This window comes from Callorhinus ursinus, unplaced genomic scaffold, assembly GCF_003265705.2.
Source record: "Callorhinus ursinus isolate GAN/ISIS: 27379988/994484 unplaced genomic scaffold, GSC_fseal_2.0 scaffold31, whole genome shotgun sequence".
Lineage (NCBI taxonomy): Eukaryota > Metazoa > Chordata > Mammalia > Carnivora > Otariidae > Callorhinus > Callorhinus ursinus.
Window position 1 is genome coordinate 6,375,587 of NW_027397093.1, and position 72,089 is coordinate 6,447,675.

The 72,089-nt window shown below is 42.5% G+C and overlaps 2 protein-coding genes across 7 annotated transcripts; one reads left to right on the forward strand and one right to left on the reverse strand.

Annotated features, from left to right (window-relative positions):
- Positions 1-23,372: 23,372 nt before the first annotated feature.
- On the reverse strand, positions 23,373-31,920 carry LOC112807556 (DPY30 domain-containing protein 2). Its single transcript, XM_073878681.1, is given in 6 exon segments — positions 23,373-23,857; positions 26,747-26,869; positions 27,213-27,384; positions 27,651-27,755; positions 27,995-28,140; positions 31,804-31,920. Coding segments are annotated over 3 exon segments (579 nt in total). The 5' UTR covers positions 27,360-27,384; positions 27,651-27,755; positions 27,995-28,140; positions 31,804-31,920; the 3' UTR covers positions 23,373-23,548.
- On the forward strand, positions 30,663-46,025 carry DYDC1 (DPY30 domain containing 1). Of its 6 annotated transcripts, none has more exons than XM_025850392.2 (7): positions 30,663-30,754; positions 35,090-35,252; positions 35,717-35,818; positions 41,349-41,441; positions 42,542-42,598; positions 43,073-43,177; positions 45,942-46,025. In XM_025850392.2, exons 2-7 carry the CDS (start codon positions 35,106-35,108, stop codon positions 45,969-45,971), a joined length of 534 nt encoding a protein of 177 aa, XP_025706177.1. In that variant the 5' UTR covers positions 30,663-30,754; positions 35,090-35,105; the 3' UTR covers positions 45,972-46,025. The 6 variants fall into 6 exon arrangements, with proteins under 6 accessions (XP_025706177.1, XP_025706179.1, XP_025706181.1 ...); XM_025850394.2 differs by having other exon boundaries at positions 30,678-30,750; XM_025850396.2 differs by lacking the exon at positions 30,663-30,754 and adding an exon at positions 31,879-31,900.
- Positions 46,026-72,089: the final 26,064 nt, after the last annotated feature.

The window sequence follows — 72,089 nt, forward strand, 5'->3', positions numbered from 1 at the left end:
CCGGCAGGGCCCCGCCCCCTATGGGAGGAGCCCCGGCTCTGCGGCCGTCCCGTTTCTTTGGCACTGCGCCCGGTGCCGAGTTCGCCTTCGACCCTGTGCGATTCTCGAGCAGCTCCACCTGCGGTCCCTCGTTCTCACAGCGCTAGCTTAGCTCAGTCCTTCGCGAGTGGTGACCCTAGGCCCTTGACTCATTCATTAGGGGCACTGCCTGGAGCAAAAGGAGGCTCTGGACTGCCTTAGTTGGATCTGAAAGCACCTGCCCGGTAGCCATGGGCCGAAGACACCTTTCAGCTCAGCGATTTTTTGAGCAGTTTTTTTATGGACTTTTTTTTTCTTTTTGTCATAGGGATGAGGAATCTTTACGACCGACGCATTCCAATAAGTGTCCCTTCAAGCTTTAGGGACAAATTCAGAATTGATAGCCCCTGACCCCATCTCACATTCTCTTTCATCCCCAAATCCTAGCCATTGGGCAGAGGATAGTGCCTGATGGCCTGGAGCACTGGCTCCTGGGATGTTGCCGGGCTCCTCTTGGAGTCTGAGTAACATGGTCTAGTTTGGCCTACACTTACTCACCCATTCATTCACTCATTCTTTTACTCCTCATAGGTTAACTGTCCACACTGTTTTAAGAAAGTAGGCGGTTGGAAGAACACCTTTTCTGAGACAGGAAGAACTGACTCACAATACAACACTTAAAATATCACTAGGACAACGGGTGATCAGTCACAGTGTTGAATGTTGTAGCAAAGCAGGGCTGGCATACCCACCTGTCAGGAGTGACCATCTGCCTGCAATGCCTTCCCCCCACTTCACCTGGGAACTACCTACTGGTGTACAAAGACCAAAGACTTCCCTGATTTACCTCCCTGACCTCCCAGTCGGTCTCCAGTTTCTTTGTGAGCTTATGGACCTAAAGGATCTATTCAAGAGGTCTCTCCTTGACCCAGATGGTGAGTTCTTTTGTTCATCTATGGGACCCCAGAGTCTGGCCCAGGGCCAGCACCAGGACATACTTGGAAGTGTTATGAAAAAGAGGGTGTTTCTAGATTGAGGGTGAGAAAGATCAGTTTAGGGGAGCGTGCAGGCTTCGTAGAGTAGTAGGTAGATATTTGATTTGAATTCCCAGAAATATTTGGTATAATTTGGTACAAGTTGGGTATAGTCATAAGAAGGCAATTTACCCCCAGATGAACTTTCTCACTCTGCCTCATTCCTCCTCACCCCATGAGGGGAAGGGGAAGAAGGTTCATTTTCTCCATCCTGAAATAGGATGTTTGGTCAACGGTTAGGAAGGTTGCAAGGAAGAAGGGCCACTCAGAACAAAACAGGAAGACATTTCCTTTGGGTTTGGGTCTGCAGAGACTGGCCATTAATGACAGAACCATTCAGGGGTCAGGGATAGCAGAATCCTGAGGTGGGAAGCTTCCTGAGGTTTCAGCTGAAATATAATTACCAAATGCAAAAAAAACATGATTATATTTACACTTCTGTAGCATTCCAAAACTCTGAACTTCAAAAGCCAGGCTAGATCTGATAGCTAATTAACACACTCCTCACACTCCTGATTTGTCCAAGAAGGTACAGGCTGAACTCATTAAAAAGCAGTCATCAGACCAGAAGAATAAGTTATGGGCAAGTAGGCACAGGAAAGAAAACTTACAAAGCTCAAGGATTAAAAACAAAAACACCAATCTGCCAAGTTTTAAAGAGAAAAGTAATTCTAGCTTTGTAAAGACCATAAAATAACCTAGATTTTGAATTTAAGGGAGTAGACATTAAGATTGACTGGCTTTGTGACAACTTCTATAACTTTGGTATGTTATCCTTTTGACAGGGGCTAGGAAAGTGTTTTGTCCTTCACAAACCCCATAGGACAGGCAGAAAACATTGCTAGCAAGAGGCAGATGTGGATAAAGACTTGTGATTCTTACAGCATCACAGCTACTTCTAGATTCAGCTAGCTTCATCTGCTCACTCAGCAGTGATCCGTGCCAGCAGTAAAACACAATTTTTTAAGCTGATTGGTCCTGCAGTATGTCTGGGCTCAGTGAGAACAGTTTATGAAGCAGATAGCATTAAAGTGAAAATAAAATAAAAACGGGTGCTTGACTTCATCGACTTCATCAGGCCCAGATTCTCATTCTGTGGATATATGAAAGTCTAATCAAGATCTAGAAATGTATGAACCACAACAATGTGCACATATCAGCTGTAAATATCTTTTTACTTGCCAATATCCCTGATTCCCACTGTTCCTAATTTTTTAAAAAAAGTATAAAGATGCCCTACTTCCACAGTGTGCCTCACAGCCAAGCCTTTAGGGTCTTCTATGGGGAGTCCTCAACAGACATAACCAATGGCTTACCAGGTGAATCAATGACTGACTAGGGGCTGGATGGTGGGATCACTGTGTCCCCAGGTTGGGGAAGTAAGGCTGCCTCGAGCATCCCCACTCATCATCATTTGCTCTATCCTTTGACATTTACTGAGTCTTCATTTGGCTAGGCAACTTTGATTTGCAAGAAACAGAAAACCCAACTCAAACTGTCCTGAGGTGATCCATAATGTGACCAATGATCCAGGTTCTTCTGCTTCTCTGCTTTATATTATCCATGTGTTGGTTTCATGTTAGGGCTGGTTCCTCTTGTGGTCATAGGATGGCTTTCAAGATCCAGTATTGGGAGGGTCAGTTGACCCAGCAATGAACAAAGCCCAGAGCCTCACTCTGATTGGCCAATCGCTGTGGCCGGGGTACTGCCGCACTCTGATTGGTCTAACCTGGGTTAGTTTCCATCTCGTGCATCTTTGCATGCACACTTAAAAGGGAAAGTAGAAGTGAAATAAAGATGTTAAGGTGTTCCAAAGCAGTCTCACAGGCAAAGTCTAACTCTTCTCTATCATTTTTGGACTCCGAGTCACTGATGTTTGCATTTGTCACACAATATTATCCTTTGGCTGTTAGGAACACTGGTGATGGAACATTTCTTAAAGAGTGCTCCACTATTGTCTTCTGCTCAAAGTTGGCAAGAAGTTTTGATAAATAGATGTTTGACATCTTAATGATAGTCTTTGAAAACACATGAATTGATGACACTACCACTCATTGCTTTGGAATTTATTTTATCTATTTCAAGAGATTTGGCAAATTTTCCATTGCATTACGATCCTTTTGTATCATCTTAGAAACAAAACAGAATAGATTTTATTTGTATGTGGGGTTGGGGGTGGGGGTGGGGATAACTTTCTTTCTTAGTTTTTAAACCTCTTGATTGTTGCTTTGCAAGAAAATAGAAAAATGAAGTAATTTCTCTGATGACAAATTTCCTTTACTAATATTACATTTATGTTCCACTGCTGCCTATATGAATTTCTTCATTCACAGTAACTTTTTCATTTTAGTGCCAAACCGTAATGTAATCTTTTGGAAGATTTTTGTACAGCAATTAAACTTAACTCATGGAGCATAAACAATGTGCATTTGTAACTGAATGCAACTTAACTAATACAGAATTCAGACTTTATAAGGAAACATAAATGTCTGAGAGTAGTTATGAAAGATACATGAAAGAACAATGAGGCAAAATTTGCCTTACCAAATATCAAAATATACCATAAAGTCATTGTAATTCAAATGAATATGGCTATTGTCTAAAAACTCTGCTTTAGCTGTAGTTTCTCAGTCATGGTATGAATTTACTCTCCCCCCCCCCTTTTTTTTTGGCTTGAATTTAAAAATTGGTAGAGCCTGGGACGCCTGGGTGGCTCAGTCAGTTAAGCGGCTGCCTTCGGCCGGGATCATGATCCCAGGGTCCTAGGATTGAGTCCCGCATCGGGCTCCTTGCTCAGCAGGGAGCCTGCTTCTCCCCCTCTCTCTCCCTCTGCTTGTGCTCTCTCTGTCAAATAAATAAAATCATAAAAAAAAAAAATTGGTAGAGCCAGAGAGTAACAATGGGATTTATGATAAGGAGACTGAGGTTGGTCACATGAGCAGTCAATCAGGTTCACATGATTGAATCTCAACAAAAACTGTGGACACCAAGGCCTGGGTGAACTTCTCCAGTTGCCAGTACTCTGTGTGTGTTTGTCATACATCACTGCTGCAAAAGTAACACTGTTCATGACTCCACAGAAGACAGCTGCAAGCTCTGAGTTTGGTACTTTCTTAAACTCTGCTCTTTGAATCTCTTTCTTAGGCTAATTTTGATCTGTATCTTTTCCCTATAAAAAACTATAACCATGAACCTAACAGCTTCCATGAGTTTATGAGTTCCTCGAGTGAATTACCAACCGCAAGTGTGGTCTCAGGGTCTCTGAACTTGGGGTTGGTGTCAGAAGTCAGGGTAGTTTGTGTAACTCACTGTCCTTGTTTTGGGGGCATCTGGGTTATGCTAGCATGGTGAAACCAGTTAAGAACTTTTCTATTGAGTCAGCTTATTAAATTCTATTTTTCTGAAACAATGCTCATTTCAACTAAGTTTTAAGATGTATTTTTAAAATACTTTATTTATTTATTTGACAGAGAGAGAGAGCACAGAGGGAGCAGCAAGCAGAGGGAGAAGCAGACTCCCGGCTGAGCAGGGAGCCTGATGGGGGACTCGATCTCAGGACCCTGGGATGTGACCTGAGCCAAAGGCAGCTGCTTAGCCGACCGAGCCACCCAGGCGTCCCTAAGATGTATTTATTTAAAGTTGTTCCCTAATAATTTTCTGAAAGCTCTGCTTTATATAGTTATATCCCATTTCTCAATCCAGGTCTCAATTTCCTTGTCACTTCTTTTTTCTTGAATTAAAAAATTATCTTCAGTTTTAGTAAAATATAAATTTTTATTAAGCTATGGTTGAGGTAAACCCCTTTTAAGTGTTCAATTTGAAGAGTTGTGACAAACGTATACAGTCATGTACCAGCAGCACCGCAATCATCATTTGGAATATTTCTATTTCCCACTCTAGTTCTCTCATACCCCTTGGTGGCCAATCCCTTCCCCCAGGCCCCTGGTCCCAGGAAACCACTGATCTGCTTTCTGTCACTACAGTTTTGCTTTTTTGTAGAATCTCATATAAATGGAATCATGCAGTATGTTGTATTTTACTTCTGGCTTCTTTCACTTACAATAATGGTTTTAAGATTCAGCCATGTTGCAGCGTCCATCGTATACCATTCTTGTTAGTTGCTGACAAGTATTCCATTGTATAGATATGCCAAAATTTATTTATCTATTCACCAGTTGATAGATATATTTGGGTTGTTTCTAGTTTTTTGGCAGTTGTGAATAATGGTCCTATGAACATTTGTATACAACCTTTGTTTGGACATACGCTGTCATTTCTCTTGGATCAATATCTAAGTGTGGTCATATGGTAAGTGTATGTTCAACTTTATAAGACACTCAGACTGTGCTCCAAAGTGTCTGTATGATTTTCATTCCCACCAGCAACATATAAGAGTTGCAATGCTCCACATCGTCACTAATATTTGGTATTGCCAGTTGCCTACTGTGATTTCCTCCACTGCTAGCACACTTAACCATTAGACCTTGAAGCCACTCTTTGTGCTTTAGTGCATATGGTCCAGTCTCTTCGAAGATCCTGCAGGAATCCAGAGACTGAGAGGACTCAGACCCTCCATTATGTTGGATGTCTCTAATCCCATCTCTTCCGTTAGAAATGTCAACATCCCCATGCACCTGGCTTCTCCGGCCTTTCCTCCCCTCCACATATCGGCTTCTTTCTTCTTCCCGAGGGAATGCGCCAATAGGTGAGGATCCTCCCCTCTGCTGGCTGGACACAAAAACTCTTATTCCTCTCTCTCTGTTCCCAAGATCCTACTCTTCAGATTCTCTGTCCTGGGTGAACCAGAAGGAATCACCGCCATCAGATGGGTCTCTATCCCTATCTCTGTCTCAGTTCTGGTTCTGTCTCTCTATGTCTACACCAGGCTATGTAGGTCTATATCCACCTGCTGATATTGTATGTGCCCAGAACCAGATCTAGAAGGAAATACTGCAAATTGGTAATAATGGTTACATTTTGGTAAAGGATAAAACATGAGAGAGAAAGAGAGAGATTTACTTTTTAATGTGTACACTTGTGGTTGGCAACAATGTGTTGGCACTTTAAAGCAATGTCATTACAGAGAAAATAACTACAATGTTAAGAAATAAAAGTGTCTTCACACTCCACATCTTGGGCACATCTGTTCTAGGAGATCTCTATAGTTCTTCCCAGCTCCGAGCTCTGCCTACCTCTCATCTAATTATTAGTTATAATTTTAAAAAACCATCTCCATTTTCACTGCAGAGGAGAACGTACTCAGAGCTCCCAGACAAAGAGAGACCTGCCTAGTGAGACAGGTGGCTCCATTCATTGGTTGGCTTCCCAAGACGCTCTCGGTTTCATTCTAAAAATGCTTAGAGGGAAAAGCATCCCAGAGAGAGTCTAGGTGTGCCTAACACAGTCCACAGTGTCTCTTTTCCTAGTGCCACCTTCAGTATAGCATGTGTCTCAGACAGAAGAACCGTGTTTGGGATGGAAAAAAAAAAAAAGCATTGTGTCCCAAACCACAGATGCCCTGCTTTGGACAATAACACACTGCCACCAGCCAGTCCTTCTGAGAGAAGATGAAAGTCTCCTCCCCGCTTCCAGTCCCCTGGCCGCATGGACTCTTGCCAATCTCTCAAGGTATCAAGAGCACCCCCTTGTTGGCACACTGTCAGGATGCCCAGGGACCTGTTTGGAAGCTCTTTCTGCATCCCAGGGATGTTGGTGAGCTTTCGGTCAGTGACAGGGGTGGCCAGGGCTACTTCCTGAAAAAGCAAAGGGATGGGTATTCTCCACACTTTCCTCAGCCTCACCGGAAGAAACATCAGCTCAAAGCTTCTGCCTGGCAAGGTCTCCTCTTTGGTAATTCAGTGTCTCCTCCCCACAGGTTGCCATCAGACTGCTGCCTGTGCCACCAGTGAGGCAATACCTATTCTCCATCCTTGGCCCTAGGCACTCAGGCCCCCAGGGAAAGCTGTGGCTTCTCTCTGGTCAGATGCTGTGGACACCCAGGGAGATCTGGAACTGGACTGGCTCCACAGCAGGCTCCTGGTGGGGGTCCCTGCGGGTCCCATGGCCCTGTTCTGGAGTGCCCACTCTTCATGAAAAGGACTTCACATGTCTTTACCTCACGTGCCATCTGTTATTCAGCCATACTGCTGTTCCTACATGTTTCCAAACATTAAGAGATCTTTGCACACATGCTGTGTCCCCAGCCTTGACAGCTTTTCTGCTGTCATACTCCTCTTCGTCCTTCAATGCCCAGGGCAGGTATCCATCTGCGTTATGCTGCTCTTACAGTCGGCCTGAGTCAGTTCCCCTCCTCTGAGCTCCCATGGTTAGTTCCTTCTTCTGCTACTGCAGCCCCTCCCTCTCTCTGCCTCCCCCACTGGACTAGCATATCCTTTTCATATCCACATTTCCAGACTGGGGCTTGGGACGGTTATTAAAAAGAATGGTTTGGCTTTCCCCATGCCACCCTGAGACAGGAGTTCTGATTATGGAAATGAACCCAGCCAGGAAAGGTTCAATGGATCAGCCAGGGTTCATGACATTTTTCTCTATAGAGAACTCTGTGATTAGTGATTTAAGTTACTTTGCCACCACAACCAGCAGGAACACTTTTGCTAAAGAATTAATCGTCTAACAAACCCCCACCATCCCACTGAGTCATTGTGCTGGAGGAGCAGTTTCCAATACTTAGGAACATTCCTGCAAGCCTGATCCTTGGCCAGACCTTTCAACCATGCTGCCTGGGAGAGTTTTTTCCTTTCTTTCAAAGGAAAATATATGGATTCGAAATGTTTTTCCCTGGGGGTACAGTATACATGACTGAATTTGAAGGATGTTTTTCTGCACAACTGGCATAAAATCTTCCATATTTTCTGACAAGTCAATGCATGGCTCATCCAGCAAATGATTTATATTAATAGATACCCATTATCTGCTGAAAGGGTTTCCAGGATAATGTGACTGAAGTTCATAATTAAGCTACAGAATGCCAGGACTCTCTCTTCAAGGCCCAGATCTAGGATTATTCTCGCTCCTTCGCATGGTGCAGCTTTAGGAATTTGTTGAATGTCAGAATATGAGTTTTGAGTGTCCAAATTTCCTAAAATAAACACGCCCTGCAGCATCTGAAGTGTTCATTTCAATTTGTTCACTCTTCAGGAGGTTCCGTGATTTTTGGTTTTTGTTTTAAATAAAGCAATAATAAAACATGCAAACAAACTCATTGTCTTAAACCTGGGAGTCAAGCAGGGTCTCAGAAAGATATTTGCACACCCACATTTATAGCAGCATTATTCACAATAGCCTAGAGGTAGAAGCAACCCAAATGTCCACCTATGGGTGACTGGATAAACAAAATGTGGTATATATATGCATTGGAATACTCTTTGGTCTTAAAATGGGAGGAAATCCTGTTGCACGCTACAACATGGATGAAACCTGAGGACATTGTACAAAGTGAAATAAGCCAGTCACAGAAAAACAAATATCGTATGACTCCACTTATATGAGGTATGCAAAGCAGTCAGACTTCTAGAAACAGAAAGTAAAGTGGGGGGGGGGCAAAGGAGGGGTGGACGTGGGGAGTTGTTTAATGGGTATGGAGTATCAGCTGTACAAGATGAAAAAGTTCTGAAGATCAGTTGTGCAATGAATGATGTGACTATCTTTAGCATATTGAACTATACGCTTAAAGATGGTTAAGATGGTAAATTTTATGTTTTGCAATTTTTTTTTTTTACCACAATAAAAAATGGAATGACAACAACAACAAAATAAACTCTGAAGGCCATTCAGGATCACCTGGTCTGTCCTACTGTTTTGCCGATGACACAGAGATCTGCTCAAGATCTTCATCCATTTATTCAAGGTGACCCGACTCACAGCTGGCTACTCGTTGTACTCCAGTAGCCTGTTTTTCCAACAGCTCTGTTTAGTTTCCTTTCTTTTCCATTGGGGAAAGGAGGAACCCAAGGTCCTGTGGTGCTCCTAGGGTAGTGGGGAGAGGGCCTGCGAGGCACTAAATTCTCATGGCGATCACCGTGTTTTTTCTTATACCACCATCAGCCTCCTGGGTGGCTCATTTTTACTGGGTACAAGTATAGATAATTATGGAAACAAGTCACGTGCCCCTCTGGGTCCTGAAGATGACAGAAGCCCAGAGTGTTGCCAAAGAATGGCAGAGGGAGCATCCCCAGTACCTGGGAAGTCTTTTCCTGTGCTCTGGATCTGGAGCCACACTCCCAGCAGACACCATCCTATCTCAAACATTGGGTTGTTTGTTGGCTTGAGTCTGCATGCACCTTTCTATTCAGGCTCAAGGAGACTCCACTGCATCCTTGCAGACCTCCAAAATGTTCTCACTACAGAGCTTTAGCATCACTGAATGTGACACTCTGCTGGGTATTTAAGGCCATCCCTGACCTGACCCTAATGTACTTTTCCAGTCATATCTCACTGCAAGTTAACATTGCATAATGACTTTATCTAGGGATTGGGGTCAGGATTGAATTCCAGTTTTAACAGCCTTTCTCTCTGAGACCATAGTCACTTATTTCACTAAACCTCTCTTAAAGAACAGAGATGATAGTATCTAGTGTGTGGAAGATATGATGAGATAATGCATTCCAAACCTGAGCCCAGAACCCTTACAATGTAAGCAGTCTTTGAAGAACCTGGAACTGGAGCTCTTGTCAGTGGCACAGGTGTCCTCTGCTCCAGATTAGGCTCATTTAGCAGATCTAGACACTATCTGTGCATTCCGACCTCTGCCTCTGTCTATTTGCTCTTCATCCTTTCTGGAACTTCTACCCCAGATCCCACCAAGGCCCAGATGAATGCCACCCCCTTCTTGAAGCCTTCACTGACCTTCCCAGGAGCAAAGTATCTGTACTACTGGTTGACTTGTATGGCTCTGGTCTATAATTAGCCATAAGGAAACTGTGTTACCCTGTGTTACAGGGTCTTGCTAAATGCAAGAAGTTCCAGTACCTGAGATAAGTGCTTAGTCTTTCTCTCGGCACTGTGGAAAGTTCTCAGAGCAAATTCCACAGTTCCTCTCTTCACAAGAATTCTGTGAGACCTCAGGGAGACACCTTTGTGACCCAGTTTGTCAGCTACCACAAGCCTTAGGGAAGAATGAGGCTTTCTTGAGTATATTGTATGGAACATTATAGCAGGCTGCAGGCTGTGTTCTGATTTATTCAGCAAATGGAACCCTGGGTGGTGGGGTTGGCTTCCCTCTGCACCACCTTGTGTACATGGGGCTGCCCCTCCGTTCCCTACCAGTGTTTAGATCCAAAGGTCTAGGCTAATTTTCCTTTCCTACCTTCACAGCAACTTCTCCTGCTTTGGATTCTCTTGGGACTTGGGGTTCCTCTCTTGGGACATGATTCCAGCCAGTTTTGAGTAATTATTATTTGGCATGTGATTTGCTCTTTGATCGGATTAGAAGCTCCTTGGGGACAAGGATTATGTTGGACCAATTTCTCTATGTGTGCAGAGCCAAGCATGGTAACGGCTCATGCTTGGTACCTAATGGTCTTGTGTTAACTGTTATCACAATGAAGACAATAGCTACCAACTGCCGTCTACTCATGACCTGTCTGACCCCGTTCTGCGTTTCACATCCATGACTTTAGGAATCCTCACATTGGTTCTGTAAAGAAAGCATTACTATTCTCTTAGAGACAAAGATTAGGGGCACCTGGGTGGCTCAGTCGGTTAAGTGTCTGCCTTTGGTTCAGGTCGTGATCTCAGGGTCCTGGGATCACGCCCCGTAACGGGCTCCGTGCTCAGCAGGGGGTCTGCCTCTCCCTCTGCCACTCCCCCTACTTGTGCTCTCCCTTAAATAAATAAAATCTTTTTTTTTTTTTAAGACGAGGATTAAAAAGTTTCAATGACTTGGTTAAGGTCATAGTGGTGCAAGGAAAATGTAAAGATGGGGTTACAATTCATCTCCACATGAATGGATAGATGCATGGATGGCCAAGTGAAACACAAATACAGATACATCATTGCATTTGCAAAATTTCCACCTCACACCTGAAACCAGCTACGCAAGCCCGAAGATAGCTGGCTTCCCCCAGACAACGTGGCCCAGCACTGGGACATGGGCTGCCTGTTTGGGGGCTGCCGTTTGTCCAGACCCAGGCTGGGGCTGCCACATTCTCGAGCTGCCACACTGAACAAGACGATCTGCACAGGGGCTCCCATGCCTTCTCTAGCTTCATCTTCACGGTTGGCCTCAGTTTACTCTGTAAACTCCAGGAGGGCAGGAACTTTCTCCCCTAGCACAGTGCCTGCACCAGGGAGGTGCTCAACAAATAGCCATTATTATTTGCAAGTTGCCCCTTATATAACGTCTACGTGTATATTTTCTGAATGAGAAATACGGAGGCTGAAGCAGCGGTATTTTACACAAAATTAAGTGGTAAGTAAACTTCTGTGAAAGCAAACACAAAAAGGAAACCTGTCTGCCACCCATCAAAGGTCTCTCCCTCGGTGCCTGGTTCTTTGCATAAACAGACACGTGGGCCTGGGGAGACTCCCCACGGAAAGGCCTTCTCAGAGGACAGTCTGTGAAGTGCTGGTGACACCCTATGGCTGTGAGAGGAAACACAGTCCCGGAGCTTTCGTCACCGCGGAGGGGGGAGCGGGGCAGGGGGTGGGGGAGGGGTGGGGTGGGGAAGGGATGGGGTGGGGACCCACAGCCACCAACACCACGACAGGTTTAAAATGACGTGAGTTTAGCCCCATATCAGCAGGAAGGGCAGCAGCAGCTGCTACTAGGGAGGATTTCCCACGTCTGGGAACGAACTCATTTCCGTGGCGCAGGGGCTAGTGAAAGCCAGAGGTGGGCGTTCACAGGTGGAATAACCAGAGGCTGACTTCTAGACAATGAGCCCTCAGACGGACTACGCCTCGTCAGAGAGAGTTAGAGGCTTTACCTAATGGTGGTTCTATTAGTGATGGTAATACTGGCCGTGAGCGATGGATAATGGCCATTGCAAAGGCCGTTCTAATAATTCTCATCTGAAGGGCAGCGTTATGCCAAGAGAGCAGTTTCAGTGGGTCCTCCTTCTCCTATTTCAGTGGAGTAATGGTGTATTTCAGGTTAGGTAACCAGCTAAGCTGAAGAAGGAGGTCATGTCTCCCAGCTCCCTCCACGGGACTGACTTGCCCACAAAAAATTGCAGGTAGAGAAGCTGAAACCCAGAGGAAGAAGATGGGCAGAGCCTCTGACAAGGACCGACAGGTTCCCGAGACCATAGGGGAGGAGACCAAACAGTGACGTTGAATGCGCTTAGTCTGCCCAGCAGAGAAATGGGACCCCACGATGAGCAGGCTCATGACACTCTCAACCACCAGAGAGGTCAGTTTTCCTCCCAGGGGAAGGACTGGTGGAGAAAGTAGTCAGAAGAATTGCTGTCCCATTCTGGAGGCTGGTGCGGAAGAATCCTGTTGAACCAGGAAGACCGGGGAATGAAGCAACCCATCTTACAGTCAAAACGGAGAAGGTGCACGCCTGGGTGGCTCAGTCGTTAAGCGTCTGCCTTCAGCTCAGGTCATGATCCCAGGGTCCTGGGATTGAGCCCCGCATTGGGCTCCCTGCTCCATGGGGAGCCTGCTTCTCCCTCTCCCACTCCCCCTGCTTGTGTTCCCTCTCTCGCTGTGTCTCTCTCTGTCAAATAAATAAATAAAATCTTTAAAAAAAAATGGAGAAGGCTAAGGCTATAAATGTATATCTCAGACTTTCTAAAGTAAGGAAATTGAGCTGCTTCGACTCATACAGATAAGTTTTATTTCCCCAGTGGAAAAATTGCTTTACTTCTTTTTCATTTTACAGCATTCATGATCATTATAAAGTTTAAGTGACACAGAAAAGTATTAACGATATAAAAATTCAGCAGCGATCCTATCACTCAAATGAGCGTCTTTCTATATAGTTCTCTGTGCACAGACACGTGCTCACATACATAAACATATGTCCTGAGATAATACATTTGCTATGTCCTCACATATCACTCTACATTATTGCTTTTAATGGCAGCATCATAATCATAGCAGAATGTTTTCGTGATGAATTCCAGTAATGCCGCTTGTTCTATCTACCTATCTGAAATATACAAGACATTAAATACCAAATCAAAGTTCTTTTTGTAATTCGCTCTTAAAATTGTCAGTCTATGTTTATATGTTTTTGCTTTTGTTCTGTGAAGTTATTCAGGAAATGTTCCTATCTTTGTTTTAGGAAAAGGTTAGATGCTAAGCATAGTGGAACCTGGGATACAATACTGCAAGATTGTGGAGTTCTTCTGCCAGTTATGTAAAACAAAACCCTTAGAGGGGAACGTGGGCAGGCAGGGCTTGGAAAAGTTCCCTAAGCCTGGAGCCCCTCCCGTGCACCTCTGTCCCGCTCCTCCAGCCTGTGATACTGCCCCCTGGTGGTGCTGGGCCCGGCAACCTCCAGTCATGTCTTTTCCTCCTTTTTCCCTTCACTGGGTTACTAGAAGGGCACTACTTAGGCAGGAGGAAGAAATACTACAAGACAGAAAAGCTTTACTTTTAGTTATGTGGATTCTGAGTCTTATAAAATAGTTTTGGAATAAGGTAAAAGAACCCAATCCCTTTTATAGCATCTTTGCAAAGCCCTCATTTTTCTCCCACCTCTCTCTCTCTCACATACACACACACACTCATACACACACACATACCAAAATATATGATCACTCACACACACTACCACGTTCCCCCTATTTGTGGGCATTCTCATTGCTTTGGGTTTTTCATTACTATAAACATATTTTGCTGTGCAACTTTGTACATACATCTTTATACATCTTGATAAATTAACAAGGACTTTCTTGTGCCTCACTTCCTTTGTAGGAACAAAGGGGCTGCAGGAGGCACAAAGTGGCAAGAGTTTCTTTTCCCTACTTGTACCAGAATGCCCCAAAGCCTCAGAGCTCTGCCTGGGGACTATGGTGAAGTTTCAGCCCTTGGACGCAGCCGTGGAGGTGCAAAGGAGCAATGACTGATTGGCCGCAGGCACCTTCAAACCCCCCTTCAGAGAGCAGAGGGAGCAAATTCACTGAGCAGGAGAGACACCACATGGTATTGGATGTGCGCTCACGTGACATATCACTAGGGATGACACAAGTAATCTAGGGAGGAATCTGAACTAATAAGCAGAATAAGGTCACTAAAATAATCACTCCTAGTGAATAGTTTTCAGAGGCCTTATTGAGCTGGGAAAACATGACAAGTAGCTTCTGTTTATTGAGCACTTATACATGTTACCTCATGGAAAGCCCAAAACAACCATACATGGGAAATCCTACAAGTGTGCTAATTTTAGGGGAGGCAGGCATCTGGGGCACAGAGAGGTAAGCAACTTGCTTACAGCCATGTGGCTAATAAGTGCCAGGGCTTGGATTTGTATGCAGGTCTTGCTGAACCCAAAATTCTTACTCTTAATCATTGTTGTGCTTCTTTCCAATTAAAAAACAAATTACTTGGGGCACCTGGATGGCTCAGTTGTTAAGCGTCTACCTTCGGCTCAGGTCATGATCCCGGGGTCCTGGGATTGAGCCCTGTGTCAGGCTCCCTGCTCAGTGGGAAGCCTGCTTCTCCCTCTCCCACTCCCCCTGCTTGTGTTCCCTCTCTTACTGTGTCTCTCTGTCAAATAAATAAATAAATTCTTTAAAAAAAAAATTACTTCAGGGGAAAATCAAGTAGAAATTGACCAACCTCATTATCAATTCTTTTTTTGTTTTCTTTTGTCTCTAATCCTCATTGAGCTAAGGGCCTACACGCCTCTCATTTCTTCATTAGGTACCCATATAGTCATTTACTTTTCTTCTGGAGTTTCTGAAGTATTTGATGCACCTTTAGGCCTGATATTTTGTTACACTTCTTATTGATAATCTATTAAGAGAGTTTCTTAGATGACTTCACCATTATTCTTTTCTCTTTTCTTGCTTTTTTCTTTTTTTAAGTAGACTCCACGCCCAATGTGGGGCTTGAACTCACGACCTTGGGATCAAGAGTCGATGCTCTACCAACTGAGCCAGCCAGGTGCCGTTCACCATTATTCTTCATGTCTAAGGAATATCACTTAAGCACAGTAGAGAAGTTATAGTTACCTATAAAATAACCACTTTTGAGAAGGAATTTGAAGCAGAGTAGGGGGATATGAGGAGCAATTCGGTTTTGATTAACAGACTCCAGAGAACTTATCTCTCGTGATGAAACTTCCTGGTGAAGTGTGGCTGGGTTCTTTCATCTCTTCTCAGTGGTGTCTGTTCCCTGGCCTTACGTCCAACATCTATCTACTGCTGGAGAAGCAATTTGGTAACATCCCGCTCAGCTGCTGACTTGTTTCTGAAGGCTGAAACACTTTGGGAACTTCGTCTCTCTCTAAAGGGAAGTCTTTAGGAGTCATTCTTTGGGTGCTTCCTTCTGACTGCTCTCATTCTATGGCGCCATGACTTTCGATTTTGTTTGCTGAAATGTATCGTCTTTGTTATTTCTGAGTCTGGAGTTCTCGCTTGTGAAAACTTTTTAAAAAATTTTTACTTAAGTTCCAGTTAGTTAACATACAGTGTAATATTAGTTTTAGGTGTACAATGTAGTGATTCAACATTCCCATACATCACCCAGTGCTCATCATAGCAAGTGTCCTCCTTAATCCCCATCACCTATTTCACCATCCCTCACCCACCTCCCCTCTGGTAACCACCAGTTTGTTCTCTATAGTTAAGAGTGTTTCTTGGTCTCTCTCTCTCTCTCTCTCTCTCTCTCTTTCTTTTTTCCTTTTGCATGTTTGTAATATTTCTAAATTCCACATGTGAGTGAAATCATGTGGTATTTGTTTTTCTCTGACTGACTTATTTTCCTTAGCATAATACTCTCTAGCTCCATCCATGTTGTTGCAAATGGCAAGATTTCATTCTTTTTCTATGGCTGAGTAATATTCCATTGTGTGTACATATCACATCTTCTTTAGCCTTTCATCAGTCGATGGAGAATTGGGCTGTTTCCATAATTTGGCAATTGTAGATCTTGTGAAAACTCTTGAAAAGATTGTCTTTGAAGGATGAAAGGTAAGCAAATTAAACTTGAAGTGGAGAAAAACTTCATGCCTTCATGGCCATATAGGAAGGGATCATAAAATACTGAGGAAGACCTTCCTCTAAAGCTTTAGCTCGTGTAACACTGACTACAGAGTTTGCACTATAAGATGACATCTGTGGGAATACATGGCCTGGAACTTTTTTCGGGAGAGGTAATTTCCATGGGAGAGACCATGCTGAGCACTTCCTCCTGACGGGCCCAGGCAGATGGTATTATAAGCTCAGTGGCAGCTCAGCCTTCCTCCAAACTACTCCCGAATCCTAAGACATTTGTCTTGGCTATCTTTCTCTAAAGATTTTTTTCCTTCGGTTAATGTTTGCCAGGGAACTTCACTGAGTTGGATCCTCTCCATAGATTTGCTGACAGCATATGCTGGGGAGAATTGCCCTGGCTCAAAGTATTCATTATTTGCTCCTCTTCTAAAGAATCGCTTGGAAAATTTTTATCCTGACCTATCTTATACCTGAAACTTTTAATCTCCAGATGGCATTATTTGACCAGACTTATATATTGCTATTCGTGGTGACATTTGCTGAGTAAATTGTTCTTTATTTAGGATTTTTTTACTTAGTTGCTTTACCCATGACAATGGTAATTCTTTTGATATTTTGTTTTGAAGGGATCTGGAGATGGACACTAATTCGTTTAAAGTCATGTCCTCAGGAATATTGTCCTGCAGAATCTCTTTGGTAAACCCGTTGCTCCTGAAGAGTAATCCCAAGAAACTCTGCCCAGGAGCTTGCCCTTATATGCATTGGTTTAATTCCTCCCGATTTCAAGATTTACTTAGTTTTGTCATTTCTCAGTGATTCAACAAACCGTCCCTCAGAACCGGCCTCTTTTGTGGTTTTGTTCTGAACATCTTGATCTTTAGGCATTATTTTTCTGTGTGAATTTTCTGAATATCTTCTTTTCTGGCCAATCCTATTGGTGGAAGCTTCTCTTTCTAATGCCATTTTCTCTGTAATTATGTCCTAAAGGAAACTCTTCTTTCAGACCAGAATTTTGGGGGGAATTTCCTTATAGATTTCTGTTAATGGGATTTAATTGCTCCTGAATAGACTTGTGAGAGATCATATCTTTGTCATCATCTTTTCTACATAAGAGCCTCCCCAAGGGAGCAGCTTGGGGAACTGGTCCCAGTCACATTTGCCCACTGATGAGATAGCCACTGATGTCACTTAAAGAATGTGCCCCAATCATGTCTCTTTAAAAAAAAGAAATGAACTACACACACACACACACACACACACACACACACACACACACACACACACACTACTTTAAAAAAAATTTCTTAAGTAGGCTCCATGTCCAACACGGGGCTTGAGCTCATGACCCTGAGATCAAGAATCGCATGCTCTACCAACTGAGCCAACAAGGCACCCCCACATGCACTACTTTTTGAAGAGCCTTGTTTTGAATATGTTTCTCCAAGGATCTCAGGCCTCCAAGAGACCCTCCTGGGCTAATTATTTTCTGGCTAATTTTATTCATAGGATCTCTTTATTCAGAAACTGATTTTTGAGGAGTCCATAACCACTGATTTTAGGTACTGATTATGACAGTGATGACTATTAAGGAATTTTTCCTGGGCTATCTTTTCTCATAAAATCGTTTTCTATTGGTCATTATTCATGAAGGTTTTTCCTTGGTCAAGCTCATCTGTAGAATTTATCTCCCCTGGTGATAATTCTTGCAAAGTCTCTTCTCAACTATTTGCCTCCATGTAGTTAGTTTCTCCAGACAAATGATCTGGAGATAGTTCATTCTGGCCCATTCTGGTTCTGGAATATGTTCCCAGGAGTGACTTTTTGAGGGGAGGGGTGGGGAATTATTGCAGTCTGGTGAAATAGCCATGGGTTTCATCATTAGGGGCAAGGATTTCTCATGAATTTCCACCTTCTTGGCATTATATGTGGATTTTTCTTTTCTAGTGCCTCTTATGGAGTAATTTTTGTCCCAACAACCCCTATCTATGAACCGTACATCTCTTGATATTGATATTTTTGATCATTCCATTTCACTTTGCCTAAACTTATCTATACGTGTGATATTTTCAGACAATGATGTCTTTGGACCCTGTCATTTTATTCCTGAAGGTTGTCCTTTTGGACAATGGCAACCAAAGAATTGTTTCCTTTTTTAATCATTTCTTTGGATGGGTATCTTTTGACCATGACTCTAAAGGACAGCAGACCCAAGAAACCCGATCTGGTCCCAGCATGACTTCTGACCATAGCTTCCAAAGATCTGCTTTCTGGGAACACTAACTAAAATTTTCTTCTTTCTGTGACATTTGGACTTGCCTTTTGCTGAAAGACATCAGAATAAGTTTCTTCTTGACAAACAGAACTCAAACATGAAAGCAGAAAGACCAAGAGGACTTTCCCTTTACTAATATGAGACATAAAAGATGACTCAGCTGTAAGCCTCCTTGAGGAGTTGTTGGCTCAAGCATTGAACTACCTTCACACAAATCATAAATCTTAACCTGACCAGGAAAATCATTCACCAGTTTTTCTTTGTTGACAAGCATCTTCTTAAAGCCACATTGTTGGTTAATATAAGCTATTTCATTTTCATATGCTGAACATATCTGGTTGTGAGAGCATTGTTTTTGTATTTGTTCCCCAAAAGTCATCCTTCTTATTTTCTTTCCAAAGATAGAAAAGGGTTATTTATTTCCCCATAGGATATTATTCCACCTTTTGAAAAATATTTACAATCTATACAGAAATATAAGAATGACATCAATCAGTACTAATTACTCAAAAGAATATTTTTACTAGAAGATATTATTCTGTCACTGAGAAAAACTTTAATTTATGGACTTTATGATTTTCATAGTTATAACAGCATCTCAGAAGGATCTAAGATGAAATTTTGAAGTATCCTGTTTGGGATTGCAAATGCTTAGAGCATCGGTTAATTTTGGCTGATAATCAAGACAATAAAATATGCATGAGTGGGCTTAAATGCTTTTGGATAATGATGATTATTTGAAAGTTCTTTGAAGATTTCATTTCATCTAAGAGGTAAGAAAAAGACTGTAAATTGACTTGGAGCAAAATATCCATGGACAGGGTAATTAGACTTCCTTTATTAGTAAGTGTGAGGCAACACAGCCTAGCAGTCAAGTGTGTGAGCTCCTGACAGACCCAAATGCCACCTCCCGGCTGTCTAACCTTGGACCGACCATTCATCTCTGAGCCTTAGTTGTTTCCTCAGCCGTAACATGGGTATTATTAAAGTGCCCAACTCAGGGAGTGCTCAGAGAGCTGAACGCGCTAATGTAGTCAAGCACTTAACATAGTGCCTGGTACATATTAAATATCCGACGTTAGTCAGATAATAGTCTTGAAAACAAAGATAATGCTTTTTAGGCTGTATGTTTCTTTCTTTAAACACATGTGGAAGAATAAACTTGAAGGATAAGTGGGAATTTGCCTATTCCCTTTAGAAAGTATAGAACGTCTGAGTGAAATCATATGGAATTTGTCTTCCTCTGACGGACTTATTTTGCTTAGCATAATACACTCTCAGTCCATCCATGTTGTTGCAAATGGCAAGATTTCATTCTTTTTATGTCTGAGTAATATTCCATTGTATATATATATATATATATATATACCACATCTGCTTTATTCATTCATCTATCATACGTGGAATTTAAGAAACAAAAGAAATGAGCCCGGGGGAAAAAGAGAGAAAGAGAGACAAACCAAGAAACAGACTCTTAACTATAGAGAACAAACGGGTGGTGACCAGAGGGGAGGTGGGTGGGGGGATGGGTATAATAGGCGATGGAGATGAAGGAGTGCATTTGTCGTGATGAGCACGGGGTGATGCATGGAAATGTTGAATCACTCTATTATACACCTGAAACAAATACCACAGTGTATGTTAACTACCCTAGAATTAAAATAAAAACTTAAAAGAAAGTATAGAAAGTCTAACTGAACACATATCCTTTGGGGGCAGAAGCACTCCATCCTAAATCTTTCCTCTTTGGGAACGGTCCTGATTTTAAGTCACTTCGAAATCAGGCATTATTTTGGAGCAAATTTACTCAGCCTCTTCATTTCTCCCTAAACAAATAAAAGCTGGGATTCATTCTAGACTTCTCCTTCCCATTCCTGTGGATTCCTCCTCCCCAGCATCTCCCAGATCCAGCCCTTTTCCTGCACCCTGAGCCTCTCCAGCAGTTCCTCCACATGTACCCTGCTGACGCTCTAGTGAGTATTCGCTGCTGCTGCCGAGCCTTTACACATGTCCTTCTCCGGGTCTCAAATGCTCCTCGTGGTGTCTTTCACCTGCTGTCATCTCTGCCGCCGTCCCTCCCTGCACTGGACATTCTGTGGTCAGTGAGCATCTCCCCTGCACTCAGCACTGAATCTCTTACTGCTCCTGCCCATCAGGAGAGGGGGACCCATGAAGAGAGCTGCCAACCACAAGAGCTCAGAGGTGAGGAAAACGTGATTGTCCTTCTTCAGGTTCGCCTTTAGTTGCTCACTAAAAGCAAAGCCAGCTTGGCCAGATGTGGGACGCACAGTGTCACCTTAGCGAGAGAGGTGAGAAAGATCGTACACTGAGTGAAGGCATCGAGCTTCCTCTAGAGAATATGTCCATCGGAAAGGGACAGCCCAAGCATTGACGATGAACTCCAGGCACTGCCCTGGGGGGAAAGGGGAGAGACTTGGCCATTTTACTTTTTGCCATTCAGTACCCGGGGAAACCTAGCTTTTGGTAAAGCCTGTGAGACTCTGGTCACCACTCGTGACTTGGTTTATCCTGGGCTGTGGAGTGGGGCCATCTCTGTGGGGAGAGGGATGAGTCAGGCTGCGAGCCCATGCCCTTAACCAGCTGATTTTGGAGGCCGCTCTTCTGAGGACAGTGCTGATGAGGGAGTTCAGGCCCTCACTCTGGAACCAAACTGTTGGGAGTTTGAACACTGTCTCTCCTGCTTCTCGCCACGTGGGCTCAGGCAGGCTAACTGATGTCTTTGTGCTTCAGATTCTTCAACAGTAAAATGGGGATAATAATAGTATGTTATTTGCAAAACATATACCTGATAAAGTTTCAGTATCCAGAATATATATAAAGAACTCTACTATTTTTCACGTATTAGATTGGCAGAAAATAAAAGTAAAATAACTAGCTCAGTGTGACAAGAGGATAAAGAAATGGCCACTTTCAAATGGGAGTGAAAATTAGTCTAGCTTTCCAGGTGACAATTTGGCAAAACTGATGGCAATTAAAGATAAAAAATAAAATTTTCTTTTTAAAATAAATAAAAACTACAGTACATTTTTTGGGATAATTGAGGGTGTTCGAAAATGGAGTGTACATAAGGTAAGAATTTTATCAACTTTTCTAAAAATTAAACTTTTTGTTTTTGAGAGGGAGAGAGAGAGAGAGCATGAGCAGGGGAGGGGCAGAGCCACACTGAGCTAGTTATTTTACTTTTATTTTCTGCCAATTTAATCTATTTCACATACAGGTTTATGTGTGGACATAAGTTTTCATTTCTCTGGGACAAGTGTCCAAGAGCACCAATGCTGGCTTCTGTGGCAACTGCATGTTTAGTTTTATAAGAAACTGCCACACTGTCTTCCAGAGTTAACTGCATCATGTTACCTTCTTTCTTTTAAAGGCTTATTTATTTCTTTGAGAGAGAGAGCAAGTGAGCGAGAGAACAGTGAGGAGGGGCAGAGGGAGAGAGAGAATCCCAAGCAGACTCCCTGCTGAGGGCAGAGCCTGACACAGAGCTCAATCCCACAACCCTGAGGTCACGACCTGAGCCAAAATCAAGAGTCAGACGCTCAGCCGACTGAGCCACCCAGGGACCCCTGTTGTCACTATTTTTTAACTCAAGCTATCCTGACAGATGTCTGACAGATGTGTAGTGATGCATCATTATGATTTTAATTTGCATTTATGTAATGGTTAATGGGGTTGAACGTATATTTTCATGTGCTTATTTGTCATATGTATATATTCTTTGGCGAAATGTCTGTTCATGTCTTTTGTCCCCAAAACACCGGTATCTTTTGATTTAGCAATGCATAGATAGACCGGCAGAGACTTTCTAAGATCTGTGCACAAGAAAGTGCATTGTAACAACTTTTCGGTAACAAAATAACAGCAACCAAAAAGCCAAATCTGGCAAGGGTGCAACAAAACCTCAGAAGAAATTGATTACATTTTCATGGCCCAGTGATATGAGCAAACACTGGGGCCAAAGAATGATCAAAGGCAAAAGTATGGAATCCCTTAGAGTAGACAGAAGTAACAACTTACCTCACACAGGTTGTGATGTCCAAGAGACAACCGCTCCCAGGTAGAGGACAAGCTTCCTGGATCTCACTTTCTATTGGGACGCTGCAGATACCACCGGGCCCTCACAAAGCTCTCTTTACTTCCGTGTGTGGGTTTTTGGATCCTTTCGCTTTTTCCAGCTACTCTGGAAAGTATGGCTACATGCCTACCCACCAGGTGCAAATTAGAAGTAAGGACCTCAGCACCTGCCCAGAGTGCTTTACTCAAAGACTGAGTGGGTCAAGGCCACTCAGAGTTTCCCAGGTTTGCCCTCTGTGATAAAGTCTGACTCCATTTTTTGGTGTCTGACTGCTGACAGCTTGTAGACTTCAACTCTCCCTCTTCCCCACATCTGGGCAAGCTGATAAACTCAGATGCTCCCAACTTTGGCACAGCGAGAGTTTCAAGCCAGGCAGGCCTCTCCCCAAGGACGGGAACTCCTACCTGGGTCCACCCCTGACGGAGGTACAAACCCCACGCCAGTCTCCTTTCCTTGCTACCTCAATCCATTTTTCAAGACAGCTTGGGAAGCCCATCTTCTTCTCATCCAAAAGCCTCATCGTGGAAGTAATAACCATTTCATACCCTCTTGGTGTGTGGCCACAACACCCTCTCTTTGAGCTTTACTATCATTGGATCTGTTTTAAAATACCTGTTGTCAGTGACACAGGCACACTCTAGGACATGTGTAAACACTCTAGACCGGACTGGAAAGTTCACCTAAAGTCAAGACTTGAACACATGATGAGATGGATGTGTTTTCACTGTCTAATACAAAAAAAATAAAAATAAAAATAAAAATAAAAAAATAAATCAAGAGGAAAAAGTCTTTTGGTTACTTATTTGAAATCCTTATGAGTTTATTTTATCCTATCAGTAGTTCAAATGCTTACATGATTAAGGGGTTTTCATAGCTACCAGAACAGAACCTCGGCTGGAGAGTCTGTCCCCTGCAAGATACCTCCTTCCACAGCCCCTCCAATCTTGGTTTAATTCACATAGTTACCATCTTGAGGTCAGAGCCCTAGCTGGCCATTTTCTCAGTTTGTAGCTTTGAGAGAAGAGTCATGAGAATCATCCACCTTTTGATAAGAAGGAGATTTGGAGCCAGGATGCATTTGAGGAGCAATTTCATGCAGAAAAGCCTAGGAATTTACTTCTTGGGGAGTTTCGACACAGCAGTCAGTCTAGCCAGAAGACTCTCGAGAAGGAATCTACTGAGGCATTCCTGGAATCATGTTGGAAGTACCTGGCAGAGATTCCTGCTTCAAGCCATCGTTCTCAAGGGGTTTTGTGTTCTCTTGTATGAATGTGGTCTTCTTTGTGGAACTAGCTACAGATACCAGCGGCTAAACAAAACAAAAAAGCAAAAGAGTCATTAGCAGAGACTGAAACACACTCAGTATGCCAAGAACACAACACTGCCATTTTTGTGCCCAAGACTAATAACAAAATTGTAACAGATCTGCTCTAGCAAAAGTATAAAACAAATCAAGGATTAAGGATCAAGATGATTCACCAATAATTCTACTGCCTGCCAGAAGAGAACTCAACATCCTCTAAAGGAAAGCTACATAATCTAGACTCCCTACAAAGTATCATCTACAATGTTTGGCACACGAGTAATAATTATTAGACATGCAAAACATATTCTAGAAGAAAAGTATTTAATAGAGACCCCAAAATGACAATGATCATGGAATTGGCAGACAAGGACTTAAAACAGCTATGACAAATATTTTCAAACATTTAAAGGAGAAACAATGGGCATAAAGAGTGAAAAGTTAGGGTAGATAAGCAGAAAAAATGGAAATTATAGAAAGGAACCAGATAGAGATTATAGAATTGAAAAGTACAATATCTAAAATGAAAAAATTCACTGACTCCCTAAATAGCATGCTGGGCATTATAGGAGACAAGGTCAGTAAACTTGAAGGCAGATCAATAGAAATGACCCTAACTAAAACAGAGAAAAAAGATTGAAAAAATAAATTTGGTCTCAGTGAGGTATAAGAGGATATCCCATAGTCTACAGCTATGTGATTGCAGTCCCTGGTTAGGGAGGAATCTTTGGAGCTTATGCTCTCCCAACCACTTCTACTTCCATTTTTGTGCACTGTCCAGTGGATACTATGTACAATGGATCCTGTGGGGCACTGCAGAGAGGTCTGTGAAATATTTGTCCATGTGATCTGTAAGACCCTTCTAACTATATGCAGCAAATCTATGAATTGACCCCGTAAAAATGTATTTATAAAACATTTGTATGGCTACATCTTTATAAACAAAGGGGCTGTTTTCAAATTTAGAATCATGGCTTACTTACTCAAAACTGCCTCAGCTTAATAAAGAGAAACCAATACAAAGGCAACTTTTGCTAGCATCTTCTAGGTCTGACTCAAACGTTATCTCCTCTGAACATCTCTTCTTGAGTGCTATAATTGGATGTGATTTCTACCACACATAGTGCAGTTTCTACTCCTCTTTTTGACACATCCACGGGGGTACTGAAAGGCTTTCTAAGGTATATGCAAGCAATGATGGTTTTAAGATATGAAGGGAAATTTTGCAAAGCTTTGAGTATGTGTATAAAAACCCATCAGTAGCCTGGCTGAAATCTTATGCAACCCATCTTGGACCTATTTGAGACCAGGTTTTATAGCACTAGTGACTCAAAATCTGAAAATGACCAGAAGCAAGGAATAGTTTGCAATTTGCCTTGAGCCAAGGAGAAATGAAAACTTAGAATCTCACCTATTTGAGGTATCTTCACCTCTTTGCCCTCTACCCAGTTCTTTCAATTTTTACTATGAGAGTAGCTCTCCCTGGTAAGTTTGTTTTAACATCCCTGTTGGGCCTCTCTGTTTCCTTCTAACAAAGGGCATCAACTTCCATAATCACAATCTGTGGATGAGGTCTTTCTTAAAAGTGAGAACTTGTTCTTAGTCCAGGCATCCTGCTGGCTCTCATTCACAACTTCCCTGACAATGGCCTTTGTCTCACACTTGGCAAAAGAACAGCATACCTTTTACTCATCTAAATCTTGCAAAGGAATATCGCAACAGGGTGTAAAACCTCCAGGGTGCAACTCAGTGGGACAATTCCAAACATTAATGTGAGTGAAGGTTTCTTTAATAAAGGCATCATGAAACCAGGGTGGAGTTTCGGATGTCTTTCCCTACCTTATATATATTGATATTTCTGTTAACAGGGAAGCATGGTGTTAGCAAGGGGCAACAAGGGGATGACAACTTCTGCGTCATGACCTTCCCTTTATCGTCTCCTGGCACCTGTTCAAAGAATGAACTATTCCTGAGTGAGAATTCCTTTAGACTAGTGACAAACAGTAGTATGAAACTACCTTTCTTTTGACTTAATTTACCCATAAAACACCCAACCTTGGAAAATAAATCTATGAATTATTGAGGAGAGTCGAGCATATTAGTGCGGTTAGACATGGTTTCATGTCTCTTCATCAGAGGCGGCTTTGGAAACTAGCAAAAGCTCGTGAATTGTACGAGACTGCCCTGAAGATTTTAATGCACCGGATATAGTGATAGTTGGAAAAATGTCAGATATCAAGCCCCGTGAGTTGATTCCCTGTCCAGTATCATGCACTTTATAGAAAGCACAACATCTGCACGAAGTACTTTTCAGAAGGTGGTGGCAAAAGTCATGGGAAATAAAAGATAAGCTTGTCAGGCTAATGAACACACAGCTGTTTCCAACTACAAGAAGGTAATAATTTACAACCAGTATTACAGCATCACAGAGAAGACACAATCTGTGGCTTGATACATAAATAAATAGCACACAGTAACTAAAACACTGAGGTATATAGTAGATAATAAATAAAACAATATACCTGAATTATACACTGATAACCATATTTGGTTTCTGAAATACTGAATAAGTTTTGAAAAGGGTTCAAAGGATCTTGTAAGGAAATATATATTAGTTCCAAGTCACTTATGAGTTTTTAAAAATCTGATTTTTTAAAATGAGTAACATCTAAGGTATTTCCTGCAATCTAAAATGGAATTGCCTCTCGATATTTCCTTTTTTCATTGACCAGGATTGTCAATAAGATTGGTGGACATATAACCATAAGAAGACGGAGAGAAGCAAGCTCTGGGAGCCTCAGTCCGCTGGGTGCTGTGGCCTTGCTGGCCTGTGGATTTCCCGGTATCCAGCTCTGGGCTGTGCACCTGCCCGCTGCTGGGTTCCTCCCTCCCTACCTTGTGGCACTTTGCATGCTGCTGTTGAATCTGACGCTCTTCTTGCTTCAGCATTTCTGTCATTTTGGTTTCTTTGAGGCTATTATCATGTTCTTCCTTCAGCTGGATCATCTCTTGGCTCTCCTGAGGTGAGAGGGGAGCTGCGTCAGGTCAGCCCCTGGGAAGCCTGTACAAATGGGCTTGCTCTCACGGGGACAGACCACAGGCCGGGGGCCCTGTTTGCTCCTGTGATCAGCTTTTGCCTGCCAGTAGCTCCAAACCCACCAATCCCTCAACCCCTCTGAGTTGGATTCCTTCTTCAGCCCCCAGACTCCCCACTCTTCAGGAATATCTGGGCCTAACGGATCTCACAAGTCGAAAAAACCAAGAAACTTTCTGGGCTAGCTCTGGAATCTTGCTTTGGATTTCAAATTACCGTGAGAAAGCTGGAAAGCCCTCCCCAAGACAACTCTGAGCACATACACACCTCTTCTTTTGCTTTAGTGGTTTTCCTGTAATGATAAAGCCAGTGAGCCAGGTACTCGACGGGATCACTGGGCCGAACCTTTGCCACCTCTGCCAGTGCCCGGCTCAGGCAATTGCCAAAGCACCTCTTCAGATAGTCAGTTTCCATCCTTGTGGGCCCGGGGTCACACTACCTTATAAATGGAATCTGATTTTTAAAATAGACACATTCTAGTCAATTCGGATTTATTTCAGGATACATATGAGATACTTCTGGATGCCAACCTTCCCAAAAGAAACAGTAAATACATACTTGCCAATTGCTCTTATATTTAAATGGACTTTTTTTTAAAAGCTCTCTGACCGTCTTAGGTCAGATAATAAATAGGTCCTGGGGGTCATGAGGCCGGAGGGGAGCTTGATATAGTTGTGGTTAAGGGTGGCTAAGGTCTCCACTTACCCCTTACCCACACATCTCTAGGGAGGAAATAATTTCACAGGCAGGAGGTCCCAGGAGGGGTTCTAAGGACGCGGCAAGCTGTGTGAGGTTGGAAGGTACAGTCATCTGTGACATAGATAAGAAAGGCTTATTTATTTCAGAAGGGGCCACGGAGAAACCCTGGGGAGCAGAGGGAGGGAGAATGGCAGGCACCGTAGCTACCCATGCTCATGAGCTCTGCCAGTGCATAACACACTATTCTACTCTAGTGCTCAAGCAAGAAACTACTTGAGGTTGAACTGATGCCCCGGCATTTACTATTAATCAGATTTCCAGAGCTAGAGGCAATGTAGCCTGAGTCAGACCATAAGTTAGGGGTGGCCACGTAGAACCGCAGTCTGAACATAGACTCCAGGAACAGACAGACCAAGTTCTGGTCCTGGTGCTGCCGTTTATTAGCTGTGTGATCTTCAACAAGTCATCCGGTCTCTCTGAGCCTTGTTTTTCTCATCTGTAGAACAAAATAATAAAGATATGGGCCTCATAATTGTGGGGGTTAGAAGAGATAACAAATACATGTAAAGCACTTAGCCTGGCACATGGTGTTTAATAAATATATACATATATATTTTAGATTTTCTACTTATTTGACAGAGAGAGAGAGAGAGAGCATGAGCAGAGGGGAGGGGCAGAGGGAGAGGGAGAAGGCTCTCCACTGAGCAGAGAGCCCGATGCGGGGCTTGATGTGGGGCTCCATCCCAGGACCCTGGGATCATGACCTGAGCCGAAGGCAGACTCTTAACCGATTGAGCCACCCGGGTGCCCTAGTACGTGTTTAACAAATATTAGCTATTATAGTGGAAGACTGTGACATACAATGGACTAACACCTATTTCTGATCACCTCCATATTGCTGAAATTTACACATTTTAAGTCCAAAAGAGTTAATAATAAAATGAATAATAAAGGCTCCGTTCCAGTCTTAACATTTTCTGGAGGCGTTTTTCAGTTTAAGGAAAGAAAGATACATAGATAAGTATATAGAAAAAAGTTATATATTTCCTAGCTCTTTTCATTGCAAAAGGCTAGAGGCAAAAACACTTAAGTAGCAATGAGCACACTGAGTGTAGGGAACTTGCTTTGAAATAGCCTTCACCACTTAAGAACAATCAGGGTTCCTTGGAGAAATGCTGAATTCTAAGGTTGGGGCAGGAAAGATCCAAGAAGCCTGGAGCATTTTCTTGTCCCACAAAGTAGAAAAATGCTAGAAAATAAGTGGTTAAGGACACAGGAGCCAGCAGATTGGGCAGCTACTCACCCAATCTAGCGCAATTAGACCATTGAAATAAATACTGGCTATAATGGATTGTAACTAATTGGGTAAAATAAAAAATCTGTGAATCAATATAAGAAAAAATTGGTAAGTGAGTGAATGGGAGAGAAGGCAAGTTCTTAAGGTAGAATGTCAACTAATAAACATGGGAAGAATAATGGAGTTTAAAAAAAATCAACATTTTGTAACCATCACAGTATAACTGCATCAAGCCAGAATCATCAGTGAGTTCTAAAACTCAATGAATATTTGATAGAGAATAGGATATTCATATAGCCTCAAAGTTTCTCCCCACAAAGTATGTATTAATTCCGAAAGGAAATACAGGAACTTTACAGTGGTGAGACCCGCCCAATACAACCTTAATCAAGCCATGTAAGGAAACATCATTAAGAAAGCGACAAAGTGACATCATGTGTCTCCTGATGGGATGCACTTCTTAGGGGGATGAAATATATTTCTGTGGATTCTTGCCCAAATGCAAAATTGGAATCTAACTGAGGAAATACGAACAAAGCCAAATTGAGAGACAGTCTGGAACTGGCCCCTACTCTTAGAAATGTCAAGATCGTGAAAGACAAAAAAAGAGGAGGAACCATTCCAGATCAAAGGAGCCTAAACAGGCCTAACAAATTCATGGAACACATGATTCTGGATTGAGTCTGAACCAGAAAAAAGAATTTTATAAAGTGTTGTTGGGGAAACTGAATGTGAATTGTACATGACATAATAGAAGTGTATCAAGGTTGGGGTGCCTGGTGGCTCAGTCGGTTAAATGTCTGACTCTTGATTTTGGCTCAGGTCATGATCTCAGGGTCGTGAGATTGAGCCCCACGTCAGGCTCTGTGCTAAGTGTGAATGAAGTCCTCTGTGCTGAGTGTGAAGTCTGCTTAAGATTCTCTCTCTCTTCCTCTGCCCCTCTCCCTGCTTGCCCTCATGTCCTTGCCCTCATGTCCACCCTCCCCGCCCCCCAAAAAGTGTATCACGGTTAAATATCCTGGTTTGGGTCAATGAAATATGAGTAAGAAAATGTAATTTTTCTTTGGAAATACACAGTGTGGTAGGACTGAGTAATGGCTTCCCAAAGTGTCCAAATACCTGGAACCTATGAAATCTGTTACCTTGTCTGGCAAAAGGGATTTGCAGATGTGATGACAGATTTTTATATTGGAAGATAATACTGGATTATCCTTGGAGGCACACTGTAATCCCAAGGGTCTTTATAATCGGGACACATTAAGGTCAGACAGGAAACAAGGAGATGTGATGGTGGAAGTTGAGAGAGAAAAGATGATGTGATTCAGGGCCTTGAGCCAAGGATTGTGGGTAGCCTGTGAAGCTGGAAAAGGCAAGGATGTGGATTCTCCCCTAGAGCCTGTGGAAGGAACCAGCCCTGCTGACACTTTGGTTTTAGCCCTGTAAGACTCATTTTTGATTCTGGCTTCAAAAACTACCAAGAGAATAAATGCGTGTTTAAAGCTACTAAATTTGGGGGGCACCTGGGTGGCTCAGTTGGTTAAGTGTCTCTGCCTTCGGCTCAGGTCATGATCTCAGGGTCCTGGGATCCAGTTCCCTTTCACTCCAAGTGTGGTCCATGATCTGCAGCATTGCATCACCCGGAGGACTGTCAAAATGCAGATTCTCAGGTCCCACCCCACACCTACATATTCAGATTCTGTATTCTAACAAAATCCCCGGATGATTCAGTTACAGATCTACAGATCACCAACTCTGCATTCCGGAAAAGCTCTCCACTTCCCAACAACCCTCGAATGCCTGCTTCTCTGTGTAGGTATGGCTAAGGCTTTCTGGAGTAAGTCTCTGCTCTAAATGGCACGTTTTCAACAATGGTCTCAATGAAATAGGGGCCCTGACAGTTACTAAAACTTGATGCAAAGACAGTAGGGACAGAATAACAGAGCCACAGTGTGAGGCCAGGAGAGGGAGGGGGTCAAAGGGATGCCTTTTACAGCCCTCTCTCCACAAACACCAGGCACACTTACCAAGGCGGAGGGGCCTATTCTTCCCAGAGCTCCGCCGGGAGTCAGCTTACACTGCCCCTCCTTGTTCATGGCCTTGCAACTCGGTAGGCAGGGCAACAAGCATAGAGATGGTCTTTGTTCACACTGTATCACCAGTGCTAGGCACACAGTAGGTGCTCCGGACATATTTTTTGACTTAATCCAGTGAAGGCTCTTGCTAACCCAGGCAAGAGCCCAAGCTCCCGTCCATCTGTCAGTGCCCACTCTGGTACTTATTGTCTCAACCAACGTTTACGGAGGCTTCTCCTGCCCAGCACTGCCCAGCATAAATTAAAACAGAACGTGGGAAATGCTAGCAGAGTGCTGTACACAAAACACTAGGTCAGGGAAGACTGCAATGGCTCTGGCTTGGTGGAGGCTGGACGGCTTCCCGGAGGTGGGGGAGCCTGAGCTGGTTCTGAAAGGAACCAAGCGGAGGTCACCAGCAACCTCAAAGGTGCGAAGCCGTGAAAATCCCGGGCCATCGAACTCCGGGGATCGTCCCCTCCGGCCGGCGGCTGTGGGGGTTTCTCGCCCTGGGTGGGCAGGTGGCCCCCCCTGCGGCTCCTCCCCTCGAGCCCGCCGCCCCTGTCTCTCCCAGTGTGTACCGGCCTAGCCGGCTCGACTCTTCTTCTCCGCCGCCCCCTCCTCCCAGCCTCCAGGTGCCGAGTCTCTGCTCGCCCACCCCGGCGCTCCCTCCTCTGTGGGGCGCCCCCGCCACACCCCGCGCGCGCCGTCTGCCCGCGACTGTCGCGGCCCCTCCCCTCCGCCGCGCGTTCTCCACCCCTCACCCGCTCCCGGCGCCCCACCCCGCGCTCACCCCTCCGCGCGCTCCTGCCCTTGTGCAGTGCGCCGTTTCGGGTTCTGAGGCGCGCGTGCTCGTTGCCTAGCGACGGGACGCGACTCGCGGGGCGAGAGTAGGCGCACGCGTCGAGTGTGCGCATCCAGAGCGCGGGCGCCCTTTGCCCAGGCAGATTGTTGGTGCTTGGCGGGGCTCCCGCAGGGGCGGCTGTTTGGGCCGTTGGACCTTGTGAGCGGTGTGGGGCTTAGGCTTCTCCGGGCGGAGAGAAGTTTTAGTGCAGCGCCTGGGGAGCGCCTCCTCCTCCTCCTCCCCCCCCCACCCCTATCTCCTCCGCTGGCCTCGCCGCTCCGGATCGAGGGGACGGGGAAGGCGGGAGTCTCTTCGGTAGACCCAGGATAGGAAAATGAACCCAAGCGCCCCCAAACGAGGGTTGCCAGATAAAACACGGGACACCCAGTTCATTGTGAATTTCAGATAAACAACGAATGATTTTGTATTATACTACACTGTACTAACACATCATTCCTTCTTTCTCTTAAATTTGTGTTGAACTGGGCATCCCGTATTTTTATGTGCTACGTCTGGCAATCCCGAATCCGGAATCCCCTCTTTTCCCACTAGGCTGGCTGGCTTTCTCCTAGGCATGGGTAAAGGACTTCTTTCTATTTCTTGTGACAACCTCTCCAGGCTTGAGGTGGCTGTTTCTCTGGGAAAGGGCTTTCTTATATTGAGCCGAGATGCCTCTTGGTGTATATGAAAATTAACATTCCTTACAACAACCTATGAGATGGCTATTACCTCCATTTCATGGACAGGAAACATGAGAAGCCAAGTAACGAGCTTACCTGGGTTCAGCTAATCTATGCTCATAGATATGAGACAGACCCTCGATCGGATGCTACTCTCAGGCCAGAGGTTTCTCCCTTGGGGATATGGTCCCTTTCCCATGTATTATCTTTCTGGAACAGCAGCAGGAAACCTGCTTTACGTTTCAGATGACATTGAGATGTCACTGCAGTTACTTTTGTCTTGAGAGTATATCCCATTGAAGAAGCACAGTGTAGATACTGTGTCTCAAACTCATTTGTAATACTATAATCCTTCTCTCTGTATGGTTAGACGCCAATGCCAGCTTGAAAGGAAATTCAGTTCATTCGTGCCAGTTTGTAGAGTCTAAGTTTTTATGACTGTATTTATGTACACACATACACATTCCTTTCCCCACTGCTGTTAATACAAAAGGTGGCATACTATCTACAATTTCTGCATCTTGCTTTTTTTTCACTTCACACTATGTCCTAGAGATCACTCCCTGTTTTAGAGATCTTCTTCACGTCTTTTATATAATATATATGCACAGTAATCCATTGTGCAGCTGTATCTCATCAGTCCCTTAAGGATGAACTTTTGGATGGGGTTGACTAGTTTAAGTAACGGGGCAAAATAACTATGTGCATATATCATCACTCTGTATTTTTTTTTTAAGATTTTATTTTTTATTTGAGAGAGAGAGAATGAGAGATAGAGAGCATGAGAGGGAAGAGGGTCAGAGGGAGAAGCAGACTCCCCGCTGAGCAGGGAGCCCGATGTGGGACTCGATCCCGGGACTCCAGGATCATGACCTGAGCCGAAGGCAGTCGCTTAACCAACTGAGCCACCCAGGTGCCCATCACTCTGTATTTTTGCAAGTTAACATGTGAGAAGTGAGATCGATGGTTCAAAGGGTAAATACCTGTGTAATTTTCTAGATATTGCCAAATTCCTCTCTGTGGGGGCTATACCAATTTATACACTCACCACCATCAAGTGAGAGAGAGCGCTACTGGGGTTTATGAACCTCAGGAGGTTGTTGTTTCTGAAATTTTATGCAGAATGTTCAGTGCATTTATTTGTACAGGGACAGGACTAGACATGCTGGCATTCTATTCCTTCATATTCAACTCATGCGTGACCTATGGTAGGTACTCAGTATATATTTGTTGAATAATGAATACATTTCATTAGATTCTTAGAAATGACTGGATTCCATAAGGATAACTTGAGGGTGATCAGTTTTTTCAAAGCACCCAAAGTACAGTGGTTGCTACATTTCCCCTTCCTTCCTTCCTTCTCTCCTTCCTTCAAATCTGGTCTAAGATTATTCCTGTCCATCATCATAACTGAATATACTGAAACATTACTGGGAAAGTGGAGAAACTCACTCACTTGCCTCCAAGGGAAGCCAGTGTGCTCACCCTGTGATTAAAACACACTCCTTGAGGAGCTGGAGGAACTTGTCTTGGGAGGACAGATGTGTGTGTACACAGATGAGTCTCAGGTTGGATGACAGGTGCTGTGCGAGTTGCTTGGAGGAGGATTTCCTTTGCATTGCTTGGGAAGGCTCAGGGAATGAGAGATGACCTACATTTTGCAGATGAGGAGATAAATCTAAGCTGGGAGATAGTGAGGGATAATTATGTGCAAAAGTCTTGGAGATGGAAGTGTGCAAGGTATGCTGGCAGAATGTCAGAATGTTCACTGTAGTTAGAGCCCAGGATATGCTGGAGGCAGAAGAGATGTCTGGAGGTGAACCTGAGAAGAAATTGGGGCCAAAGTGTGAGGAGCTTCATATGCTATTCTTTGATGGTTGAATTTTTTTTTTTTTATCCTTTGTCCTTGGAGATTCATGGACTTTTGTGTTTTTTTGAGGTGGAGTATTGTGATGTTTTCTAAAACTGACCCTCGTGGCCTGGTAGGAACATCTGAATCATTAAGATAATGACTCTGGAATCAAGATTTGGATATGCATCCCATGTTCACCATGTTGACTTATAAGCTCTTTGTGCCTGGGCTTCCTCATCTACACAGCGGGGGTAATGACACTGATTTATTACCCACGTTGTGAGGATCGAGTGAGACATGCACTTGGCATGTAGCCATCTCACAATAACGACGGTATCCCTTTTTCTGACTCTTTTCTTTTTCATTGTTTTTTGTTTGTTTAGCTCCTATATCATTTATTTCTGCTCTAATCTTTGTTATTTCCTTCCCTTTGCTGGTTCAGGGTTTTGTTTGTTGTTCTTTTCTGACTCTTGGCCTTGAGAGCCATCAGGATTTTGAAAGTACATCTTAGAGGTAGCTGTTGTGACATTTGTGGAGTCTTTTTGGAAACTGTTAGAAGCTTCATGGAGCCAGCTTGCTTGTGTCATCCCTGATGGGAGGTGCCCATGCCAGGGTGCAATGCTTTGTTGGCCTCATTGGACTGTACTTTTATTGTGCTTTATTGAACATTCCCTGCATTAATGCAAAAACATTTACCTTTTAGAAGTCAGAGGTGAGAAATGGAGTCGATATATCTTCAAAAGTGCCTTGGGACATGTTTAACTCAAGGTCTTGCCGAAGTGGCAAGAATTCGCCCAGTGGATCCAATAGAATATTTAGCATTGTGGATTTACAAATATAAGGAAAATGTGACCATGGAGCAACTGGTAAGTAAGGATCTTCTTTTAGAAAATTAGAAGCGTAAAATAATTGTTCCCATTTGTCTGCTTTTTTAAAAAGTTCAATGTTATTTCTATTATAAAAGTAGTACGTTTATTATGAAAAACTTGGACAATATGAAAAAAACAGAAAGAAGAAAAAATACTTCACAGAAGACCTCTTTTTAGATTTTTAGGTATTTTCTTCTAATCTTTTTTCTATAGATTTTCTATACATTTGTAGACTTTTTTTTTTTTACACAATTGTGATCATACCCGGGGTATAATTTTAATTTTATGCTCTTTGTTCAAATAAAACACACATTTCCCCAAATTATTACACATTTTCTAAATGGAGTGGAGTAAAATTTGCTTCCCCTTTCCCTCTTGTTGGTGATTAACATGTTTTCAAGATTGTTTTTATAAATTGTTCTATCAAATTATTCACATGACATTGTTTTTAACACTGCCAGAGACAGAAGGAAATGGTCGACTTGGAGCGTGAGAGAGAACTAGCTGTGATACAGCAGGAAATGATGGAGAGGCTCAAAGCAGAGGAGCTTCTGTTCCAGCAGGTGAGACAAGCATGGGAGTTCAGGGGTGACTGGAGTTAGTGGTGTCCGCCTCAGTGTGGTGCAACCCAAATGTTGAAAAACTCCCTATCTCTAATGAGTTAGGAATGGCTCTCTTATATCTTCATGTTTCTGTATTTCTGTATCTATGTCTTCTTTGCTAAAGAAATAGCAGCAGTGGGGTGGGAGGAAGACCCAGGGAGTGTGCTCTCATGGAGGCCATGGGGAGAGACCATGCCTACTGCTGGTTTAGTGAGAGCAAGACTGCAAAGTGCTCATTCAAGACCACTGGTGACCTTGGAGGGAGCAGTGTGCATGGGGTGGGGTGGAACAGGGGAGATGGTGAGTGCAGGTAATGCTTTCAAGGAGATTTTCAGGGAAGGAGGTTGGGTTTTTTTTTTTTTTTTTGGAGGGGGGAGCAGAGGGCAGAGGATGATTGATGTTAAGAGATAGGGAGAGGATGGTCTAGGTACATGTGGTTGTATAGGTTTTGTGGCACAAGGTCTAAAACAGTTTCTGTATGACTCTTTCTTCTTTATGAGGTAGGGACCGTGATCGTCTTCCAAGAATGAGGTGATAAAGTGGCAGGAATGAGGAGAGTGGGGAGGGTTTGAAATGGTAACTGTGAAGAATGGTGGAGTTGACCGGGAAACTTAGCTTTCCTTGGTAGCACTGAGTACCCTGTCAGAGTTAGAGACCAGACATTTATAATGTTGCCATTTGGTTTGGTTTTACGATTCTGTGATTTTCTCCACTTAGGCCTAGAGATTTGAGTGACGATGTGGAAGGGGCAGAACTTTTGATTAAAGTACGTTTGGGGTAGCAGGATTGGGGAGCTGAAGATATTGGTAAGAGATGGTTTCAGGGATGAGTCACGGATTGTAAACTAGATAGGGAAAGTTCCAGAGTGGCTTTTGGACTAATTTATCTTATGGAGAGCTTCTGAAATTTAAGTTATCCCTTTTGTTCTACCACATAGTACTTAACCCTAGAGTCTCGACTCAAATCTATACACTTGTAAAAGGGAAAGAAGCCTGTTATCTGGGTGTGTGCATAAAAAGGAAAATATAGACATGGCAAATAGCTTCTCTGCCTAACCTCTCGTCCCTGACACTGGGGTAGAACTTTCTAGGCACCTGAGATGGATATGGCTGTTGAAAACTTTACTGTTCCTGAATCTTCGTTTTTCAATCGTTTGGTTTATTCTTATGGGGAGGTTGCAGAGTATTGAGTTGGGTGTCAAACAATCATCCAAATGGGTGAGTGTCTACTGCAGAATTGCCCCAACTTTGAGTGAGAATCTGCCCTTCCTCTTATAGGTTCTACAGCTAGTATCTGTCCCCTGTCTCTCAGAATGAGGAGAACTCAGCAGTTCTCCTTCCCTAAGACAATTCCATCACAAATGTGGGGGTACTTGACTTTCTTTGGCTCATCTACTTTATCTCACTTAGGTAAAATTTGGCAATGGTAGAAATCAAGCACTTCTCTAGCTGTATTGTGTTCATCAGTATGAAGGGATCCCCTGGGTACTGAACCCTGGGCACTGAACCCTGAACATTGGGTCCAGAGTGGAAGATGGCAATAAAAGTCTGCACAAGATTTTATGACCCATTAAAGAAACAGTGTAGTGGCCAGAAATAGATGAGAGAAGGAGAAAGGGACCTGTGGAGAGAAGGTCCACTGGAGAAGAGCTTAAGAGAGAGTGAGCTGGAGATGCAAAGAGACAGGTGTTCTGAGCCCACCATTGAGTCAAGTGAGCTGGGGCATCAGGACTCTGGTTCCCTCCCTGTTGTTCTCACAGTCAGTGCCATTGACTTGAAATTCCTTGAAAGTTTAGGCACTCTCCAGTAAGCCCAGGGCCCTGAGAACAGAGAAGTATTTTGACTGCCATTTTCTACCTAAGAGCTCACTGAGGAAGTAAAAGCTTTTTGGTTTGTTTGTTTGACTTGTTGGAGTATATTTCTAATGGTTTTACTCCTGTGTGAAGAAAGAAATTGAGCTTTGAAATTTTCCTGGAAATGTTAAGAAACTGGTTCTGTTGACCAATGTGGTTGGTATTTAACAACTGCATTTTGCAGTGTTGTTGAGAGATTAGTCATTTCACTTCCTCCACCAGTTTCTGAAAGTGGATCAAATGCTATGTTCTTGCACTTCAACCATCTACCCCATCACTTTTATCCCAGTGTGGATAATACAGAGTTACTAAGAAATTCCCTTTAACAACCTTCTGTAAATAAATAGTAGCCACTGTTTATTATCTCTTTATTTATAAGAATATATTATTTTTTAAAAATGCATTTGCAAGACATACTGGGACATGTATGTATTATGATATATTATGTAGATATAGCAAGAGAGAACAAATTTCCACAAAATTTACATCGATGAAATAAAAATTTTTTAAAAATAATAATTGAATACAATTTTCCTTTTGGAATATAGGCTTACTGCTGAGGAGAATTAAATTATTTTTTTAGAGATAACATTTCATTTAGTTGGAGTTCAAAACGTTCCCTGTCATCAAAATTGATTGAAAACATTTATCTGTTAATGCTGATCTGAAATGAGATTTTAGTATTTCCTCTTTGAAAATAGCTGAGAGATTAGTCCTGCCAAATGCTGATATCAGTCCATGTGCACATAATTTTGACCATGTTTATCTCTTGGAATGCATATGTAGAATTCTATTAGATTTTTATCTTGTTTTGCCTTTTGGCATGTCATTACCTTGTAGATTAATCACTTCCAATTGAAGGTTGGTAAAAGCTTCTCAATTACCCAGTTAACTGGATTTGGGGATATGGAAATTTCATTTGCACTGAAATCAAGGCCACAAAATACTCTGGGCCTATAGTTTGAGCTTGGGAAATATACCTGCTGCAGATTTGTGTGGGAATTTGGGGGATCTAGTTTCTTGTTTTAGGTTTTGACTACATGGGAAGTGTATAAAGCAGCTTGACATTGTGATTCAAACATTAGTTGTTGAAATGGCTTTCCCCAAGTGTGAAGTTTTACATTTGAGTGCTATTTGCCTTGTAAGTTTAGTTTCAATTGACTTAAAAATATTATTAAGTTCGCAGCAAAGCTTATTTCCAAAGCCATTTAAGGTTTGATAATAGTGATTGAGAATGATTGAGAATGATTCTTCTCATTCCAAAAAATTTCAGTCTTGGTCCTGAGCCCCACAATGCACAGTAACACGTCAGCACCGTGAAGCCATATGCAACTGCTGTGTGCTGGGGCAAGCCAAGATTTATTCAGTTTCTGTTTCTGACAAAATCCACAGAACCGATGATGGTTGCATTCTTAAGAATGAATGAAGGACACTGTTGGCTCTGCTGGCTCAATAGCACATGACAGATTCAAGCATTTTCTGCAGAGCACCTGCTGTTGAATAACACGATGAATACTCTTAGGCTTTCAACACTGCATTTTCACAAGCTTTGTAAACTTGTCCAACTAAGCCTCTTTCTGTTCCACACACATTTTTTATCACCATTGGTTGTAACACATCTTAGCAGGTTTCACTGCTGGTTGTACTGAATTAATGTTTCTCAACTTCTTTGGAAATATTGCTTGAATCGCTTCTCGGCCTTTTGGCTAAGATCAAGTGTGGAAATATTGCTTGGGGCACCTTGGTGGTTCAGTCCAACTTTTAATTTCATTCATCTTAGGTCATGATGTCAGGGTGGTGGGATCAAGTCTCGGGTTGGACTCCACGCTGAGCATGGAGCCAGCTTGAGATTCTTTTCCTCCTTCCCCTCCACAGTGTATATGCCTGCACTCCCTCTGCTAAAAAAAAAAAAAAAGAAAGAAGATAAAGAAAATATATCTCGGGCGCCTGGGTGGCTCAGTTGGTTAAGCGACTGCCTTCGGCTCAGGTCATGATCCTGGAGTCCTGGGATCGAGTCCCACATCGGGCTCCCTGCTCAGCAGGGAGTCTGCTTCTCCCTCTGACCCTCCCCCCTCTCATGTACTCTCTCTCTCTCTCTCATCCTCACTCTCTCAAAATAAATAATAAATAAATCTTTAAAAAAAAAAGAAAATATATCTCTTGCTTATAGTTGTCCCATGAAGACTATTCATAGAGGCTGATCTTTCAGTCACTTCAAACTCAGCATTAATACCAGTAAACAACAACTGAACAGTGTTGGGAACATTTGTCTACCCATCAAGAGCCAAGGAAAATTGCTCAAAATAATTTGCCTTGTTTTTAATTGACTGTTGATGTTGCTCCCAGTGTCATCAACTCTTTGAGCAACTGTTTTCAGCAAAAGGCTAATAATCTTAATTTAAGTTTATTTTTTTTGGAACACTGAAATCAAACATGTTTTAATTAAATCACCATTGGGAAATGAACTTCTTTGCTTGGCTGACAAATGAGCCACTTGGAAACTCGCTTTCGTTGCAGCCTCATTTTTATTTTTAATTGTTGTGAAGAAATTTTACTATGATGAAATAATTCTGTTTAAAATATTCTAATATGTCTGACCTTTGTTTTCATGTGAGTTGAGAATACTGTGATGGTAAGTGTTTAGTCTGGTAATATTGATGTTTATTGCATTCTTTTAGTAAAGTATTCTTGCTTAGTAAACACCATACTTTGCCATTTAATTTGGTAATAAAATACTCTCCACTGTATCTTAAAGGGGCACCATTCAAAGTCCACTTCTTCTCTTGTTATGACATGATAGGTACACACCAATTTAAAAACTGTCATGGTGTAGGGATACCGTGGCACTCCAAGAACTCCTGAGATAAAATGATATTACTGTGATTTGTAGCACGCTGAGCAACAAAGTGATGAGAGCACCATCTAGGGTCCCTGTTGCAACCACTCAACTGTGCTATTGTGCAAAAACAGTCACAGACAATAAGTAAGCAAATGAACATGATGGTGTTTCAATAAAACTTCATTTATAGGCACCGAAATTTGAATTTTTTATAGTGTCAGGAAATACTATTATTCTTTCAATATTTTTCAACCGTTTGAAAATGTAAAACCTGTCCTAGCTCATGGGCTATGCAAACACAGGATTGAGTCAGATTTGGCCCACAGAATTTAGTTTGCTGACCATTATTCTAGTGTGGCATATATGTTGAGTTGGGACCAGTATATTTTTTATTATCTATAGTTTCGCATAATATACTTAAGATTTTCTCATGCACTCTTCTGCAACTAAGGTTTGACTCTTTGAACACCCATCTATGCTTGAAAGGATTTTATCTAAAAAAAAAAAAAGTACTGCAATCTCATTTGTTGCTTCAAGGAGAACAGAGAAAATAACTTGATTTTGTACAAATTGTGCTTTGCTACCAATTAGTGGTTAAAGAAGCTTCCTTTTTTATGTTAGACTTCAGGAAATATTTGTAAAAGCTAAAGTATTAGGTGGCTGTGATCATTTATTCTTGTAAGCTTCTGAAATTTAGGTAGGTATAAACTTGATTATCCGGGGACATTTCAGAGTGATTAGAGTTAATTCCTTGCAATTGATCTGACGCTAATATGACTTATTTATTTCTGAATATTCAGCAACAGCTGGAGTTCCAGCTGGAGTTGGAAATGCAAGAGAAAGAGAGACAAAGAATAGAAGAACTACAGAGAGCTCAAGAACAATTAGAGACGGTAATTTGAAGTTTTATAAAAAAAAAGAAAAAGTCTGTTTTATTTAAAACCTCATAGAACCCTCAAAGTGTTTCTTGCAGCTGTTATAACGTGGAATTCAGGGACGTGCCACCCACTAGCTGCGTGGCTGAGACAAGTCTTACAATTTTTTCAACCTCAGTTCGCCTTTTTGAAAAAGAGGGATAACAGTGCAATATATTACTAACAGTCTCTCACTGGTTTGTTGTAAGGATCAGCTATGGTCATATGTGTGAAACTGCTCTGCGAGCAGCAGAGTTCTCTCATGGTGGTAAAAGCAACCTTCCAGTCCAGGCACAGCTGTTCCTAACTAGGGTAGCGGATGCGCAAGGTTAAGTTCTTTGTAATAGGGAGGGTATTTGGCTTAACCGGCCGAGCCACCCAGACGCCCCCCAGCCGGTTGGTCTCTCTTGTTCATATGTGACTTCTCTATTTATTCCATAATTAAGATTAAAAACAGAAGTAGGTTTTATAAAATATGGGTATTCATGGCTTAAACGAGAACATCATTATGTAAAGCACTTTTTTAAAATTTGGAAGGATGAATTGAATTAAAAAAATTAGATTCTTAAAAAGAGAAATTCAAAGCTGTATACATAGTTTAAAAAAACACGTAGTTAACAAAAACAGGGATGTTGAGCTTATCTTAGTCGGAGTGCGGTAGGGTGTGCAAAGATAAACACGCATGTGCCCATGCCCATAAATCCATGGAGTTATAGACCCCCTTTCTCTTCAGCGAAGATTCAGTGATGTAAAATGAGAGAAGAAAGGTTTCTGTTTTGTCACTTGTCACATTGGCTAATAATTTGGCTTCAGGTTTAAAGTTTCAGATCATTTCATTTTTTAAGGCATTGTGTTTAATTATAAATAAAACATAGCTTTCTATTAGTAGCAAGTGTTAAATGAGACTGCGAGTTGCAGTTTTGTACTAAATATATTCACATCACCCCTTTAAGAGTGATGACCTATTTGCTGGTAAATTGATCATAGCATTATATAAAAATAAAACTTCTTGAAAATAAAACATGGAATCGAAACGGAAAGTGTGTTCAAATATTTTTCTTCATTTTTATATATTATAGGAGATGAGAATGAATATAGAAAATATAGCTAAGAGTGAAGATAGTTCACATTCAGAGGTGAGAAGGAAAAGTTATTCTGTGTTAAGTGAAATGAATGAGTGTCCTAGAAGGCAAAGCTTAACATTGATGCATTACTAGCTAAACTTTTTATAAGGAAATTATCAAAATTGATAGTCCAAATATGTGTTCTAGTAACAAAAATTCACAAGTACGATGTGATTTAAAGCAATATCTCAAAGTGAATAAAAATGGGACATTCGGTTTCTGTTTGTATTTTTAAAAACCAGAGTGTCATGAGATATTCATTGACCATATGTTTACTTACAATGATATATCTTAAGTTTCTTAATGTACTTTTTAATTAAGTTTTAGCATTTATTTCTAGAATTCTCTATTAACAGGTAGTGGTGCATTCCGTTAATGTTGAATTTTGATGTTATAATTCAGACATTTCTTAGCGAAATCAAAAGAAAATTAATGTCTTACTTTTGAACTCATTTAAAATTAAGAAATGAATTTTAACAATTGTAGGATGTAACATCAGACTCAGGCAAAACACTAGCTGAAATTAGTGATCGATATGGGGCACCTAACCTGAGCAGAGTGGAAGAACTTGATGAGCCGATGCTATCTGATGTAAGTATCTTCAAGAAAGTGGCTGGTGAAAAACAAATTTTCTTTTGGACTTTGGGAAAGCCTAGTGCATAGGAGGCCAGGGTTGGTTGGCAAATGAGCCCTTAGTGTCAGAGAAAGAAAATCAGTTCCCTGGGTGCTGACCATCTATTCCTGACGGGCCGTCTGCCCTTTGGTGAACGTGTGCCGCCAGCCACAAGGGTCAGGGTGGGCACATGTCTGGCTCCTTGCAAATGTGTCAGCACTGATGGGAGAGGAGCTGGTCACAGTGTGCCCTTGTGCAGAAGGTGATTTATATATTTTGGATTTAGGCTTTGAAAATCTCAAAATTTCTTCCAAATATATATTTAAAATCCTTTGGTGAAATACATAATTTTTAAGTTAAATTTTGGAGGTGCGTGGGGGTGGGGCAGCTAATTGATTCTTGGTGGCAAACACTAGAACCCGATAAGTATCCAATGAAAGTGCATGCGTTTACAGTATACAAGTACATTTGCTTGTTTAATAAGCATACAGTGTTTTCTTTTTTTTTAAAGATTTATTTATTATTTATTTTGAGAGAGTGAGAATGAGAGAGAGAGAGAGTACATGAGAGGGGGGAGGGTCAGAGGGAGAAGCAGACTCCCTGCCGAGCAGGGAGCCGGATGCGGGACTGGAGCCCGATGCGGGACTCGATCCCGGGACTCCAGGATCATGACCTGAGCCGAAGGCAGTCGCCCAACCAACTGAGCCACCCAGGCGCCCCCAGAAGTGTTTTCTATGTACCAGGCACTGTGCCTGTTGCTGTTGTGCATAAAACACATAGTTATTTACCTTGTCTGGGGGAGGGGGGGAGGAGGGCAGACAATCGGACAAGCAATTAATAGTCATTGCTAGAGTGATCAAGTGATTTATCAGCCAGAGCAGTAGGTTTTGAGAGTGAACAGGGGAGCTGTTAATAACTAAGCCAGATCTGCGGGTATAGACCAGGACTGTCTGGGCCGAGGGTCCATTTAGTGACCTAACCATGTGCACTGACAAAGTGGGGTAGCCAGCCCAGTGGAAGAGCCCTCCCTATCAGGGAAGGCTTCCCATAGGAAGCTGGTGACTGGTTGCTGGGGGTAGGAGAGGGAGGGTCTGAGAGCATAGCCAGTATGAGACCCACCCCAGGGGAGAGTGGGGGGTGTGAGGCAGGGAGGGAGGGGAGGCCAGGCAGGGGAGGGAGCAGGAATAGGCCATAAAAGGCTTGGTAATTTGTGCCCAGACAAGTATGTAGATTTTATCCTAAAGGCAGTGGAGGCTGATGCAATCAGCAATCAGCATTTTAGAAAGGCTGGCACAGAGGGGAGGATGCAGAGAGAGATATGAGGACACTGGTTAAGAGGCCAGTGCAGTAATCCAGACTGAGATGGCGTTGGCGGCCTGTTCAGAAGGGGGAGCTCAAAGGGCTTGGTGCTAATCAGTGAGTAGAGACGTTTTTATTAACAGTGGGTGTTTGGGTACCATGCAGGGAGCTAGCGAATAGCAGTGAACAGAACAGATGGGGTCCCTGCCCTCTGGGGGCTCGGGCCAGGGGACAGGTGCATTGAGAGGAGAGGCCTGGCCTGGATGAGTCTTCCTGAGGAAATGATGCTTGAGGAGTTAGCCTGAGCTAAGCACAGCAGATGGAAGAGAGTAAGACGCTGTCAAGGACCTAGCGTAGTTAAGCTCTATGGCTGGGTTGCACGGAGCTGGGAGGTTGTGTGACTCGAAGCTGGAGAGGTGGCTACAGGCCACATTACACTGTGCTCTGTATGTCAAGAGTCACTGAAAGAGTCTATGTAAGGACTGGAGAGGTGATTTTAGAGGAGGGAGAGAGGATTTGAGTGGGCAGGTGTGGAAAGGGGAGACCCCTTAGGAGGTTTTACAATGGTCCAGCTGCAGGATAACTGACCAGGGCTAGGACAGGGTGTAGACAGCAGAGATGGGGAGAACTGGGTGGATTCGATATTGGCTGGGAGGATGAGGGACAGAAAGAAGTCAAGGGGAATGCCCAGATTTCTGCCTTGGGCAACTGAACTAAGAGCTTAATCATTTGTTGAGTTGAGGAAAGTAAGAAGAGGAAGTAGGTTTTATGAAAATGATGGCTTCACTTGTGGACATGTTGAATTTCAGGTGACCCTGAGACAAGAAGATATAATTGGCTAAAGACCACTTGATGTGGGATACCGGTCCAGACTACAGGAGAGAGGTCCAGGCAGGAGATAGGAAGGCAGCAATTATGGGCTATGTGCTCTGTGGAGCTAGGAGAGGCAGGGAGTAAGGTACATCGGAGAGCGTGCAGCGTGTGCAGGACGAGGCTCCAGCGAATGCATTAGAAATTCCATCATTTAAGGGGCAGATCCAGGAAGAGGACCCCCCCACCTGTGCCAGAAGGATAACAATAAGAAAGGGGAGCAAGAGAAGTAAAAGAAAGGATGGGTTAATAAATGCTTGAGAGGGGTGCCTGGGTGGCTCAGTCAGTTAAGCGGCTGCCTTTGGCCCAGGCCATTATTCCAGGGTCCTGGGATCGAGCCCCACATCGGGCTCCCTGCTGAACGGGGAGCCTGCTTCTCCCTCTCCCTCTACCTGCTGCTCCCCCTGCTTGTACTCTCTCTCTCTAATAAAAAATAAAAAATATTTAAAAAAAATAAATGCTTGAGAACATTTGCTTGGATCTTACTTGAAATAATTTGAAACTATCAAAAAGCTTCATTTACATAGTCACAACTCTGTATTAAATCGTATTTACTTTTTATTTTGCTTTTAGGTTGCATTAAACATTGATCAAGATTTGTAGGATCAACTAACCTAAGAGCAATAAATCTTTCTGCTTGTTTCAAGTTTCAAAACATCAAGTTCCCAATTGTATTTTTTTCCCTCTAAAGTCAGCTTTATAAATGGGCTTCAAGGGTAGCCTTAAAAGGTTGTTTTGGATTCCCAATGCAACTGGTTATTCGTAGGACTCCTCTGAGGCAGGAGAGAGAGTTGGCCCAAACAACGGAAAGGGGCAAATGAGCTGAAAAAAACGTGTGTGTCAGCGTGAGAACAAAATTGTTGAGGTGAAAGTTCTGGTCTGGGAGGAGTGAAAGGGGCTGCCACTGTGCAGGGCTCAGGAGGGTTTAACTTGCTTTAAACCCCCCCCCCCCCCCCTCCCCCCCCCCCCGGAAGTGGAGGGCAAAGATTTCCCCAGGTTGCTAGGCAGCGATACTTTGTAGGACCATTAATCCACGCTTAGTAATGAGGGTGGATGGGGAAGGATGCAAAGTGCTGGGGTAGAGAGAAGCAGCCTCTCTTTTGGAGCAGCCAGTGGGCAAAAGTACTGGTCCTGCTATTGAGGGGAGTTCTCGCTGGACACAGGCCATGCAGGGGGCTTCCTTGAGTGGGCGCTGGGTCATCCACGGGCCCTGGCAGCTCTCCTGGCTCCTCAGAAGTTTCAGGCCCAGCCTTAAACGTTAGGGAGAATGTTACTTCCTTTATAAAATTATTCCAAATCTAAATCTCTATTAAGAATCCTTTCTGTTCTTTAAGGAACTGTATAGACATGGAGACATAAATGCCAGGAAAAGGCTTCTTAAAAAAATAATAATTTGCTCTGTTTATGACATACCTTTCCTGAGGCAATGAGAGTAGAGCAGACTGGTTGCTTAAACCAAAAGAGAAAAAGGGGGGAAAATATTGGTTTCATTAAAAAGAAATGTTATCTTGCCTATCAGTTCTGTATGTTTTTTAGAAAAAAGTCCCAGGTGCCCTGGAGGGATGGTTTCTGGGTCAGTCAAGCTATCAGGCACTGTGCCCCCCAGCATGGTTGACCTGTATCCGTCCACCCGGGCAGGTGTGTCTAAGGGAGCAAGAGAGCACAGTGTCCCTCAGGTCTTAGGCTATGAGGGCACCCTCATAGAGGGCTGGGGCTGGAAGGGCAGGCTCAGAGGGCCCTTGAGCTCAGCATAGTCCAGGCCAGTCCCGTGCTGGGGCTTGACAGCAAGAGTCTGTGTCAGCTAGTCACAGGGGGAAGTGCTGTGCTTCTGGGGTAGGGGGTAGTCTCGTTGGAAGTCCTTCCAGCCAGATCTGGGCACAAGAGAGAGGAGGTAGAATGGGGTGAAAAAGGAGATGAAACTTTTTTTCTCAACTTTTTTCTATGCCTGGTAATTTTTGATTAGATGTGAATTCTATCTTCTTGGGTGTTGGATATTTTTTCTTAAAGATTTTATTTATTTATTTGACAGAGAGAGACACAGTGAGAGAGGGAACACAAGCAGGGGGAGTGGGAGAGGGAGAAGCAGGCTTCCCGCCGAGCAGGGAGCCCGATGCGGGGCTCGATCCCAGGACCCTGGGATCATGACCTGAGCCGAAGGCAGTCGCTTAATGACTGAGCCACCCAGGCGCCCCAGATATTTTTATTCCTATGGATATTTTTGTGCTTTGTTTCTGGATGTCATTAAAGTACTCATAAATAGTTTGATCCTTTCCGGTCTTGCTTTTAAGAAGCTCTGTTGAGTGGGACCAGAAGAGAATGGAGTCTGGGGCTGGTTTTGCCCCACCATCAAGGCAACACTCTCTGGGTGTACTACCCAATGTTGAGTGAACTATGAGAATTTTCACTTCACTTGTGGAAAGATACACTTTTTTTTTTAAATTGTATTTTTGAACCAGTTTATTGAGGTAGGATTGACAGCAAGGGAAATTATTCCCAGCTCTCTTCAAGCCATGGGTACGCCCTCTAATTGTTTCAGAGGTTCTTAGCTTATCCTTTCCTCCTACCCATGTGTTTGTTACTCAGCTGATGACTTGCAGGGGGAACCCTCCGGAGGTATCCCTGGACTCCCAGCTCTTTCTCCTTATTCAAGGAGACCACTGGTCTTCCTGTATGTACTCCTCCCCTGAGATATAACTTGTCAACACTCGCAAGGCTGTGCACTGGCACAGCTGTAGTTCCGGAACACTCTGTTTCCCATTTCTCAGAGCTCACTGTCCTTTGCTGTCTTAGATTTGCTCTCCTAAGAGCTGTTGTTTCGTGTGTTTGTGCTGATTTTTCATTGTTTCACATGTGAGGGTAAGTCCTGCCCATGTTAGTCCACCTTTGCCTGAAACCAAAGTTCAAATGCCACAGACTTTTTCTCATAAAAATAACTGTTCGTCTTTGCTTTCTCCACTTTCCTAATTTGGTGAAATGTAACATGATTACTTTCTGAGAAGAATTTGGGAGTATCTAATGACCTCTATCTCTTAACTTGTTTGGAACCAGGCAGAACGGGCCAAATGGGAATCAAAGAATCAACTTTACAAATGCTAAAACTACATCAGAGGATGTACTTTGGATACCAGGCTGAAGCTCAGTATCCTATTGCTTCTGGCTAGTTTGAAGAAAAGCAGCTGGAGAACTATCATTCTCTCTGGGTCAGCTGGAGAGCCTGCGTGATCTGCTTCTCACATGGGGGACAGGAGCATGGTGGGGCTGTGGCTAGTTCTGACCCCTGAGGCTTTCAGGAGCAAAAGTTCAGAGGCCAGGTTTACCCCTGACCCATTCATCCCTCTCTTGGGAGAAGGAAGAAAAGGTGCAGCAGGCGCCTGGCTTCCTCTTCGGCCACACACTTCTCTCCTGGGAAATGACACCATATCAGTATTATTTTGGCTGAACTAAGTGACGGAAAACCCTGGCTGGAAAGAGGCTGATAACAATGATCCATTGTCTCCCATGAGAAGTCTAGAGAATGGGCAGGCCCGGCTCCCTCTCTCTTGGCTCTGCCTTTCTGCTCTCTATTGGTTTCATCCCCAGGCTCTTCCTAGTGTGGCTGCAGTAAATAATTCCAGGTGCCATATTCAGACAGGATGGCACCTTGTGGAAGAAGAGGGGAGAGTCTTCCTGGTGTTTTCATTTATATTCCTAGACACTCCCTGACAGCCTTGCCTTCCTGTCTCACTGATTATGATTGCATTCTATACTTATCCCCAATTTCATTGACATTGAAGATAAGGAATCACCTCCTGAAGTACTTACACTGTCATCATCTTACTGATTCATTGGTTTATGATTCATTTATTTTCAATCCATGTCAAAGAGTCACACGTAGTTACCAGCGTGGGGCTAGTGAGGCACCTAGGGTACCAAATGTAAGTGCTGACACTGTGGTTAATCCGAACCTGAAGATGAGCGCCTCTTAATTTTTGCTGCCGAGGCACCCTTTTTGCCTTGCCCTAGTCTTGGCACTGCCATTTACTATGGGAAATAAGGATAGGGTGTGACCTTTGCCTTGCAGAGTTTTTGTGTACTAGGCAAGCACAGCTTGTGTGCACATCTAATAGGCACTAACTAGAAGTACAAATAGAAGCTAAGAATTTAGAGACAGTTATGATTTGAGCAAGCTTCATGAAAGGGAGAGCATTTCAAAAGGAACTTTGAAGGAGAGGTGAGTTTTGAATGTGTGAAACCCATGGAAATGTGAAGGAAACCAGGCCAAAGAGAGATGGCTAGGAACCAGACTGGGGAGGGCCTGGACACCAACTTCCAAGATCTGGACTTGTGACCAGGGAGCGATGTGGGGGAAGAGACCCAGGATGGCTTTGAGAACTTTTCACAAGTTTCCATTAAGGATCTGGAGTTGAAATTCCAATCGTGTGGTTAAGGGCGTGGATTTTGGTAATGAAGGGAAGGAGACTGAGGTTATCTTTTGGAGAAATTTGGTGATGAAGAGAGAGTGACCTGAGGATGTAGTAGGGTTGAGCAGGGATTCTCTTCATGGAAGAGGTGAGATTCTGCTTGTGCTCTGGCAATAGGAGTGTTGATGAACCAAGAAGTAGAGAATGAAGGTGTGGCTCAGGAGGGTTCAAGCAGGGGTCCAAGGAGTACTAGGTGTGAGACAAAACTCACATGGGGAGGAGAGCACTTTCAAAATGATGTCTTCTTCCAGGAGGGGGAAAATGTAGAGAAAGACATTTTAAGTGAAAAGGATGAACATTTGAGATAGCAGAGCAGTGCAGAGTTTACATGCTCTCCATCTGATCCTTTTGGTAAAGAAGGAGAGAAGGGCAGAGGTCGGTCAGAGAGTTGAGTGATGATGCATTGAAAACTTATGCTAGGGGAATGGACCACTAAAATGACTGTCAGACAACTGTGGGCCCACTGCAAGCTCACTCATTCCACAAACACTTGATGGATGCGTACTGTGTGTCAGTTTCCTAATCTGGACAATTAGTACTAGTGCCTGTCTCTTAGCATCGTTCTGCAGATGAAATGATGTAATTCATGGAAAGCTTCTTCAGCAGTGCCTCGCACTTAGTAAGCACTCAACAGCGAGTGAAGTGATTCCTCTGCTGTCTTATGTGCCAAGTACTGTAATGGTAAGTGGAATCTTCATCAGAGTTCTTCAGTCCTGTTCTCTATGGCCCATAACAAACTCAGAGGGAGAGTGGGATCCGTAGGTAACAGGAGCACCCTAGAATTGAGGATTGGTAGACCGTCACAGGACCACAGGGTCTGGGGTCAAGTGCAAGCAGCAGTGCAGTGTGTGGCTCCCATGCTCGCCTTCAGCTGGGTGATAGCACTTGGCTTTAGGCAAGGAGGTGTGCGATCTTGTTCAAAAAGCTGATTCCCAGCCAGAGAACGGTGTGGGGAGGGGAGGCTCAAGGTAGGAGAGGAGACAGCAGCGGGGGATAACTCAAGGGAGAGGAGTCTGCAAGAGTTTGGCTCAGCCAAGCAGTCACTGTTTATGAAGGGCTGTGGCCCTAACAAGGAACTTGACCATAAATTAGGAATAGGGTCAATGCCCATTGTCCAGCATAGACATCTACTGTAAGGACTGGGACAAGACAGAAGGGGGTTTGTGACTGGATGGGAAGGGATCAGGCTCAAAACTGGTGGAGGGGAGGGAACCAACGGTGAGCACTTCTTCGTGCCAGAGGCTCTACCGAGATTTCATGGGATTGTGGGTATGAGCCTGGGTTTGAATGTGTGGAGAAACGAAGTTTCAGAAAGGAACTGTTCAGAGTTGTTCGCTAATGAGTCTTGGAGCTGGCTTTGTGGCCCAGGGCTGTTTGATATAACTGCTGAATGTATTTGGGTATATTAAGAGCATTGGAAAATAGCCATGTCTAAAATAGAGTTGACTTGATTTATACTTATGTATTTATTCATTTATTTATTTTTGAGAGAGAGAGAGCATGCTCAAGCAGAGGGAGGGGCAGAAAGAGATTCCCAAGCAGGCCCACGCTCAGTGCAGAGCCTGACGTGGGGCTCAATCCCACAACCCTGAAATCATAACCTGAGCCAAAATCAAGAGTCGGACGCTCAACTGACTGAGCCATCCAGGCATCTGACTTTTTTTAGAAGCTTTTCCCCCTCCTCAGTTCTTTAGTATGATAGGTATCTTCATTATTGTTCAAGTGCCCAATCTATAGTGTGGGAGTCATCCTTGACCCTTCTGTGGTTATCATACTTCGAGCCCAATACAGGGAGCCTGATATTTTCTCCTTTTTCTCTCATGTTCCAAAGCCACAGGTAATAGGTTTCTTAGCTAGTCACTTTGCTGGTATCACTGTCTCCACTAACTTGTCAAAATATAAGAGATCATCTTATATAACACATTATTCAGAATCACACGCCAGCTACCTCCAGACTAAAGATTATAAGGGCTTATCCCAACTGCAATCAATGGCCATTCACCCTTTACCTGATTCTTCTCATTTCACAAATCCCTCTGAGGACTTAGCTAGTTTCTGAGAGCACAACCCAGACTGAGAGGTGCTCAGTGCCTTTGAGAATCACTCTTGCAGGTGGTGAGCAAGGGTACAGGCAAGAGGTAAATAAGGATGGAAGTTTGGTAGGTAGTGCTATTCACTTTTTAGATAGAAGTCACTTAGAGCTTCATGGAAGTGAAAGACTCGGAACAAAACACACCCACAAAAGAGCAAAGGTATAGAATTGATGGTGGGTGGGGAGGGCAAATGTGAGCAGAGCAATGAAGATGGGAATGCCTGCAGGAAGCTTGAAAAAGAGTAGGTCTGGGCAGGGATATAGTGAGAGGGAGGTTCGGTAGTCCATCTAGACCGGGTCATGAAGCACATTAAATCCCAAGCTCAGAAGTCTCGACTGTGTCTGCTGACGACGGGAATGGAAATGAGATCTGTGTGTGGAACAGCTTTGCTGGGAACAGAAGAGAGGAAGTGGCATTCTGTCACAAAGAGAGGTCTTAAGATGATTTAATTGATGGGATTTAGGATGCTTTAGGCTTAGGATGCTCTCGTCCTAGTCTAGGGCTAAGGTAATGAAGGTCTGAGCCTGGGTTGTGGCAGTGGAAAATCATTCTATGAACATTTATTATGTATCTACTACGTGCCAAGAACTGTACTAGGTTCTGATGGGGAACACGAGTGTGAGCAATGGTTCTGCTCTAAATCATTCACAGTTTAGTAGGGGATGTCGGGAAAATGAATGATGGGTGGAGCACATTCCACAGGGGGACTTGGAAGCTGACTGGGTGGGTGTGGGGGCGTAGGAAGAGCCTGGATCTGGAACCTTGGTGGCACCATTGAGGGCTGGGGTCATCAGGCAGAGGCGCAGGTGTGTTCTAGGGACGGGTGCCTGGCCAGCTGGGTGTGTAGCTTGGAGCTCCTTTCTGCTGGCCTCACTGACCCAGAGAGTATGGTGGCAGGGTGGGGACCCTTGTTTGGGAGACACTAGAAGTGACATAATTGATACATTTTTCAGGAGACCAGAGTCTGAGCCACATAACTAACGTGTACACTATAGTGTCATGTTCCAAAGTGTCATTAAAAATATTCAAGTGTGAAAAAAAATATTCAAGTGTGGACCCCTGAGAACACAAATCAAAACAAAAGCACAAACTTTTAAAATTGTGTGAAACCTTAATTAAACCAAGAATTCGGAGATTAGTAGTACATTGAATCAAGTTTGTTTCTAATTGTGTTTTGTAACTTTCTGCTACCACTAGATGTCACAAAGATTCAGTTTTTAAAAGCCCTGCCCCTTGAGGCTTTAAAAGATTTCTTTTTGCACAGAAATAAGATTTTCTAGTATTCACAAGTATAGTGAATTTCAAACTTTAAAATCAGTATTATGAAATACTCTAAATATGCACAAGAGTACACAGAATAATATAAGCAGTATATCTCCAAAAATAGTGTAGATTTTTTGAGATTTTAACTTAATGTTAATGGTGTCCTACTATAGGTGTCATTCTGCAACTTGCTTTTTCTCATTCAGCATTATATCTTCAGGATTTATCCCTGGTGATTCATGTATATTTCATTTATTTTAACTGCTGTATAATGTACCATTGTACGTATTGTTCTATTGGCAACTGTTTATACTGTTTTAATTTATATTTATACGTACATCCTGTACATATCTCTTTGGGCAAATGTGTACCTTTGAGGCAATCTGGATGGTCTGCACACCATCCCTGAACTATCAGTGACACTCTGTCCTACTAAAGCCAAGATGTGTCAGACCACCTTCATAGAAGATGTACCAAGAACCAGGTCCCTAGGCGGAGCAAGATGGTGGAGGAGTAGGAGACCTGGATTTCGTCTGGTCTCAGGAATTCAGCTGAATAGGGATCAAACCATTCTGAACACCTACGAACTCAACAGGAGATCGAAGAAAAGAATAGCAACAACTCTCTGAACAGAGAAGCGACCACTTTCTGGAAGGCAGGATGTGTGGAGAAGTGAATCCGAGGCGATATTCGGGAGGATAGACGGCGGGGGAGGGGGCCTCCATCGGCCGCTTCTGGCAAGTGATAGAGCCACAGAGCACAAAATCGGAACATTTAGAAGTCGGCTCCGCTGAAGGACATTGCTCCAGTGGCTAAGCGGGGGGTGGAACCCTCGTGGGACAGTGTGGTCTCAGGACCCTTGGGGTCACAGAAAGACCGGGGGTGCCTAAGTGCGGCAGAGCTCCCAGGGATCGGAGCGGGGAAGCCGGCTGCAGAGACGGAGCCGAGGCGCGGGCTCTCAGCTCAGGGTTGCCATAAACTGTGATCCGCGGCCCAGTCGGGCCACTGCTCCTCCAGCAGGGACCCAACAAGCGGCAGATCTGGGGAGACTCCCCTTCCTCCCCCAGGAGGAGCGGCGCAGGAGCACACCGCAGGGATCTGCTGGGTTTGGAGACTCCACACGGGGTCGGGTGCCAGAGATAGAAACGCTCGGTCACAGGCTGGGTGAGCACAGAGTGCAGCCGGAGACCAGGGAGACGGGAGTGACTGCTTTTCTCTGGGGGTGCACTGAGGAGTGGGGTCCCAAGTTCTCGGCTCATCTGGGTGGAGATTGGGAGGCCACCATTTTCACTCTCCTCCTCCAAAGCTGTACAGAAAGCTTGCAGGGAACAAAAGCTCCCGAGAGCAAACCCAAGCAGATTGCTTAGCCCGGACCGACAAGGGCGGGGCAATTCCGCCTCCGGCAAAGACATTTGGGAACCACGGCAACAGACCCCTCCCCCAGAAGATCAGCAAGAACAGCCAGCCAAGACCAAGTTTACCGATCAAGGAGAACGGGAGAACTCCAGTGCTAGGGGAATACTGCACATAGAATTCATGGCTTTTTTTTTTTTTTACCATGATTCATTAGTTTTTCAAAGTTAATTTTTTTAACTTGTTTTTTGAATTTTTCTTTTTCCCTTTTTCAACCAACATCTTATCAATCCCTTTTTGCAAAAAAAAATTTTTATTTTTCATTTTTAGAGTCATATTCTAACACTTCATAGTAGATACCCTTATTTTGGGCATATATATATAAGTTGTTCTCTTTTTAAAATTTTGAGATACAGTTTCTTCTAACAGATCAAAATATACCCTAAATCACTAGCATATGGCTTTGTTCTAGTCTCCTGCCTGATCACATTCTCTCCCTTTAAAAAAAAAAACAAAACTCTTCTTTCTTTTTTCAAACAACTTCTTATCTTATCAATTCCTTTTATAAAATCTTTTATAATTTTAATCTTTACAGTCATCTTCCATCCTTCATTGTATCAACCCTTATTTTGTACATATATAAGTCTTCCTTTCTTTAAAATTTTAGGAGGCACTTTCTTCTAACAGACCAAAATACACCCAAAATCTAGTGTGTGGCACTGATCCATGCACTAGCCTGATCATATTTGATCATATTCTGTTTTTTCTTGTTTTGTTCTGTTTTTGTTTGTTTTTATCTTTTTCTTTTTCCTCTTTCTTTCCCTTTCTTTTCCCCTGGTTTCAGGTGTTTTCTGATTTGCTTAGAGTATATTTGCTGGGAACGTTGTTAACCTGTTAGCATTCTGTTCTCTCATTCATCTATTCTCCTCTGGACAAAATGACAAGATGGAAAAAATCACCTCAGCAAAAAGAACAAGAGGTAGTACCGTCTGCCAGGGACCTACTCAATACGGACATTAGTACGATGTCGGACCTAGAGTTCAGAATCATGATTTTAAAGATACTAGCTGGGCTTGAAAAAAGCATGGAAGTTATTAGAGAAACCCTTTCTGGAGAAATAAAAGAACTGAAATCTAACCAAGTCAAAATCAAAAAGGCTATTAATGAGGTGCAATCAAAAATGGGGGCACTAACTGCTAGGATAAATGATGCAGAAGAGAGAATCAGCGATATAGAAGACCAAATGATGGAAAATAAAGAAGCTGAGAAAAAGAGAAACAACTACTGGATCACAAGGGCAGAATTCGAGAGATAAACGATATGATAAGATGAAACAACATTAAAATAATTGGGATCCCAGAAGAAGAAGAAAGAGAGAGAGGGGTAGAAGGTATATTGGAGCAAATTATAGCAGAGAACTTCCCTAATGTGGGGAAGGAAACAGGCATCAAAATCCAGGAGGCACAGAGAACCCCTCTCAAAATCAATAAAAATAGGTCAACACCCTGACATCTAATAGTAAAACTTACAAGTCTTAGAGACAAAGAGAAAATCTTTTTTTTTAAAGCTATTCTTTTTTAAGATTTTATTTATTTAATTGAGAGAGAGAGAGCAAGCAGGGGGAGTTGGAGAGAGAGAAGCAGGCTTCCCGCTAAGCAGGGAGCCTGATGTGGGGCTCGATCCCAGGACCCTGGGATCAAGACCTGAGCCAAAGGCAACTTAACCAACTGAGCCACCCAGGCCACCCCAAAGAGAAAATCTTGAAAGCAGCTCGGGAGAAGAGATATGTAACCTATAACGGTAGAAACATTAGATTGGCAACAGACCTATCCACAGAGACCTGGCAGGCCAGAAAGGACTGGCATGATATCTTCATAGCACTAAAGGAGAAAAATATGTAGCCAAGAATACTATATCCAGCTAGGCTGTCATTGAAAAACTGAAGGAGAGATAAAAATCTTCCAGGACAAACAAAAACTAAAGGAATTTGCAAACACAAAACCAGTCCTCCAAGAAATATTGAAAGGGGTCCTCCAAGCAAAGAGAGAACCTAAAAGCAGCATAGACCAGAAAGGAACACAGACAATATACAGGGATACAGTCACCTTGCAGGCAATGCAATGGCACTAAATTCATATCTTTCAATAGTTACCCTGAACGTAAATGGGGTAAATGCCCCAATCAAAAGACACAGGCTATCAGAATGGATTAAAAAACAAGACCCATCAATATGCTGTCTGCAAGAGACTCATTTTAGACCCAAAGACACCCCTAGATTGAAAGTGAGGGAGTGGAAAACCATTTACAATGTTAATGGACACCAAAAGAGAGCTGGGGTGGCAATCCTTATATCAGACAAATTCGATTTTAAAACAAAGACTAATAAGAGATGAGGAAGGACACTATATCCTACTTAAAGGGTCTATCCAACAAGAAGATCTAACAATTGTAAATATCTATGCCCCTAACATGGGGACAGCCAATTATATAAGGCAATTAATAACAAAAGCAAAGAAACACATTGACAACAATACAATAATAGTGGGGGACTTTAACACCCCCCTGATTGAAATGGACAGATCATCTAAGCAAAAGATCAACAAGGAAATAAAGACTTTAAACGACACACTGGACCAAATGGACTTCACAGACATATTCAGAACATTCCATCCCAAAGCAACGGAATACGCATTCTTCTCCAGTGCCCATGGAACATTCTCCAGAATAGATCACATCCTAGGTCACAAATCAGGTCTCAACCACTACCAAAAGATTGGGATTATTCCCTGCATATTTTCAGACCACAATGCTTTGAAACTAGATCTCAATCACAAGAGGAAAGTCGGAAAGAACTCAAATACATGGAGGCTAAAGAGCATCCTACTAAAGAATGAATGGGTCAACCAGGAAATTAAAGAAGAATTAAAAAAATTCATGGAAACCAATGAAAATGAAAACACAACTGTTCCAAATCTTTGGGATACAGCAAAGGCAGTCCTGAGAGGAAAGTATAGAGCAATACAAGCCTTTCTCAAGAAACAAGAAAGGTCTCAAATACACAACCTAACCCTACACCTAAAGGAGCTGGAGAAAAAACAGCAAATAAAGCCTAAACCCAGCAGGAGAAGAGAAATCATAAAGATCAGTGCAGAAATCAATGAAATAGAAACCAAAAGAACAGTAGAACAGATCCACGAAACTAGGAGCTGGTTCTTTGAAAGAATTAACAAGATAGATAAACCCTTGGCCAGACTGATCAAAAAGAAAAGAGAAATGACCCAGATCAACAAAATCATGAATGAAAGAGGAGAGATCACAACCAACACCAAAGACATACAAACAATTACAAGAACATATTATGAGCAACTATATGCCAGCAAATTAGATAACCTGGAAGAAATGGGTGCATTCCTAGAGATGTATCAACTACCAAAATTGAACCAGGAAGAAATAGAAAACCTGAACAGATCTATAACCACTAAGGAAATTGAAGCAGTCATCAAAAATCTCCCAACAAACAAAAGCCCAGGGCCAAATGGCTTCCCAGGGGAATTCTACCAAACATTTAAAGAAGAATTAATACCTATTCTCCTGAAACAGTTCCAAAAAATAGAAATGGAAGGAAAACTTCCAAACTCATTTTATAAGGCCACCATTACCTTGATCCCCAAACCAGACAAAGACCCCATCAAAAAGGAGATTTACAGACCAATATCCTTGATGAACATGGATGCAAAAATTCTCACCAAAATACTAGCCAATAGTACATTAAAAGGATTATTCACCAAGAACAAGTAGGATTTATCCCTGGACTGCAAGGTTGGTTCAACATCCGCAAAACAATCAACATGATACAATATATTAACAAAAGAAAGAACAAGAATCTTATGATCCTCTCAATAGATGCAGAAAAAGCATTTGACAAAGGACAGCATCCTTTCTTGATCAAAACTCTTCAGAGTATAGGGATGGAGGGTACATACCTCAATATCATAAAAGCCATCTATGAAAAACCTACAGCGAATATCATTCTCAATGGGGAAAAGCTGAGAGCTTTTCCCCTAAGGTCAGGAACGCGGCAGGGATGTCCACTCTCACCACTGCTATTCAACATAGTATTAGAAGTCCTAGCCACAGCAATCAGACAACAAAAAGAAATCAAAGGCATCCAAATCGGCAAAGAGGAAGTCCAATTCTCACTCTCTGCAGATGGTATGATACTGTATGTGGAAAACCCAAAAGAATCCACCCCAAAACTGCTAGAACTCATACAGGAATTCAGTTGAGTGGCAGGATATAAAATCAATGCACAGAAATCAGTGGCATTCCTATACACCAAGAACAAGACAGAAGAGAGACAAATGAAGGAGTCGATCCCATTTACAATTGCACCCGAACCATAAGATACCTAGGAATAAATCTAACCAAAGAGGCAAAGGATCTGTACTCACAAAACTGTAAAATACTCATGAAAGAAATTGAGGAAGACACAAAGAAATGGAAAAATGTTCCATGCTCATAGATTGGAAGAACAAACATTGTGAAGATGTCAATGCTACCTAGAGCAATCGACACATTCAATGCAATCCCCATCAAAATACCATCCACTTTTTTCAAAGAAATGGAACAAATAATCCTAAAATTTGTATGGAACCAGAAAAGACCCCGAATAGCCAGAGGAATGTTGAAAAAGAAAAGCAAAGCTGGCGGCATCACAATTCCGGACTTCCAGCTCTATTACAAACCCGTCATCATCAAGACAGTATGGTACTGGCACAAAAACAGACACATAGATCAATGGAACAGAATCGAGAGCCCAGAAATGGACCCTCAACTCTATGGTCAGCTAATCTTCGACAAAGCAGGAAAGAATGTCCAATGGCAAAAAGACAGTCTCTTCAACAAATGGTCTTGGGAAAATTGGACAGCCACATGCAGAAGAATGAAACTGGACCATTTCCTCACACCACACACAAAAATAGACTCCAAATGGTTGAAAGACCTAAACGTGAGACAGGAGTCCATCCAAATCCTAAAGGAGAGCACAGGCAGCAACCTCTTCGACCTCAGCCGCAGCAACTTCTTCCTAGAAACATCGTCAAGGGCAAGGGAAGCAAGGGCAAAAATGAATTATTGGGATTTCATCAAGATAAAAAGCTTTTGCACAGCAAAAGAAACAGTCCACAAAACCAAAGACAACCGACAGAATGGGAGAAGATATTTGCAAATGACCTATCAGATAAAGGGCTAGTATCCAAAATCTCTAAAGAACTTATCAAACTCAACACCCAAAGAACAAATGATCCAATCAAGAAATGGGCAGAAGACATGAACAGACATTTTTCCAAAGAAGACATCCAAATGGCCAACAGACACATGAAAAAGCGCTCAACATCGCTCGGCATCAGGGAAATCCAAATCAAAACCTCCATGAGATCTCACACCAGTCAGAATGGCTAAAATTAACAAGTCAGGAAACGACAGATGTTTGCGGGGATGTGGAGAAAGGGGAACCCTCCTACACTGTTGGTGGGAATGCAAGCTGGTGTATCCACTCTGGAAAACAGTACGGAGGTTCCTCAAACAGTTGAAAATAGAGCTACCATTCGATCCAGCAATTGCACTACTGGGTATTTACCACAAAGATACAAATGTAGGGATCCAAAGGGGTACGTGCACCCCAATGTTTATAGCAGTTTTTATTGTTATGTTAATCACCATACATTACATCATTAGTTTTGGATGTAGTGTCCCATGATTCATTGTTTGTACATAACACCCAGTGCTCCACGCAGACGTGCCCTCCCTAATACCCATCACCAGGCTAACACATCCTGCCACCCCCTTCCCCTCCAGAACCCTCAGTTTGTTTTTCAGAGTCCATCGTCTCTCATGGTTGGTGTCCCCCTCCGATTTCCCCTCCTTCATTCTTCCCCTCCTGCTATCTTCTTCTTCTTTTTTTTTTCTTAACATATATTGCATTATTTGTTTCAGAGGTACAGAAATGTGATTCAACAGTCTTGCACAATTCACAGCGCTCGCCATAGCACATACCCTCCCCAATGTCTATCACCCAGCCACCCATCCCTCCCACCCCCCCACCACTCCAGCAACCCTCAGTGTGTTTCCTGAGATTAAGAATTCCTCATATCAGTGAGGTCATAGGATACATGTCTTTCTCTGATTGACTTATTTCACTCAGCATAACACCCTCCAGGTCCATCCATGTCGTTGCAAATGGCAAGATCTCATTCCTTCTGATGGCTGCATAATATTCCATCGTGTATATATACCACATCTTCTTTATCCATTCATCTGTCTATGGACATCTTGGCTCTTTCCACAGTTTGGCTATTGTGGACATTGCTGCTATAAACATTGGGGTGCACGTACCCCTTTGGATCCCTACATTTGTATCTTTGTGGTAAATACCCAGTAGTGCAATTGTCTGCTGGAGGGCTTCTTACAACGCACTCCCAGGAAGGCTGGGGCTGGAGTATTCCCTTTCCAACAAGCTCCCTGGCAGTGCTCCTTCTCAGCAATCCCACACATACTCTCGGGTGGATAAGGCTGGCCTGTGTTCGTCCCGGTGCCCGTTCTCCAGCTACTGGACGATGCCAGATTGCTTTCCAAAGTGCTTACTAGAGCTTACTGAGCTTACTAGATACGCTTACTGGCAGGGCATGGGGGCTTCTGTGGTGCCGTTTCCTTTCCGGTAGTTGGTCATGGGACACTAACATTTTTGGCCATCACAGCCCTGTAATGTGGTACCTCCTTTGGTGGTGAATTTGCACTTCCCCTGATTATTTAGTGAGGTTTAAAATCTTTTCATGTTTGCTCTTCTGGGAATTGTGTGTTCATATTATTTGCTTACATTCACAATTGATTTGTTTGTCTTTTTCTTATTGACTTTCTTTGTTGGTTATATGTGTTGGGAAATCTTTCAGGTGGTGGGTTGTCTTTTAACTTGGTTTGTGGTGTTTATTGTTGGGCAAAAATGTTAAGTTTTATTTTAGTTAAATGAACCACTTTTTTTCCGTTTATATTTTGTGCTTTTTTAATATCCTAACAAATTAATGAAACATTATTAGTTTCAGGCTGATTTAAAGATTATCCTTAAAAAATATTTTCTTTTTTTTAAGTTTTTTTTTAAGATTTTATTTATTTATTTGAGAGAGAGCACAAGCATGGGGGAGCAGCAGAGGGAGAGGAAGAAGCAGACTCCCCACTGAACAGGGAGCCCGATGCGGGGTTCGATCCCAGGACCCTGGGATCATGACCTAAGCTGAATACCCACTCAATGGGTATTCATTAAAAATCATTAAAAATTATTTTCATTTGAGTTTCCAAATTAATTTCTTTCAAGCATAGTCAATAAGCAAACTGGCAATTTAAAAATCAGGGAAAGCGTACTTTTACCAGTTATACTGAATAAAAACAATTCTAGTTTTCATTACTTGTACATTGGTGATAATGCTGAAATGATATTTTAAGTGCTAAAAATGAAACTTCTGCAACCTAAACATCACAACATACTTCTCCCCCAGCTAATATTTTTGGCCTTTTAATTTGATGATTAAACACTTCCTTCAAGGAGATAGGAAGAAGAGCTTTTGGTCAGAAGATTCCAAAGTCTAAGTTAGTACGGGAGAAGTTATCAAATGGGAGGTGTGTGGTGAGTGACTCCCAGCATAACGAGGCTGAAGATGATGGGCAGATGCGATTTTATGAGTCGTGAGAAATGCTGACCCACTTCAAAATGTCTCCCTGTGCTCACAGTGGCTGGAGCAATACCAACTAGATATTTATTTGCATCAACACTATTTTGAAATTCATTTAACTGCGACATTATGGTTCATTCATTCAGAAGGAAGAGAGAGCCATGCATGGTGTGCAAAAACTACTTTGCATTATGTCTAATCCCTTTGTAAGGCAGATATTATCTCCATTTTACAGAAGCAGAAACAGAAGTTCAGAGAATTATTTAAGCTTCTGAGGTTCTCATAGCTGATCATTAAGAGAGCTGATAAACAAACCCAGATTTTTCTGGCTTTAACATTTTCTTGTTACCACTGTGTTCTCTCAGTAACATTTCACCAGAGCCTACTATTTGTAGATATTATTAGTTATTGATATTTTAGTTAAAGTAGTCTAAGCCATTTTGCTAAACCACAAAATTAGTTGAATTGGATATGTTAGGAGAGTAGCTGAGCAGGTGGGCTGGTGCTGGAGGGTTTGAACTTGGCCAAACACCTTCTGAGAGTCTGAAGAGCTGGTACCTCCCGACAACCCCGGATGGGGGTGTTGGGCAAGCAGACAAGAGGAAGTTCACTTGCTTTGCCCTTTTTCCTAGGGTAGGGCTTCCCCAAAATTTTAATTTCCTATAAATCACTGGGCAATTTTGTTAAAGTGTAAATTCTAATTCCTGAGTCTAGGGCGGAGCCCCAGATACCGCATCTCTAACAAGTGGGCGGATGATGCTGAGGCTCCTAGTTAGGAGACCACACTGAATAACAAGGGCCCAGTCTGTACTTAGGAGTGTATGGTGGAGAATGTGCTGGAGAGAAAAGGAAAAGTGTTTAGACACTTGGGTCACTGGAGGAGTTTGAGGGCAGAACTGCACCGCAGTTCTAAGGGAGGTGGTAGAGGGCTGCCTGGGTGATAGGGGTGGGTGGGTGGTGGGCACAGTGCTGGCAGTGCCTTTGGCTCATGCTGTAGATTCTGAGCCCAACCAGAAAGTGAGCAGTGTCACCTTCTCCTGTATGGCGTCTGTCGATTCACTGGACACAGAGCTGCAGTGCTCGTGATCCTTATGGCTTCAAAGCCAGTGGAAGCAGATCACGCTGAACAGTGGCATGAGGGTTGTGTTTGCTGCATCATCCAAGGACCCTTTGGGAATAGTTCTGGAGAATTCGATAGCAAGCTTTCTGTGAATGAAGCTATGAGAGAGGCTCTTGTTCTAAGCTCTGGCAGCAGGAAGAATTAGAGTAGCTAACAGCAGATAAGGAACCACAATTTGTTGGTAATTACTTTTTCTTATCTTGAATTCAGAAAAAATTGAAGCAGATTTAATGGGTATCATGGTGTAGGAAAAGGAGAGAATTCTTGGAAGAGTCAAGTTTGAGTGTGGTGTCACTTACCAGCTGTGATGAATCTTTCTGGGCCTCAGCTTCCTCCTCTGTTAAATGGGACCAGCACCCTGCCCGAGTCATTGTGAGAGCTAAATGACACTTATAGGAGTGCTTTGTAAATGGCAAGACTGTCTAAATTGGAAAATTGGTGTCAGAGACAAAGTAGGGATGGGAGGCTGCTTCTACATAGGTTTTTAATATCTGCTCTCAAACCCCCAAATGAGATAATTATATAGACATTTCCCAACATGAAATGCTTCTGACCAAATTTTATTTTTGGATGGGAGACTCCGTTTGGCCTAATGGTATAATCATTAAAATTCATTACTTTAGTTTCTTATTTCCCTTAAAGTATTTAGACCCCAATAATTTTCATATGAAAATATTTTCTAGGGCAAATAAGGGAAGACAACATATCAAGAGAAAACTAAAGCCAGATTAGTTCACAACTGTAGTTTTATTTCTCTACAAATTTTGCCTCTAAAATGTGCTACCTCCCTGTTTAGTTATTTGGGATGGAGATTTGTTTAGTGAAGAAATTATATTCTGGGCAAAAGGCAACTTGACTTCTGTCTCTGCCATACCTTTGGCTGTATTGTGAAACCTTAGGTCATTGATTTAACCCCATTAAGTCAAATGTGGAATGACGTCACATGGTTCTCTGTCAATCCCAAATCCCCGATTTCCCACCTGTGTTGTTGAATTGATGGCATGAGTTGACTTAGAGGGAGGGACATGATATTTTAAATTTCTGTAAATTAAAAAAAGTCAATTGATATCACCTTCAGTTTTTAAAATAAAACTGATTTACACTGACTGGCTATGGCCATTATGATTTTATTTCAAAATGGAAGGTATGTGCTTACATGTAGTCTTTAGGGATGCTGACGAATGTCCAAATGCATCCCAGCTGTGTTCTAAGTTTAGAGTGGAGGAGTGATAGATTCCTTGGATTCCTTAAAGCCATGTATGATATAGTTAACATTCATATTGCTGACTATGAGATGACTCATATATTTGATTCAGTGTTTTTCTACTTTAAAAATACTAGAAGTCATTCTACAACAAAGCTGTAATTATTAACGGAGTAGAGGATTAGAAGTATTCACAGTTGATGATTTCCCATCTAGGGACATTTGGGCTTGTGTAATCCACCCCTGCCCTTCCCCCCTCCCCCCCAAGGTAATTTTGTGTTGGGAGATCAACTAACCAATCACATGCCGCCCTTCCATCCCACCCAACTTCCTGCTTTGTCCTCTGAAATTACTGGCTAATTTTAAACACACCCGTGTTGGCTCCATTTTTACTTCAGTTGGATATTTACCTTAGTGAGTGTGTTTGCTTATGTAAAATGAGTGCTGTTTATTTAGTGACAACAACCTTCAGAATATGCATATTTAATATAGAATCCCGCAATTATAGAAATCCTCATAGAAATTGCTATATTTATAAGGGTCTGGGACGCTCTTCATATTTTTATATAAAGAATGTTTACTTTAAAGTTTTTGGATGCTCATTAAATACATCCTGACCTGTTGAGAAAGACGTTTACTTGGAGGAAGGCCTGGGGAATGCGAGTAAAAGGCAGGACTAGTATTTGCAGGGTGGGGGACCGGTGCGGGATGCTGAGAAGGCCGAGGGCACCAGCACCCATTCACCTCCTGGCAGCATCCCAATACATCCTGGGCACACACAGTGTTTATGTTCCCTGTCATCATTACGCTGGCCTGGCACCTCACCTCCTCACCTGGGGCCAGAAATTTGAAGGTCACCCCGGAGTCCTCCCGCTGCCCTGCTTCCTACCTCCAGCGAGGTATCAGATCCCGCCTCCACTTCGGACTGTGCTGTGTACTCCCCGATGGCAGGGCGGCTCAGCCTCGACCGGTCTCTGCGTGACAGCAGCAGCTGCTGGCAAAATGGCTTTGGTGAAAGTCCACATCCTGATCACATGCCCCAACGATGCACATCTTTAGCTTGAAATGCTCCCTTGGCTTCCCTGGGCCATCAGGAAGACATCTAAACTCCTTCTAGGAGCCACAGAGAGCCCCTCTCTTGCTGTCCTTTGGACCACACTCTGTGCCCCGGCCTCACTAAGCACTTGAAATGTCATGAAGGTTTCCTGCTCTCTCTAGCTTGCGGGCTTCGGTGAATGTTCCTCCTGTTGCCTGAGACGTTTTCTCCCAGGGTCACCTGGCTTATCTGTTTCTGTTATGACTGGAGGGCCTCCCCTGTTCCTGGCATGCAGTAGGTCCACCTTCAGAGAATGAATGAGTAGAATGTGAAGATGGGAGGGTAGGTGGGTGTGTGGACCCCTGTGTGACTGGGGTACAGCCTGTCCTATCTGCCCAAGCACAGCCGAGACAGCACCCAGCAGGACACGATGCTTCCTTCCTAGCCACACCTTGTCCCCCAGCACAGATCTGCCTTACAGAGAGCCAATGGGGAGCCTGGGCCTCTGGCGTAAGCAAGACTCAAGGGTATCGTTCTTGCTCTGACCAGAAGGCTGGGCCTCCTGCTAGGAATTGGCCTCATTTGGCTCCAGAGCCAAGCCTTTTGCCCCTCTTTGGATAGCCTGCTCCTTCGTCATCAAGTTGCCAGATTGTACAGTCTTCAGCTTAGGCTTTTAACTTCTCAAAGATTTTTCTTCTATAATGAAGACTCAAGAAGAGCATTTTTAACTTTGAAAGTATGGACTTCTTCCTTCTATGGCTTAACAGCCTCTCTCAGCAAACTGTAGTTTGTTTCATTTTCCACTGCACTGTAAGCTCCTTGATGACAAGAATCATAGTGGGTTTTGTTTGCTCTCGGCATTTCCTGAGACTAGAGCAGTGCCTGGGACATAGTAGGTGCTCAGTAAATATTTCAGTGAGTAACATGAATGAATATAAGAATGAAGGAGCTAAGGCAAATATTTCATTTTTTAAAAGAAAAAAAATTAGGGACACCTGGGTGGCTCAGTCGTTAAGCATCTGCCTTCGGCTCAGGTCATGATCCCAGGGTCCTGGGATTGAGCCCCGCATCGGGCTCCCTGCTCCGCGGGAAGCCTGCTTCTTCCTCTCCCACTCCCCCTGCTTCTGTTCCTTCTCTCACTGTGTCTCTTTCTCTCTGTCAAATAAATAAATAAAATCTTTAAAAAAAATACAAGAAAAATTTAGAACAGCTTTACATTTACAGAATTATTACCAAGATCGTATGGAGTTTCTGTATACCCTGAACCCAGTTTCCCCTATGATTAACATCTGACATTAGTACGGTACAACGTCATGGGATCTTTTTCCTGAGCTCTCTCTTTCTTTGGACTTCCCAGTTGTCTTCCACTCCCAGATTGCCCTTTTTGGTCCTTTGTCCAGGCAGCTGGGTTTCAGTTACCCGGCTCTGCTGTACACCTTCCATGACTATGCCTGCCTCGGGGGCCAGGTGGAGGGAAACACAGAGAAAAAGAGCAGCAGGGATGGTCTCCACTTTCTGGGGAATCGCAGCTCCTCCAATCAGAGACAGTTGCCCTCCCTCAGAAATTTAGGTGCTTGCAGGCTCCCACTGCCCATTTTGTCACCATGGAATTATCTGGGAGCCGGGGATCGAGAGAATAGAAGAAAGAAAATGACAGAGGATTTCCCTCCACCCTCTCACAGTGCTCTGTAGTCAGAGAAGGGGAGCCTCTCCTGGAGCTTTCTCTGTGTGCCCAGGTGCCCACTGCCGGGTTTGCACGCCCTTGGGTCCAGGATACGGGAGGGAAAAAAATGGGAACTTCACTGCCTTTTCAGTGGTACTTTGAATTCCGGTCTTCCCCTATTTTCCTACTACTGTTTACTTTTCAGAGTCCTCAAACAGCTACTCCATGCATTCTGTCCAGGTTTTATGGCGACACTCAATGGCAGAGTCAGGGTGGAGTACACTGTGATTATTCCATGGGACCCCACATATCTAATTAACTTTAAAATATTTACCTAAGTAATACATACAGGGACTATACATGCATAAACATATGGATATATTTCCTCCCAGAGAAAACACACCCTGTTAATTATGTTTACCAATCTATGAATAGAAGGATCATAGTATTTTTTCTCTATTTTCTAAAATTTTCCCACAGTTGCCATAAATTACACCAGAAGTAAATCCAATAAATGTTCTTTTGAAATTTTTTAAAGATTTATTTACTTATTTTAGAAAGAGAGAGTGGGCAGTTAAAGGAGGGAGAGGGAGAGAAAATCTCCAGCAGACTCCCTGTTGAGCCCAGAGCCCAAGTGGGGCTCAATCTCACAACCCTGATATCATGACCTGAGCTGAAATCAAGAGTCAGACACTTAACCAACTGAGCCACCTAGGCACCCCTAAATGTTATTTTTTTTAAAGAAGCCTAATATAATTGAACATTGTGATTAGATGTTTACAGCACCATTTAACACAAAACATTTTGCTTTCATTTCTATATTAGAAACCAGCCCCAGAAAACCCAGAGGTTTGGGGATATTATATTGCTTTCCCACTTGGGGAACATTTTGTTTATGCCAGTATCATATACTATTTTGATGACTACAGCTTTCTAGTAAGTTTTGAGGTTGGAAAATATGAGTCCTCCAACTTTATTTTTCCTTTTCAAGATTGTTCTGGGTAATAAGAGACTCCTAATCTTAGGAAACAAACTGAGTGTTGTTGGAGTTGGCAGGGGGGCTGGGAGGGATGGGGTGGCTGGGTGATGGACACTGGGGAGGGTATGTGCTATGGTGACAGCTAGGTGTTGTGTAAGACTGATGAATCACTTACCTCTACCTCTGAAACAAATAATACATTAGATGTTAATTTAAAAAAATTTTTTAATTAAAAAAAATAAAGCCACTCTATTTTTTAAAAAAAAGATTTTTCTGGTTATTTGAGATCCTTTGTAATTCCATATTAATTTTAGGATAAATTTTTACATTTTTGGAAAAGAGGCCACTGGGATTTTCATAGAGATTGCATTGAATCTGCAGATTGCTTTCAGCAGTATGTCATTTTAACAATATTGTCTTCCAATCCATGAATATGAGATGTCTTTTCATTTACTTTGGTTTTCTTCATTTCAGCAATGTTTTATAGTTTCCAGTGTATGAGTCTTGAAGCTCCTTAGTTAAATTTTTCCTAAGTATTTTTTTCTTTCTGATGCCATTATAAATGGAATTTTAATTCCCTTCTCTAATTGTTCACTGATAGTGTATAGAAATCAACTTATTTTTGTGTGTTGATTATGTACCCTGAAAATTTACTGAATTAGCTTGCAAGCTCTAATAGTTTATTTTGTGTGGATTCCTTAGGATTTCTTTTTTTTTAAATATTTTATTTATTTATTTGACAGAGAGAGACACAGCGAGAAAGGGAACACAGGCAGGGGGAGTGGGAGAGGGAGAAGCAGGCTTCCCGCGGAGCAGGGAGCCCGATGCAGGGCTCAATCCCAGGACCCTGGGATCATGACCTGAGCCGAAGGCAGATGCTTAACGACTGAGCCACCCAGGCGCCCCTCCTTAGGATTTCTTATACAAAAGATCATGTTATCTGCAAATAGATAATTTTACTTCTTCCTTTTCGATTTCAGTGCCTTTTATTTCTTTTTCTTGCTGATTTGTTCTGGCTAGAACTCACAGTACAGTGTTGAATAGAAGTGGTGAAAATAGGCATCCTTGACTTGTTCCTGATGTTAGGAGAAAAGCTTTCAGTTAATTACCATTGAGTATGATGTTAGCTGTGCATTTTTCATAAATGCCCTTTATCATATTGGGCAAGTTTCCTTTTAGTCTAAATTTACTGAGTATTTTTTCATACAAGAGAATTGGATTTTTCAAATGCCTTTTCTGCATCAAATTAGACGTGTGTCTTCCCTCTTTCATTCTATCATCATGGTATATCACATTGATTTTCATATTTTTAACTATCCTTGCAATTCCTGGGATAAATCCTCTTTAGTCATGATGCATAATCCTTTTAAGATGTTGCTGAAGTTTATTTGCTAGCATTTCATGGAGGATTATTTCATCTATATTCATAAGGGATACGGGCCTATAGTTTTCTTCTGATATCTTTGTCTGACTTTGATATCATGATACTTATAGTTGGCCAAATAGAATGAATTACGAAGTGTAGCTTCCTCTTTTATTTTTTGGAAGAGTTTGAGAAGGACTAGTGTTAATTCTTCTTTAAGTATTTAGGGGAATTCATCAGTGAAGCCATCTGGTCTTGAGCTTTTTGTTGGAAGGTTTTTGATTGCTGATTCAATCTTCTGATCTGTTATACTTCTTTTCAGATTTTCTATTGATTCTTGAGTCATTCATAGTTTGTGTGCTTCTAGAAATTTGTTCAGTCCATATAGGTTATCTAATTAGTATGCAGTTGTTCATAATATTCTCTTATAATCCCTTTTATTTCTGTAAGGTCTGTAGTAATGTCATCACTTCTATTTCTGATTTTAATTAAGTCTTCTTTCTTTGGTATCTTTTGGTCCATTGAGCTAAATGTTTATCAGTTTTATTGATATTTTTTTTTCAAAGAACCAAGCCTTCATTTTGTTGATCCTTTTGTTTTTCTGTTCTCTGTCTCATTTATCTCTGCTCTATTCTTTATTATTTCCTTCCTCTGCTAGCTTTGGGTTTAGCATGTCCTTTTTCTCAGTTATTTAGGTATAAAACAGAGTTAACATGTTCTTTTTTGTCTCAGTTATTTAGGCATAAAACTTAGTTACTGATTTGGGATCTTTTTTTAAATACAAACATTTACAGTTTTATAAATTTCCCTCTGAGCACTGCTTTTGCTGCATGCCCTAAGTTCTGATGTGTTGTGTTTTAATTTTCATTCATATCAATGTATTTTCTAATTTCATTTTTATTTCTCTTTGATCCATTTTTGTCCAAGATTGTGTAGGTTAAGTTTTTTATGTTGTAAATTTTCTACTTTTTCTTCTGTTACTGATTTCTAGCTTCATTCCATTATGGTCAAAGAAGATACTTTGTATGATATCAATCTTTTCAAATTTATTGAGAGTTTGTCACATAATACATAGTCTATCCTGGAGAATGTTCCATGTGCACTTGAGAAGAATGTATATTCTGTTGTTGTTTGGTGGACTTTTCTGTATACATCAGGTAGGTCTAGTTGGTGATTAGTGTTTTTCAAGTCCTCTGTTTCCTTTTTGATCTTCTGTATATTTGTTAAATCTGCTATTGAAAATAGGATACCGAAATCTCCAGCTATTTCTACCATTAGTTCTGTGAGTTTTAACTTCATATATTTTGGAACTTTGTTGTTAGCTGTGTTTATAATGGTTATATCTTCTCAGTTGATTGTTTTATCAACACGTAAAGACTTCGGGCGCCTGGGTGGCTCAGTCGTTGGCATCTGCCTTCGGCTCAGGTCATGATCCCAGGGTCCTGGGATCAAGCCCCACATAGGGCTCCCAGCTCAGTGGGAAGCCTGCTTCTCCCTCTCCCACTCCCCCTGCTTGTGTCCCCTCTCTCGCTGTGTCTCTCTCCATCAAATAAATAAATAAAATCTTTAAAAAAAAACCCAAAAAACATGTAAAGCCTTTATTTGTATCTTGTAACAGCTTTTGATTTAAATTCTATCTTGTCTGACATTAGGGTTAGCCACCCTAGGTCTGGTTACTGTTTGAATGGAATATCTTTTTCCATCCCTTCACTCTCAACCTATTTGTATATTTGGTTCTAAAGTGAGTCTCCTGTAACAGTATTTAGTTGGATTTTGCTTTATTTTTAATCCATTCTACTTTTTAATTGGAGAGTTTAATCCATTTGAATTTAAAATAATTGTGGATGAGAAAGGACCTCTGCCATTTTGCTCTTTGTTTTCTGTATGTCAAATCTTTTTTGTTCCTCTGATTCTCCATTACTGCCTTTCTTGTGATTGATTTTTCCCCCATTGTACCATTTTTATTCTTTTCTTGTTTCTTTTACTGTATATATTTTAGTTTTTTTTTTCTTAGTGGTTACCCTTTGGATTACAATTAGCAACTTAAAAACTATCAAACTTGAATTAAAACCAACATAGTTTCACTAGTATATGAAGGCACTGATCCTTTATAACTCTGCCTCCTGTATCCTGTTGTTATTGTCCCAAATTACAAATTATATGTAGTGTGTCCATTAACAAAGATTTATAATTGGTTTATACATTTGTCTTTTAAATAAAAAAGAGGAGTTAAAAATGAAAAAACACAATAATAATTTTATATTTACCTATGTACCTGTGCATGTACCATTGTTCTTTCTTTGTATGGCTTTGAGTCACTGTCTAGTGTTCTTTCATTTCAGCCTGAAGGCTTTCCTTTAGCATTCTGCACAGGGCATGTCTACTGGGACAGACTCCCTTAATTTTTATTTATCTGTGAGTGTCTTAATTTCTCATTCATTTTTGAAGGATAGTTCTGTTGGATAC

Excerpts from the sequence above, each read along its gene's own strand:
- DYDC1 (XM_025850392.2), top strand. The coding sequence starts at position 35,106 with ATGGAGTCGATATATCTTCAAAAGTGCCTTGGGACATGTTTAACTCAA. Across the intron at positions 35,253-35,716 it reads ATGTGACCATGGAGCAACTG|AGACAGAAGGAAATGGTCGA; the intron begins GTAAGTAAGGAT and ends TAACACTGCCAG. Across the intron at positions 42,599-43,072 it reads AAGATAGTTCACATTCAGAG|GATGTAACATCAGACTCAGG; the intron begins GTGAGAAGGAAA and ends TAACAATTGTAG.